At 40.2% G+C, this 72089-nt stretch overlaps 1 protein-coding gene across 4 annotated transcripts; it reads right to left on the minus strand.

Annotated features, from left to right (window-relative positions):
• Positions 1–10240: 10240 nt before the first annotated feature.
• On the minus strand, positions 10241–34976 carry LOC147620539 (leucine-rich repeat receptor-like serine/threonine-protein kinase At2g14510). Of its 4 annotated transcripts, XM_086824762.1 has the most exons (4): positions 34744–34975; positions 33953–34550; positions 10562–10781; positions 10241–10446 (listed from the first exon to the last, which is right to left on the minus strand). In XM_086824762.1, exons 1-4 carry the CDS (start codon positions 34820–34822, stop codon positions 10423–10425), a joined length of 921 nt encoding a protein of 306 aa, XP_086680888.1. In that variant the 5' UTR covers positions 34823–34975; the 3' UTR covers positions 10241–10422. The 4 variants fall into 4 exon arrangements, with proteins under 4 accessions (XP_086680888.1, XP_086680886.1, XP_086680887.1 ...); XM_086824760.1 differs by having other exon boundaries at positions 10241–10781; positions 34744–34976; XM_086824761.1 differs by having other exon boundaries at positions 10241–10781; positions 33953–34544.
• Between the last annotated feature and the right edge of the window lie 37113 nt (positions 34977–72089).

Raw genomic sequence — 72089 nt, forward strand, 5'->3', positions numbered from 1 at the left:
AGGAAACACCAATAAACAAACTCCTGTGGAGCTTAAGGGCAACTATATTATTTTGGGCATGTGTGGACCTCCGTTTTTAAGATCACAGGCATTCATGTGCACTGCAGGTAAATTTTGATTCTCTACAAAACTCTATTTTTGGTACACTACAAAGAGGTCTTACAGGTGATATTTGTTGTATGTATGCAAATTGAGGTCACTTGTTATGATAGTTTGGGTGCAATATGTACCGCTATGAGAATACAACAGTTGGTGCACGATAAACAAGAGTGCTATTTTTTATGAGTTCGTGTTGCATAATATAAGATGTGGATTGATGGAATTAACCAGATTGTTATAGAGAAGCTTGACAAGAATATCTTTCATGCTTGGAGGTTTAGATTGACAAACTTTTTAATGGGAAAAGGCTATTGGGACTACATTAAAGGTGAACATGAGGAGGCACTAGAGATACCATAGATTAATCCAACTACTGCAGCAGATGTAAAAGAATACAAGGATTGGAATCAAGGGGCATGGAAAGTCATGTACTAGATTTCTATTAGCATATAGGATACCATGATTGAGCATATACAAGATTCCAAGTCACCCAAGGAGGCATGGGACACCTTGGTGAAGTTATATGAAACTAACAGCAAGGCATAAAAGATTTAGTTGAAGATTGAGCTCCATACTATGGAGAAAAAAAACATGTCTATGAGTGATTATGCCCTGAAGATCAAGGGCATTGGGGAATCCCTTACATCTATTCGTGTTTCTCTTGATGATGATGATAAGGTGGAAGTATATCTACGTGGTCTCGGGCCACAATACAAGGCATTCAAAAATCTATTCAGACTTGGGAAAACATTTCCAACTTTACTGATTTCGTGTCAATGCTGATCATTGAAGAAAAGAGTTTGGGTGAAGACTAATCTTCACAAAAAAAAGGCAATTTGGAGCTAAAGGCCTTATACACAAACGCAGGTAGAGGATGAGGTAGAGGCTAAGGTGGTGGCCAAACATGTAATCAAAATTATGATCAATAATAACAGTCCCGTGAATCACAATAACAACACATAGGTGGAAGAGGCTAGTTTAGAGGTTTAGAGGCAAGGGAAGTCAAAGAGGTTGTGGAAATTGGCAAAGGCAACAAAATGATACACAAGGCTATTTTTATCGTGGCAAATCTGGGCATATGCAGGAAGATTATTATAAGAAGCAAAATGACATGAGAAATGGACAAGGACAACAAAATAATTATGTGTCCTCTAGCCGAAGTAATGAGGACAATGAAAGGTTGCTTGTTATGTAATGCGTGCTTAATACTGTGTTAGAAAATGATGTATCCATATGAAATGATGATGTATGGTATGTGAATTCAGGTGCTTCAAACCACATGACCAGTCATGGCGAGTGGTTAAAGGATATGAAAAATCCTCAAAATCTACGTTTGGTTTAAATAGGGGATGATACTACTCATCCAATCGCCCATGTTGGAAATGTGCCATTATCTATGCAGAATGGTAAAGTGAAGCATCTTGTAGATGTACTTTACATTCCAAATATTACAAAGAATATGGTTTCTATTGGCTAGATGATTGACTAGGGTTTGCAAGTCCTCTTTAACCCTGATGTTTGTTATGTCAAAGACTTTAAAGAAAAGTGCAGGTTGGTTGCAAAAGAAATTGAGTGGGAAGAATGTTTTACTAGATGTAAATATGCCTAAATTGAAAGCTGCAATGTTTGCATAGGTTTTAGGAGTTGCAGATACAAACATTTGGCATAAGAGAATTGGGCATGTAAATGTGCAAAGAATGAAGTCTATGCAGACTAAAGAAATCATGACAGGGCTTTCTAAATTTAAAGTTGATGGTATGTAGAAAGTATGTGAAATATGTCAATTTGGAAAGTAGACAAAGCATGTGTTTCCACTTAATAGAAATGGAAGCAGGAATGTACTAGATGTGGTGCATTTAGAGGTATGGAGTCCTGCAAAAATAGGTGGCACAGGTACCATGTAACATTCATTGATGACCACACAAGGAAAGTGTGGGTGTATTTTATGAAGGAAAATAGTGAAGTTTTCACTCATTTTCAAAATTTCAGAGTGATAGTTGAAAAGTAGACAAGAAAATATGTGAAGTGCCTAAGGTTAGATGGAGGGGGGGAATACTTCTCTAATGAGTTCTCTGTTTTCTTACGAAAGAATGGCATTCAGAGACAGTTTACATGTAGATACACTCCACAACAAAATGGAATTACTGTGAGCGAAAAAATAAGCACATTGTGAAGAGAGCATGAGCACTGATGGCAGAGAAGAATATGCCACATATCTATTGGGCTGAGGCTATTCTACAAAATTTTATATCATGAACATGTCTCCTACTACAACCATACATGATGTAATGCTACTGGAGAGGTTTACTGGCCAAGAAACCTAATTTATCTCACTTGAAAGTTTTTGGATGTATTGCATATGTGCATGTGCCAAATGAGTTGTGTACTAAGCTGAATCCAAAGGCCAAAAAATGTGTGTTTATTGGATATTCCCTTGAGAAAAAGGGATAAAGATGCTATAACACTACCACACGTGAGTTGAGGGTAAGCAAAGATGTTGTGTTTGATGAAATGAGTAGCTAGTATGCTGCTGAAAAAGATGTCGTCGGGGTTGATGTAATTGGAAATGTGAGTGCATATAATGCAAGTTAGCAATCACAGTCATTGAGTGGACCTGAAGAGTCCTCTTGTGTTGGGTCTGTTTATAGACCGTGGAGTGCTATGTCAAAATACTAGTCCTCCTGAAAGGCAAAGAAAAGATCGGTGAGAGCCTCTTGGTATGCCCGACATTTCTGCACGACATTCTTATGTTGATGGAGAATCTAGTGGCTCAGAGCAGAGCCTTGATGTGAGCTTGGGATTCTAGACTAAAGTTATGCAAGATGTTGAACCCACATGTTTTGAAGAAGCTGTGGGGAATTTACATTGAAGAAAGGCCATGAATGAAGAAATGACTACATTGGATGCAAATGAGACTTGAGAATTTATGCCATTGCATGAGGACACGAAGCCTATTGGAGGCAAGTGGGTGTACAAAATAAAGCACAACTCGTATGGAAGTATTAGCAAGTATAAAGAAAGATTGGTTGGTGCTAAAGGTTATGCTTAAACTTATGGCATTGATTATGAGGAGACGTTCAGCCCCATTGCCAAGATAGCAACCGTGAGAGCTGTTGTTGTGATGGCTGCATCAAAAGGATGGGAATGGATGTAAATAATTTGTTCTTGCATGGTGATATGAAAGAAAGGTGTATATGGATCAGCCAATGAAGGTGTGGGTTAGTGGGTGGTTGCAAGATCAGGGTGGCCAGTTTTGTCCACTTAGGCACCCTGTAAACAGTAAGAAACAACCATTTGTTTACCTTTAGCGGCAGCCAATCTCTCCTAGCTAACGAAGGAATTTTCTTTCAAGTTCTTTTGTTGGAACATCACATGCAAAGTTGGGAATATAGTTGCATAATCTTATTAAGCATTCGATAGTCAAAAGTCCTCGTTTCCTTAGGTACAAAGTCAATGTATCCACCATGTCCTAAATTTGGTCCGATTCCATAAAATACTAATATCTTTTACATATAAACTCATATGAGATTCCCACTTTGGACCTTAGATCTTCACATAATATAGAGTTTAACTTAAGTTTTTAAAGTTATATGTCTATTTTCTTTAAATATTTCAAGGTCTTTAAAGTATTATAATTTGTGCCACTTTTTGCACCCACAATAACCACCACTTAAAATGCTCAATATTGTTGATCAAAAGAGTGGTAGATACTGAGACATTAGTAGATTGTGGTGGTTAGTCAAAATTGTAAATTCAATGGTTGGATTTTTAATGATCTCTTTTTCTAAATTCTTCCAGGCTATCAAAAGGCCTATAAATATTAATAATATAATTAGTAAAATTACTTTTTTGATGTAAATCATCTAAAATCTATAGGGACCAGTGTACTTGTAATGGTGCCTCTATTTAAAAAAATGGATCATTCTAAGTATGAAAAGATCATTTTTTAATCATTTCATCATATTTTTGATTATTTAGACTTATTTATATTAATGTAAGTTATATTGGGTTAATTTGAGTGCATGTGTATTTTCTATTCGTTACTTGATCTCATTTGAAGTACCTTGCCCCTCTAAATTTGCTCTCCAAGCATTGTCCTAGTCCAGCATAAACTGGACACCCTGATCTTGCAACAACCCTACCGTGATTTTGTATGCAAGCTATGTAAAGCCTCATATCATATATGGCTTGAAAAAGGCACCTAGAGCATGGCATGATAAGATAGAACAATATCCTATCAGCATTGGCTTTCATGTGGGAGATGCTGATCATTCACTCTATGTGTGGAAGAGTGATAGGGGCCTTGTGGTCATCACGATCTATGTGGATGACTTAATTGTTGGGGGTGACAGTGGAGAGAAAGTTGAGAGTGTGAAATGTCTCCTCAAGTAGAAACTTGACATGAAGGATTTGGGTGAGCTGAGGTACTTCCTTGGCATTGAGGTTATTAGGTCGGCTAAGGGCATATGGCTGTCTCAGAGGCAGTATGCATTAGACATGCCGTCCAAATATAGTATGGCTAGTTGTAAGCCAATTTCTATGCCATTAGATTCAAATGGCAAGTTGAGTGCAATTGCTGGTGAGATTCTGGAGAACCCCACTATGTACATGAAGATAGTGGGTAGCTTCATTTACATGATGATCACCAAGCCAGATTTGAACTATATAGTTGGATTGCAGAGTCAGCTTATGTAGCTTCCACGAAAGCCACATTTGGATGATATGAGGCACACATTGCACTATGTAAAGTCTATGGTAGACTAAGGTCTCTTTTATGAGGCTAGTACAGAGTTGCAGGTGTTTGGATACACGGATTCAGATTAGGCCGAAAGTATTGCAAATAGTAAGAAGAAGCAAATCACTTCCTTGTTGAGTACAGAGGCAGAGTATAGGGGTGTTGCGATAGCAGCATGTGAGGTAGCGTGGTAATTTGGGGATGCAGAGGTTGACAGACATGTTATCATCTATTGTGATAGCAGCATGTGAGGTAGCTTGGTTGCGCAAGCTACTTGGTGATTTGGGGATGCAGGTTGACAGACATGTTATCATCTATTGTGACAATCTTAGTAGTATACAATTGGCAAGGAACCCAACTTTTCATGCGTGGACCAAACACATAGAGGTCAACTATCACTTCATCAATGAGAGGGTTTTAGTAGCAAGAGACATTGATCTCATGTATGTTAGCGCAGAGGAGTAGGTAGTTGACATTTTCGTGAAAGCCTTGGGAGAAGAGAAGCTTCATCGATTCCGGACTATGCTTGGAGTCCTAAAGATAGAGTTGAGCTTGAGGGGGAGTGTTGAGATATCAAGATTAACATGAGATGACACTCATGAAATACATGGGTGACCGTTTTTTCCACTTACATCACTAGTGTGTTTGGTAGGATGTTGACATGATAGATCTTTGCCAGTGATTCTACAATTGTACTACACCAGCTACTACTAGTCCACCCCACTGAGTTATGGCATACTTATCTTGCCAGATCACTCACTTAGTGTGTTTACATTACGGACCGCATGTACATAGTACTTATATTGTATTTTCCCTTATCTTTTTGTTTTGTTATGAAGAAGAAGAAGAACATTTTTCAACCTCTCATCTTGTGTGTTCTCTTCTAGGGTTTGTGTGAGTGTGTCTGTGCTTGTAAAAGAGCTCAATCTCTCTTCCTCCTCCCTGCATCTTTTCATTCTACTTCTCTAGGTTGTAATGGGCTCCAATTGGTACTTGAGCATCCTTTATTCAGTTTCTTTATCATTGCATAGCGGCCTCTTTCTTGTTGTAATTTCTTCCCTCTTCTTGAACATGCTTGTCCTATTCGAATCCACATCCACATGCTCTCCAATGAGAGGGATTTAGTGCATTGTTTGTACCCCATACCTTGTGCACTCTACACCAACTTGGTGATTTTCTCACAGACTCTTTGCTTCCCTGCCCACTATTATGGCTTCTGCTTTTGTTTCGGATTGGAATTCTTGCCTATCACAATCTCGACAAGTCCTTTCGATCTTGTCATGGGCATCATCACATGTGGCCTTTCTTGTTTTTTTCCTACCCATTGGTCCACTTTTACCATATTTGCTACTACTGCATTCATCAGTTCTTGTTGGGTTTTCCTTCCTTTGTAGCTTTGCCTCTTGGTGATTTTCTCCAGACTCTTTGCTTCCCTGCCCACTATTATGGCTTCTGCTTTTGTTTCGGATTGGAATTCTTGCCTATCACCATCTCGACAAGTCCTTTCAATCTTGTCATGGGCATCATCACATGTGGCCTTTCTTGTTTTTTTCCTACCCATTGGTCCACTTTTACCATATTTCCTACTACTGCATTCATCAGTTCTTGTTGGGTTTTCCTTCCTTTGTAGCTTTGCCTCTTGTAGTTCTTGTTGATGGTGCTATAATATGGGGCAATCATTTTGTCTATGCCCTTTGGCATTGTAGTAGAAGCATATCAGTCTCTTGTAGTTCTTGCAGATGGCGTTGTTATATGGGGCAATCATTTTGTCTATGCCCTAGGGCATTACAGTAGAAGAGCATATCAGCTCAGATCCCCTCTGCCCAAATCTTCCGCCTCCTCTTGTATGGTCCACTGTTTTGAGGCCCTGTGGTGACTTGGTTGGCCACTCAAACTTGTTGGTGGTTGACACTGCTACCTTTCCACCGCTCTCAAATTCTTGTTCCAAGTGTTGTAAAAACACATATCAGTGGTGTGGTTTCTCTTCCCATAGATAGCACATGGCTGCTACATGCTTTTCAATTGGCACTCTTCCTTCGTATGACCTTGATTGTTACACTTTGTGCACCAGCTATTCGGTCTTAGTCTAGATCCTACATGTCCTCTGCTGCTGGCAATATTGGCTAGGGTGGCATTCAGTTCTTATTGAACATCCACTACCTGCTTCCTACCTTTATTCTTGTAGGGTTTTCACTCTTCGGCATCCTATTCCTGACTGGAATCTGATTCTAAGGTGTCTTCTCCAAAATCTAACTCAAAAGTTTCTTCCTCCTTTCTTTTATCCTTGTTTTTCTTCTCAGGGTCTTTTCTTGTTTGCTTCAAGATCCCCTTAGCTTTGGTTGCACCTGTCACCACTTGCTCAAACGTGAGGGTATCCAAATCATAGGCGGCCATCGTCGTCTAGAGATTTTTCCTCAATCCTCTCATGAACCATTGCCTTAATGTGGTTGGAGTAGGTTTGTTGGGCTGATCCAGATGCATTATGAGTGCTCAAAATTTTACTGCATAATCCTCTGTTGGCCTCTTCTTCTAAGCTAGGTTCTGCAGCTTTTCTAATACTTTTATGATGGTCTTATCTCTCTTGAATCTTTTTAGGAAGGCTTTCTTCAATTATTCAGACATCTAGTAGAGCTCCATACCATATTTGGGTGTCCTTGCCACCCAAAGTTGTTACAAGGTACTCTATCTTTTGTGGAAATGGACCTCATGAGCTAAGAGTGTGGTCTCGAAGGCAAATATGTGAGCATTTGGATCCTCCTCACTCTTGCCCTTGAACTTTGGGTACTTGAGAGACATTCTTCCTACAACTACCAATTCTTTCTATTCTTGACCTTCCTTCCTCTTGTTTTGAAGCTCTTGGTGCTCTCCTTCTTGCTTCCTTCGTGGTTCGTGATTCTGTACCTTCTACTTGATTCTAGATCATCAACCGGCTACATTCTCTCCTCCATGATCTCTCACCTACCAGATTCCTCACGAGTTGTTTCTACCTACTTGGATGAATTCTTTTGATACTTTACTATTTGGTGATTACACCTTTGACCTCAAGAAGCTGAGCAAGGTCAGGTGCCCAAGGAGGAATTCAAAGAAGTACAAGCTAGCTCTACCCCAAGTCAGCTTGGTGCATTCACCTTTCTTCATATATTATCCCTCATCCCCATGTATCCATCAATTTTATCCAAAAATCCCTCCCTCAAATTGATGATCCAAATTTCTAGTAGTAGTCCAAGGGAACCTTCGTGGCTTTCCCACTCTCAGCACTGTTAACACCTACAACCCCAACCTGAAACGAACTCTAGTTGCATTACAAGTATAATCCTAAGATTTCACTCCAATTTCTAGCCTATTAGTTTACAAAATGAGAGGATACAAATGGCGTACATGATTTACATATGAGTTAGGATCCATATGAGTAATTACAGGTCCCACTCAATGTCAGCAAAACTAGGCCAATGAGAGGCCACAACATGAGCATGTTCTTCATCTTCATGCTATACCAAGTTTCCAGATGATACGCTATTCTTGGTGTAACAGGCTTTTAAAGATCCTTTTTAGGTTTGGCATGAGATCATACATGTGCTCAACCATGGAGCTATATGAGGATTTCCACCACAATGGTGTGAGTTAAGAATGTGGTCATGGCCTTCGACACTATTAACGATGATGGTTTTGATATAGTTCTTCATTTATCACATGATGAGATACTAGTTATATTGGTCCATTAGATAACTTATTGGAGCTTGGATGTTCATGCTTCTCACCTCTTTAATAACAAGTAAGTATGGTATATTTTGAATGCATACTATGTGAGACCATTCCAACATTCCCATGTGGAAGATTTTATTATTTTTAGTGAAAATATCCTTTCCTTAGTCAAAAGAAAATGTATATATGAAATGCAAACTCAATCCCTATGAGGTAATACAAAACGTCTCTCCAAAAAGCAAATGGAGGGGGACTCCCTCTATGGATGGTCGCTCTTGAAAATGGAGGGGGGATCCCTCTATGCATGGCCAGTCTTGAAAATAGAGAGGGCCTTCCTCTATGCTATGGCCACTCATGAAACTGAAGGGGGGCTTCCTCTATGCATGGAAACTCTTGAAAATAGATAGGGCCTCCTTCTTTGCATGACCACTCTTGAAAACGGATGGGGCCTCCCTCTACGCATGGCCACTCTTGAAAATTGAGGGGGCCTCTCTCTATACATGGCCACTCTTGAAAATGGAGGGAAGGGGGGCTCCCTCTATGACTGCCTACCATTCAGAATGTCAGGGGTGGAAAAAGAAACATTGGAGGCTTGTAATTTCAATTCATCATCCCCACTTGGTGTGAAATCCATATGTTTGAGAAAGCTATGTGATGCTCTTGCAGCGTGCACCCCATTTTCTCTAAGAAGCAATTCCTTCTTTCTTGTAGGGCATGGATGATGCTCAACTAAATGGAGATTTTTTTTAATTTTATCAATGGCCTCACTTTATCAATCCCACCTCCGTCTCATTCCAATATCCATGGTTGAATGTGAAACCGAGATCAAAATAGCCAAGATTCAAGTGTGTATGAGATGCATGGTAAGCCCTATGCCATCCTCTTTATACAGGAGACACACGCATTTTGTGACCCAAAAAGAAATTGCCTACCATGTAATGAAGAAAACATTGATTCGCTTAAATATTAATAGCCTAAGAAAAAACATCCACTAAATATTCAATGACTTAAAGCAATACGAAAGGTAATATTTTTGGGTCTCCCATGAGACACTAGATCGTTTACAGTAGGCAACACAAGGCTATAGTGCTAATAATTGAAGGGAAAGAGTAGTTTTAAAGATACTTGTGGGTTAAACTGTAGGTTTGTAAAAGAAGAGGTTGGCCCAAATGCAAAACAAAAAGGAAAATTGAGAGCCTTTATTGAATGGGAAGATCAGTGAGATCCTACTAGTGTTAGGCTAAAGAGCCACTCTCACCACACTAAATTATTTCTGGCCTCTATAGGGGATGGGTCGATGTTCAGGGTCATGGAATCACACTAGAATATTTGTAGCATCTAAATGGGAGACGGTCATGGATTCGCACCATCAATACCCACATGATGTTGTCAACATTGGGCAATTATGAAAATAAATCTCTCTCTCTCTCTCTCTCTCTCTATATATATATATATATATATATATATATATATCCAAGTCGATCAAGTTTGAGAATTAAAATGAGTATAATTATTTATGGTTTTTAAAAACAATTTGATTCGATTACCATTTCAATTGGATTTTGGTTCTTCTAGGTGTAATTTAATCACGTTTCAACTTTTCATCATTATGATTTCAAATCATCAATTATATTTTTTAAATAAATAAACAACCCCCTAAGAGAATTTATCGACCCAAAAATGTGAAGACTTGCAACAATAAAATACATCCAAAAGTTTCACAAACAAATTCATCAATATTAAAGCTACATTTATACTAACTTTCACATGTTACTTACAATCTTGAATATATGTCCCTGCTATCTGGAGTTGATCTTCAGACCATTTAAGAATTTCGATTGCATTGAGAAGTGGCGGATCCGTAGAGGTAGCAGCAGGAACAAGGGTCAATTGCAAGGGACTTGGAAGGTCTACTTGTTCATTAATCCGCAGAGAGATTGAGGTAAGGTTTGGGGGTAAGATTTCGAGAGGTACAGCGACCTGATTAACTAATAAAGAAAAGTTACGTTGAATATGGGGTACAACCTCTGCAAAGTGTAGTTCTATGTAAAAGCCACCACTTCCTCCAAAATCATCGAAAACAAAAGTAAGGCTCCTTGAAGCGTTTGTCGTTATAGCTGTTGCCATGACCTTACTAGGAGGTTCCTCCGAATCATTAGCTTTGATGTTTATGTTTGAGCGTGTGGAAAGAATTGGAGTAGTTGTGTTTGCTATCCAAATTCGGTCAAATGTATCATCTGGATACCTAATCAATAAACATTTTAAGTCTCATAAGAGGTAATTAAAAAAAAAGAGAAAATAGTGAAGGTAAAAAATCAATGTGTCGCATCTTTATTTGAGAGCTTAAAGATTAGCACTATCAAATTTAGAATGTAGTACCCTTGCAAGGGGAGTTTATCCCTTAAAAGGGAAGGTAAGAAATTTTTAAAAGAGATCCATAGAATTGGGAAAGGAAAACATATACCGTTTTAATGTCTTAAAATCGTATGCCCTTTCAATGTCTTGATTAAGATATTAATGTCTTGAATTCGTATGCCCTTTCAATTTCTTGACTAAGAAATCGACGTTTAGTATACGCCCTTTAAGTTTTTGTGCTAATCACTACTAGTATCAAACCCCTACGATGCTACGGTATGAGACAAATGCATGGTGGTGTGAATTTATAACACTTAAAAAATACCTGATCTTTCTCTAAAAAAACATAACTTAGGCATAGTATAAGGCATTGATAGAGATAATTAGAGTATATTTTATTAAGCAAAGATAAAAAGGTAGGCTACATTATTCCACACCCACATAAGTACAAGAGCCTAGATGGATATTAAAATTGTTAAGAGTGTGATGATAAGGTAAGGGAGTAATCACACTATGATGAAAAAATGATTTGTGTCCACCCAATGGGCTGCATAGTGTATCTCTATTGACCTAGAGATGTGGGGTAACCATGACTAGGTTTGATACAGGTCCGAATGAACATTTGCATACCATCGTACTTGATGTAAACGTAGTCCATAAAGTAGTATTAATTGCAAAACTATGCCTATAAAAACCTTTTAACATCGGTATTATTGAGACTAGCAAAAATTTGGCCATATTGGCACTAGTTGTGTCCATTAGTTTTTTAGATTTGGCCATATTGGTGACTAGCCACCCTTGGGCCCATTGCATTAATATTTCCAATATTGAAGCCTTAGAAATTGGGTATGAAAATTATGAAAAACATTATGTATAAAGATTAAAAAATTACATAAGATTAAATAAACAGTTTTTTCTGATGAGTTAAACCATTTTATAGCCTCAAAGATTGCATTTTTAAAGGTTAATTCTCAAATTTTTCTAATTACTTGACATTAAACTTGAAAGCTTTCTAAGAAATGGGTATGATAAAAATGTGAATCGTTAGCCTTCAATGATTTGAAGTAAAAATTATTGAGATAACGAGTTTAACTACATGACATTAAAACCTTAATGTTAAACCTCAATGTTGTGTAAGCAGTGGGTATGGTAGAAATGTAAGTCCTTACCTTAAATTAATAAAAATAAAAAATTATTAAGATATAAAGGTAACCTAGTGCAAATATGGATGGCCTTCAAGGATAACACCTCCACACTTATGGCATGCCGGAATGACAGCTCCAAGCTTATGGCGTTCCCATGGTTGGTGAGATTATGCTTAGGATGCCACTGGATTACAAGTTGTATCATAGCCATATTGGTTTTATGGCATAGTTATGGTGCTATCTCATATAGTCAGGTTTGCACTAGAACACCTTATTTATTTTGGTAGCAGAGTAACTTCCCTTTATTATGTAAAAATGAGTAAGGAAGAATAATAATATTCATGTAGGAGTTTGAATGAATGTGAAAGCACCTGTGTTGGTGAAAGTGTGCGTGAAGAAGTTTGCTTGCAAGGAGCTCAGTCTCACTCTCTCCCTCACTTTCTTCTAATGGTATCAGAGCACCTTGATACACATAAAGGATCTTAAGAGATAAGAAAAGGACATGATACATAGGTGAGAGTAACTTTTTCTCTTTCCCTTTGATTCACAAGAAAAATTTTATAGGTCACTACTAGTGAGGGACAACATCATGAGATATATGTCACTGTTAGTGAGGGACAATGGCATGAGATACAACAAGAGGGGGCACTTCCATAGTTTATAAAGCATCTTTGGTGAAGCAATTGGTGAAGAAAAATCACACTGTGTACTATTAGTAGGACCAAAAGGGCCTTACTCGTATTTCTAGAGCAAGCTAGAGTAGTTTTGGACCCCTTTTTTGGCCTTGTAAGGTATTTGTAGACACTCGATTGAAGTATCAAGAGTGAGGGTTTTTAGATGTGTAGCATTTATTTTTGTGCATTTTTTGTAGAAACTATTATTCATAGTGGTGGACTTTAAGTGCCTACAGAGGTTGTGGTATTTGCACATATATAAAAGATGTATATTTATGTTTAATTCACATAAAGTGTTTGCATAGTAGGTTTGTAGTACCACTAGTAATTAGGTTTCTATTTGCTAGACATATTATTCACATAAAGTCATTCCATAATAGGTTTGTAGCATCACTAGTTAATTAAGTTTCTATCTGCTAGACATATTATTAGAGATTGCAGGATTACTCGGAGTCCAAAAGTTACTATAAGTTTTGTTTGTGATAAAAAATATCAAATTTGGTGTTGGAAAGAGTTATTGTAGGTAACAATGTCTGCTAACAGTCTTTCTCATATTATGAGTAAGAAGCTTCACAAGAACAACACCAAGCGTGTAAGTTCAAGAGATGACAAACTTCCTCATGGGAAAAGGATTAGGGAGCTTATTATAAGTGAGGAGAAGGAGCCTAATCTTCTTAAAGTAAAATATCACTCCTCGACTAGTACATGCCTTTAAGGCATGGCATGGCTAACCTTGGTAAAGGTGTATAGCACACATACCAAAGATGTATAACACAAGTAATAAGGCTATATAACCTTGGTAATGGTGTATAACGCAAGTAAAAGGTCGTATAACACAAGTAACAAGGCTAGGAAGGTGTAGTTAAATCAAGAAGTGTAAAGGAATAAGAATAGAATCAATTATTACTCATTAAAGATTTAAAGGCTTATAGATGCCCACTCTTTTCAGAGGACTAGTTGATGACGACTTGGTGTCGGCCAATTCAGACTCGGAAAAGTTTGTGACTAGTTTTAGACATGTATAATATCTCAAGAAAATTTCCCTATTTTTGAGGACCTTATAGCCCTTTTGATTAGTGAGGATATTTTGGACTAAATCATTCGGTTAATATATAGGAAGGCCTTCTACTCTCACATAGGCAAAGTACAGGCAAATCTTCATCTAGAGGTTGAGCTACAGGTGAGCTACAGGCCAGGCCAATAAGGAAGTAAAAATCATGGATAACAACAACATGATTCTCAATCATAAACAGGTAGAAGAGGCCACTTTAGTGATATGGGGAGCTAGAGAAGAGAGGTGTGTGGCAAAGAAACCAAAGTGGAAAACGCATAAACTATTATTATTGTAAAAAAGAAGGGCATATAGCAAAGGACTATTATAAAAAGAAAAATTATATAAAAAGTGGGAAGTTACCATAAAGGGATTTAGGTAAGCAACTTCTTGTGATGTAGTGTATGCTTAGTTCCAAGACTATAGTTGTATCACATTCAAGTGTACCTATAACCACAAAATGAGCCATGGTGAGTGGTTCAAAAAATTAAGGGATTTGGAAAAACTTGGTTATGTAAAAATATATTTAGAAAAATCAGGTTAAATGTAAGAAAGGGTGATAATCATAGTGCACCCTATTAAGCATGTGTAGAAAGTATCTATGTCTATGTAGGATGGAAAAAGGTGGTAATTATAGTGCACCTGTTGTGCATGTTCAAAAAATATCTTTTCTTATGTAGGATGAAAAATTTAAGTATCTTGTTGATGTGGTTCATGTGCCGAACATAACAAAGAACCTGGTTTTAATGGAAAAATGATTGAGAATGGTTTTCAAGTGAGGTTAAACCCCCTTCATGGGATGATGTTATGCGCAAGATTTAAATAGCTAGTATTTCTCAGTTGTAAGGGAAAAATAGTTTACAAAATGTTTGCATTGAATGTAAGTATGCCTGAAGTGAAGGTTGTATCATGATGTCACATAGTATACATGTGATTGCAAACATTAATATTTAGCATAAAAACACATTAGACATGTAAGTATTCAGCAACTAAGGTTGATTAGGATGGAGCCTACAATAGGAGCATGCAAAGCAAGTGCTAAAGATTCAGGCACTGCTGCAGATTTAGGAGGCAAAATCAGATTCAGAAGGTGAAATCTGATTCAGGAGGCGAAATCTAATTCAGGAGGCAAAATCAGATTCAGGAGGCGAAATCAGATTCAGTTTAAGCCATTCCAAAAATCAGAGTTCCACCTCTGAACCTGCTGTGCAAACTACTTTGAACCTGTTGCAAACTGCTTTGATTCTGCAGACTGCTTTGATTCTGCAGACTGCTTTGATCTTGCAGCAAAATACTTAGAATAGGTGGAGCAGAATCAGAATCTGCAAGTGTAGCAAAATCAGAATCTGTAGGTGCAACAGAATCAGAATCTGCATATCCTTGGATGGGATGGTGGAATTCCTCATTCAAAGTGCTACTTCACATTGGAGGTTGACGTGTTCCAAGTAAGCCATCATTCAGATTTTACATGATAAACACTTCAAATTCTGATTTTAGCAATGTTTGAGCACCTATTTGTCATGAGTGGGGTGGATCACGGTATAGCACCGCAGCGCTCCATTCCAAGCATACATATGGGCTCTATTTGGTGTGGTGCACTGAATATGAGAGCTCACATAGCTATCTAATTTCTAACTTCAAATATGGGTAAAAAGAAGAAAAAGAAGTGTTTGATTTGCATGAGTCATAACCATGCAACAAATGAATGCTCATACATGTGTAAGCCATGTTCAAAAGGAGATCAATGCATGAATTTTTGCATGGTTGGTTTGAGCGCCAAACTTCACAAAATCATTTCAAAGTTCAAATATGCATCCAAAAATGGGTCTTGTGAGAAGACGGAGACAGCAAGAGAGAAGCTAGAAGCCTTTGAAGAGGTTCTTGATGATGCATATGTATGTTGTGAAAAGCATGAGGGTAGGACAAAGAGAACTTGTTCAAGCCTTAAGCGGGTAGCTAGATTGCAAAAATCATGTGAAGCATTGCATGAGAGTTATGAAGATGAGTTTGAGAGTGAATCACATGATGACGATGATGAGTTTGAGAGTGAATCAAGTGATGACGATGATGAGTGGGGATACCCAATGGGGTCGATGATTGAGGGAAAGGGAGTACAAGTGGGAGTGAGCCAAAGATGCCACCAAGAACCCATAGATACCCCCAAGCCAACATCATGCATTCAACCAAATGGGGAAATTCTTCACCACATGCATCCCAACAACCAAGATGATGATGAAATCATGTGCATGAGCAATGTTTTTGAATCACAAAACTCCAACCTTGAATTTTCAAAACTAGAATCAAATCAGATTTCAGTTCAAAGCTCTCAAAGAGAGTACTTTGAATTTGAGAATTCCATGTTTTTTGTAAGTTTCCTTGACCTAATGATGCAAGGTGATGAGCCATGCTCAATCTCAGCAAGATGGGGCTAAAAATCAGCAAAATTCAGATCAGGGTAGTCACCTTGAATGCAAAAATTTTCTAATTTCATGCAAAACAAATGAAAACAAAGCTAACATGTTTGATGTTGATTCTTTGCAACATTCTATTCCAACTCTCATGGCTGAAAATGACTTTGAAAGTGATTCCATGAATCGAAATGGGGATTCTCTGATAGTTGATGTGGATCAAAACCAATTTTCTACACTCTCTAATCCATGTTTTAGCATTCAAAAGAATTTTTACAACAAGCAGGTGCAAATCTCATTCAAAAAGGCTGCTGTGTCGGATTCTTGGTATGACCAATTATTGACATTTCTTGCTGATGGCACTATCCCAGGTGAGTTTACTGCAGATCAGAGGCGAAATTTTGCCTTGAAGAGTAGACCTTTTTTGGTAATTGCAAGGGCATTATATAGGAAGGGCATTGATCAAGTCATCAGAAGGTGTGTTCCTGATTTTGAACAGAATGCTGTTATTCAAGAAGCACATTGTGGTGCAGCAGGTGGACATTTCTCAGGAGATATAATAGGAAAGAAAATTCTCCAGGCTGGATTGTGGTGGCCCCCATGGTTTTGAAGGATGCACATGAGTATGCTAAGAGGTGTGTCATATGTCAAAAGACTGGTCAGCTAGATAATAAGGATAGAATGTCAGATCATCCTATTCTACCACTAGAGCCTTTCCAGAAGTGGGGGATGGATTTTGTGGGACCTGTTAAGCCTACAACAAGGAAAGGATGCAAGTATATTTTGGTTGCAATAGACTATTGTACTAAATGGGTAGAAGCTGTAGCTTTGAAGGATAATAAAGCTTCAAGTGATGTCTTTGGAACAAGGGTAGAGAAGCCAATCAATGGTTTTAGGTTGAAGAAGTTTCAAGGGAAACCACCACATCTTCATTGGCCAGTTTCAGCTTTGGTGCATGGTGAAGAAGTGAGATCCGACTCACTAGAAGTTAACAGAGCACAGAGATGGATGTTCTTAAGGCAGAACATAGGTGTTGAGATGATGCCAAGAAGCTTAATTGTTGGCACAGGATGTTTTGATCAGTTATTACTACAGAGCTTGAAATTTGCTGAAGCTTTTGTCAGGGTTTGTTTGACTGAATTGTGCTATGTTGGAAGTTGCGTAGTCGGGACTTTACTGGCTCGAAGTTTTTAAAATTAAATTTTTTTCCAAAGTCTCGAGTTGGGGACTACATGTCCACTAAGAGTGATGATTATGGAGAGCACCTTCAGTGCTGCAGAAAGTGCAGGACCTGGAGAAAAACCAGAGCTTTAAGACACAAGTTGCAGATTTGTTGGCAGAATCAGTTGAGATAGTTGCAGACCAAGTGCCTGAGGTAGAGATGTATGGGGCAGAGCAGATACAGGTTGCTGAGCAGACTATTTGATGAAGCAGCATGATTTTACTTTTGTCTGACATTTTGATCTGATCAAGGGATATGTGGATCTGAGTCAAATTTCTTTGAAATCTACCACCGAAACGTGCCATGTGTTGAAGGCATAGTTCTCTTAGGTTGAATGTTGCTAAGTCAGATATGTAGTAAGTCGGATATGTAGTAAGTCGGATATGTGCTAAGTCAGATATTTGCTGAGTCAGATATTTAGTAAGTCGGAATTATAAGGTGGTAGGAATGTATGATGAATTTCTTGGGATCTTGGAAGTTACGATATGTAATGGTTATTCAAGAATAACGTTTTGGGGAAAGAGTAACGTTTTTTGAGCAAGGTAGAAAAAAAGAGGAGAATGAAGCAGATTTTTAGGGTTTTATCTCTTGTGTGACCTTGCTCTGTCAAAGTTATGTCTGTGCATTACGTTTCTGCTGTGTCTCAATCTCTGTTTTCGCCTAATCAACATGTTTCTTGTGGAGAAATTGTATCGGTTTAACTGCTTGGCTGTGTAGCCATTAAACATCATGCTAGGATAAACCATTGAGGTACATTAACATTTTGTGTGAAAGAAGATTCTAGGATATAACATGCCACTATTTAACTAGAGCATCGATATGCAAATAGTTGTACTCGATGGTGATGGTTTTTATCTAGTGTAGGGGTTGACTACCAACTTTAGGTGAGGTAGCTTGTTTGCAAAAGTTACTTGTAAATATGGGTGAGGTCATGTCATTTATTGGGACAACCTGAGAAATATACTACTGGCCTAGTAACCAAATATGTACTTGAGGGGTTCACTATAAATAAACCCTCTGTAAAGTATCACATGCGTTCAAGGCCTACTTTAAAAATCCCTTATCTGTGAATTTTTCATGAATAAAACATACCCTTTTTCTATTCAACGTGTGAATACCCCCTTTAAATGGTACCCTTCTGTATGACATAAAAATGTGTAAAAAATAGATTTTAAAAATCCCTTCTCTTGAACACATGTGCTATGCTTACATATTATAACTGATCCCACTGTGAGAATATTTATCCTGCTAGGATGAAGCACATTGAGGTATGTTATGATTTTGTGTGAAAGAAGGTTCCAGGAGGTGACATGGATTTGGTTTATGCTAGCATAGAGAATTAGGTGGCTAACTTCTTCATGAAGGAATGAGGTATAAAGAAGCTTGGTATGTTTAAAAGCTTACTTGGAGGGCATGGATGGGAGATTATGGTTGATCTACCTCCAATGGGTTACATGCTATATAACATTTCTTTTGGTTTACTAGAGTTGTAACATTGTTATAGTGCTAGCTCATATAGTCAAGTTCAAGTTCACAATATGAAACATGTATGTTTTAGAACTATCTAGAGTACTTTCCCTTGTTATGTACTCTTATCGTTATGTTCTCGTTCTAGAAAAGTGAAGAATATAGAAGAACATTTAGCCATCCATGTCTCTCTTATGTGCTTATCTACTCTTCAATGTGTGTGTGAAGAATTTTAATTGCATGGATCTATCCCTTACATTCTTCTAAAGAAATACTATAGCTTTTATAAAAATGTGAGTTTTTAGCCATAGCTATTATAACACCATCATTAAAAAAAACACCATACCCTTGATAAAAGGTCTAAGTTTTAATGATTACTCTTAAATTCTTCAAGTAGAGGTTAATCAAACTATATATATGCGTTTAAAATATTTAAGAGAAAAATATCCATTTAAAAAAAATCTCTAACTAGAGTTTAATCACACTATATGTATGTGTTGAAAAGCTTTAAGAGAAAAAAATCCATAGAGGAATACAATCTATGTTTATGTGTGTATGTTTGTGCATGGGTGTGTGTGTGTGTGTGTGTGTGTGCGTGTGTGTGCATGGGTGTGTGTGTGTGTGTGTGTGTGTGTGTGTGTGTGCATCTGTGTGTATTTATACGTGCATCTATGTGTGTGTCTATGTGTGTCTGTGTGTATCTGCATGTGTGTGTGTGTGTGTGTATGTATGCATGTGTGCGTGTGCATGTTTGCATGTGTATAGGTGGTGCATGTGCATGTGTGTGTGTGAGAGAGAGAGAGGGAGAGGGAGAGGGAGAGGGAGAGAGAGGGAGAGAGATAAAGAAGAGTAGTTAGGGAAACTCATGAATTCTTCTACTTTTTCTTTGCTCTTTATCTATAAGCTACATTTACAACCCTCATTTTGAGAATGATAGTTTTCAAATGGTTGAAAACTTTGATATTTTGTGTAGAATTGTTCACCTCATCATGGTTCCAAAGTTTTCATATCTAGTGTGAAAGGGTTCTTAACACTCTATTACATAGAGTGAAAGGGTTCTTGTTTGATAAACTCTAGTTCTATTACAAAGAACTAGAGTTTATCAAACACAGTTCCATATTTCTTATAAAACATAAAATAGCTTAAACTTATATGTTTCGTGTTATATATTCTTTACCTTCTTGGACATGAAAGAGAGTTTTAAACTCAGGTTTCACGTATCTCTTTCCCCCACCGACCAAGCCCTTCCCCTTATCTCTTCCCCCCTTATCTCTTTCCCCCACCGACCAAGCCCTTCCCCTTATCTCTTTCTCTCAATCACCCCCTTACCTCTTTCCCCCACCAACCAAGCCCTTCCCCTTATTCTCTTTCCCCCACCGACCAAGCCCTTCCCCTTATTCTCTTTCTCTCTCTCTCTCAAACTCAGCCTCCCCCCCTCCTCGACGAGACCAAGCCCACTCCTCTCTCCCCCCACCCCACTGACCAACCCCCCCTTTCCCCCCTCATTGACCATCGCCCCCCTCTTCTTCACTGTCAACTCCCAAACTCGCCCGCCCCCCCTCCCCCCTTCTCACTCACCTGCCCCCTTCTCTCTTGTGACCCCACCACCCCCCTCTTCCTCACCGTCCACTCACCCGACCTCCCTTGCTTTCACTCCCCATGCCCCACTCACCCGACCTCCCTTGCTCTCACTCCCCACGCCCCACTCACTGCCCCCCTCATTGCAATCAAAAGAATGCAGCTGTTTGGGCAGTTCACTCTGGCCGCTCTTTTCATTCTTTGTTCTTGCACCACTGGGAAAGTGCGGGGTGCCGAAGGGTTTCTAGCTCTTCCAATACAACTCAAAGCAACTAAGTGCTTTGTCTGGAGATTCTGCTACATGCACCAAGGGTTGTTTGTGGATTATGTCTAAATTTTGATATTTGTGTGGAGATCCCATATGCTTGTATCTGATGTAGCTTTTAAGGCTCCCTTTGGGGTACATTGTGGATTACAATTGTGACTCTTCTTAGCCACGTTTACCATAGCAAAAGTCACTATTGGTTTGATGTATCTTTCAACAATTGAGGAGTGTTTTATTTCTAGTTGGAAGAGAGGAACACAACAAAGAGTCTCCACCTCACGGCCCCCTTCCTTCACTCTCACTCGGTCCCCCACCGACCACTTCTGCTAGCCCTTGTTGTTGGCGAATGCTATCCCATAAGAGAAAGGTGGTTGTGGGGTGGTCGTCAAGCACAACATGTATGGACTTGGAGTGTAGCATGTGGCCATCCTCGAGAGAAGAGGAGAAGAAGTCATCACATTGTGTAGCAGAGAGAGTAGAGCCCAGGGGTCATCGAGAGAACAGAGCAACCCGAGCTTGGTGGTGGATGTCGGAGAGCACATCAAAGCATGACAGAGCTAGTCACGAGAGAGGAGAATGGGAAGTGGCCATTCTCAATCGCAGCAAAGGCTGTCCATGTAGTGCTTGGTGGATTTCGTCAAAGCAAAGAGAAGAGGTTGGGGGTGGCCATTAGAACAGAGCAACCCGAGCTTGGTGGTGGATGTCGGAGAGCACATCAAAGCATGACAGAGCTAGTCACAAGAAAGGAGAATGGGCAGTGGCCATTCTCAATCGCAGCAAAGGCTGTGCATGTAGTGCTTGGTGGATTTCGTCAAAGCAAAGAGAAGAGGTTGGGGGTGGCCATTAGAGAGCATAGCTCACAGTTGTAGCAGCGCTTAGCTAGAGTACAGTCATTAAGCATGCAACATAGTTGTGCAGGTGTCCAGTAGAGCTAGACGGCTACATCTGTAGAAGAACCTTCAGTCACTAGTCGGCAGCATCTATAGCAGCTCCCCACGGCAGCAGCTGTTGTTGTCAAACCATGCTCGCCAAGAAGAAAACACATTAAAATTTTAAAAGAATCCCTAACCCTTAAGCCTTAGCCCCACCACCCCCCGTGCCCCCTCTCTCTCATCACTGGCACCACCTCTCTCTCTCCTCTCCACCATGCAGCTTCCTATGGCCAACCTGATGTACTTTGGCTGCTTTTGAAGAATAAGGCTATGATGGATGCAATGAAATAGCCGCCATTGATGTTTGCTTGCAAGCATGGAAGAGTAGCTTGCATCATTGAGCTGTGGTGGAAGGGGGAGCTAATGTCTTCATATTTGATGCATCCTGTGGGAGGACTTGCATGCAGTATAAACAGTGGGTACCTCCCCTGCCTTCACTTTATCTTTATGCAGCAAAAGTTGTGTGTGAGGCTGCCTTGACACATGCTAATGATACTTGGGAGAAGCGGACTTTTTCCATTAATGAGAAGTGGATCTTTTATGTACTGCTCTTGGCCATGTTTCATTTTGTATCTTTGTATGCCTGGACTTCGTGCTGGAAGTTTTGCTAAGATGAAGTGGCCAATGATTATTGTTTAGATTGGTTTTGTGCTTTTGTTGGTTTTAACCTTCTTGTTGCTTGCCAGATGCTTTTCCCGGGGGACGACAGTGGTAATACAGTTAGTGATCGCTTGCTCTATGATGAAGTGCCCACCAGGAGCTCTAAGAAATAGCTTGCTGGATAAACTAGAGCTCCTTGTTAAATCTTTTTTTTTTCTACAGCTTGTTGGATGAAGTTGCCCACCAAGAGCCTAGTTGATTCATTTTTATTTATTTTGTATCTCCAGAAGGTTTGCCTAGAAGGATCATTGTATGAGGTATGCCTGGCAGCCTGCTTGTGCCGGATGTGTTTCTCGGAGGCTCACCTATGTTTTCTTGGCATTCACTGGGACGGTGAATTGAGTAGTAGTGGGCGACCTGTGCACGGGAAGCTAGTTCCTCCACACTCCACACCGACTGTTCCGACCACCATCACCGCCAGTGTGCTCCGACCACTCCGACCCTCAGTGCCCTCCGACTACTTTGATTGCTCCGACCACCATCACCGCCGATGTGTTGCGACCACTCCGACCCCCGACTACTCCGACCACTTCGATGACTCCAAGATGGCTCCGACCCCCCGGTGCCCTCCGATGACTCCAATTGCCATCACCGATCGGTGCTGCTGACATGTAGACCACACCGTTCTCCAGATTCGCATGGTTAAACAAAGAAGGGTCCAACCTATCAAAATAATAAGAGGAAAACAAATGGAAGTGGCTATGTGCCTTCACTGTTGTGTTCATTGTTCTTAAGATGACTAAAATAGCAGGTGCATATCTAATGCTCCTAGGAAGACCGTGGCTCAGGAGCAAAAGGATAAAGCACAACTCAGAGATGGACAAGATCACGATTAGGAGAGGTAGAAAGAAAGTCTACATTTTAGTTTTTAGGAGAGGTAGAAAGAAAGTCTACATTTTAGTTTTTAGAAGAAGATAGGCTAAATCTTGCAAGCCGACTAATGCACGCAGAGGGCCTAAACTACCTAGAAGGGGTAGAAGATAATGACAAAGAGAAGATATTAAAGGAGAATCGAGATCTACTATCACTGTTTGAAGTGGACATAGAGAGGATTGTGCAAAAGTATGATCGAGAGGTTCTAAGGGCTCATCCTGAAGTGATATTGAATTAGAAAAGCTCTCGTAAAGAGGTAGAGGACACTTAGGATAATGTGGAAGAATTTTAAGTGGAACACGAAAAAGCCATGGTGGCTCTAAAGCAAGAGGAAGTCAATCTTGGGAAAAGGAACATCAAGTTTTAAAAAGGAGAGCTCGAAGAGGTGAACCTAGTAGCAACCCAAGACAATCAGAATTAGTGCCAAGATAAATCAAGAATTTAGAGGGAGACTCCTAGAATCGCTTAATTCCTACAAGGATGTATTTTCTTGGAGCTATTATTACATGAAGGGGATTGATCCAAGTTTCTATGAGCATAAAATTAACTTGAAAGAAGATGCACCCCAATCATATAGAGCAGACACAGAATGAACCCAAACTATGCCAAACTAGTGAAGTAAGAGATTCACAAATTACTCAAGGTAGGGCTCATATATCGTGTGGATAGGGCGGAATGGTTGTCAGTGATAGTTATTGTTTTGAGAAAGAATGGGAAGCTTAGGGTCTGAATTGACTACCGCAAGAAGTCGAATGCTTCCACTATAGCAAATCCATTCCCACTGCCATTCATTGATTCCTTGCTGGCTGTAGTAGCTGGGGGCATGAAACATACTCTTTTTTAGATGGGTTCAATGGGTAAAATCAGGTGCAGATGGCATAGGAAGATAAAGAAAAGATAGCCTTTGTGATAGAATTGGGGGCATTTGCCTCCAATGTGATGACATTCTAGCTGAAAAATGCTCCTGCTATATTCCAAAGGATGTTTTAGGAAATATTCCATGAATATCTGACCACCTTCATGAGGGTGTTTGTGGATGACTTTAGTGTGCTTGAGAAGAAAGAAGAAAACATAACACACCTCATAATGTTCCTGGAAATGTGCAGGAAGGTCAGACTAAGCCTGAAATGAGCCAAGTGCGCCTTTGCTCTATAACTTGTGGATCCTTCTTGGGGCATATAGTGTCTGGAAAAGGGCTTCTTGTGGATCCGGCGCCAAGGTTGTAGTCATTGTGAGTTGCAACTACCTAATAATGCAAAGAGTTTCTAGGGCTAATCAAGTGGCATAGTAGATTCATGAGGTTCTTGGCAAACGTGGTGGTGCCCCTATAGAGTCTAACAATGAAGGATGCAGAATATGTTTGGTTCGTATCCTATCAAGAGGCATTCTGGAATCTCAAGATGATTCTATCAGCAGCTCCCATTCTCCAGTAGCCCAACTCTCACATCGATGCATTTCATGTATCCATTGGTAGTGCTCTGATGCAAGAAGTGCAAGAGGGATGGTAGAGACTACTCTACTATGCAAGAACGAGGCTATCCAGGCCTAGAAAGAACTACTCCACCATGGAGGAGTCATTGTGGGAATGATCTACTCTATCAAGAAGTTAAGACCCTACTTGCTGGGTAAGACGTTTGAATTTCATGTAGATCAAAAAGCTCTCCTATACCTAATAAACAAACTAGACCTAGTAGGAAAGTTTGCTAGATGGATGCTCTTACAGGAATTTGAGTTCAACATAAGGCACACCCTTGGGAACAAGCATGTAGGAAAGTTTGCTAGATGGATGCTCTTGCTAGATGGATGCTCTTACAGGAATTTGAGTTCAACATAAGGCACACCCTTGGGAACAAGCATGTAGTGGTGGAAAACTTCTTGTCAAGATAAGAATAGGAGAAGAACCAGAGGGGGTGGAAGATGATTTTACAGATGCGCAGCTTTTCCTCATAAAAGGAGGGAAACCGAGTTGTATGATGAAATGCTGCAATTCTTGTCTAACTTGTCATTTCCAGAGTACATGTTCAGAGATCAGAGAAAGAAGTTGACTCTCCAAAGCAAGTAGTTCATGGTGGTGGCTGGGCAGCTCTACAAGATGGACATCGACCAAATTCTGAGGAGATGTGTCCTCGAGCACAAGCAATAGGCTGTTCTAGTAGAATCTCACCGAGGTATAAGCGGTGGGCATTTTTCTAGAGAGGTCTCACGGCGAAAGGTATTCTAGGAAGGTCTCTGGTGGCCAACTGCATTAAAATATGCACACAAGTTTGCAAAGGAGTGCAACATGTATAAGCGGTGGGCATTTTTCTAGAGAAGTCTCAAGGCGAAAGGTATTCTAGGAAGGTCTCTGGTGGCCAACTGCATTAAAATATGCACACAAGTTTGCAAAGGAGTGCGACATGTGTGCCAGAGAATGGGGCAACCAAGTGATGCAAGAAAAATCCCCCATAACCCAGTCCTTCCACTTAAGCCATTTCAAAAGTGGGGTCTGGACTTTGTTATCTCATTCAAACCAGCTACTCAAAGGAAAGGACACAAATACATCTTGTAGAAGCTCACCAAGGTATAAGCAATGGGCATTTTTCTGGAGAGGTCTCGGGGTGAAAGGTATTCGAGGAAGGTCTATGGTGGCCAACTACATTAAAATATGCATACAAGTTTGCAAAGGAGTGTGACATATGCCAGAGAATGGGGCAACCAAGTGATGCAGGCAAAATGCCCCATAACCCACTCCTTCCAATCAAGCCATTCCAAAAGTGGGGTTTGGACTTTGTCATCTCATTCAAACCAGCTACTCAAAGGAAAGGACACAAATACATCTTGGTGGCTACTCATTATTACACAAAATGGGTAGAGCCAAAGGCCCTTGGAGACTACAAGACATTATAGCAAAGTTCCTTTATGAAACCATAATGACAAGATTCGGATGCCCTATAGAGATAGTCAGTGACCAAGGGAGCCACTTTATCAATGAAGTAATCAGGAAACTAACGGAGCAGCAACATGATAATACACAAAAAGTTGAAAGGCTTATAAGAATGCAATAGGACTTACACCCTTTAGCATGGTGTATGGTCTAGAAGTAGTAGTGCCCATGGAGTTCTTGACACAAAGTCTCAGTATAATAGTAGTTAAAAGGCTCTCTCCGAAAGAATCAAAGGTGCACATGATCGAAAAACTCCTGAAGCTAGTGGATGAAAAGAGACTACACATCACCGAAAGGCTCTCTCCGAAAGAATCAAAGGGGCACATGATCAAAAAACTCCTAAAGCTGGATGAAAAGAGACTACACATCACCTGGACACTAAAAATTGTGCAAAGGAGAAGAAAGTTGCAAGTAGACAGGAACGCAAAGTTCAAGATCTTTGAGGAAGGAGATGTTGTCCTCGTATTCACATCAAAAGTGGGACCCCAACCGAGAAAATTAAAAATGAGAAAGACGGGTCCATACAAAATTGTGTCAGGAAACTAGGGACAGGAACTTTTGAGCTAGTGAGTTTGGATGGTGAAAAACTCAGGAAGTTGGTAAATGGGCACAAGCTAAAGCCCTATTATGGAAAGATGCCTAATGAAGAAAAAGCATGGAATCAACGTCCTGATCTAGAGACATTTCAGGGAACCAAAAGCCAGGAGCAAGAACAAGAACAGGATTCTTGGGAAATTAAAAATGCTAAAGAAAATAGCCCAAAAATAGATTTACCATATGTAAATATAATAACGGTATGTATAGATATTGAGGAACAAGGTGATAGCAGCATGCTGCAAGCAGGAAAGTTGAGATTGCCGCCACAAAAAGGGGTGTATGGACGTGAACGGGAACTTGTCACATCACCATCACCTATTCTTGGCTTGGCCATTAATAACCTTGTAAATAGTGCTCATGGCATTGATGGTTGGGTAGCGAGGAGGATCTGGGGAAATCACAAAAATATGAAGCAATTATGGCCACCCTTGGGGAAGGTGAAGATAATAGCCGAATGCTTCTCCATTGAAATCTTAGTTTCCAAAACACCTTTTCAAAACTCTCTACATGCGCTTGATTCCATCTCTTCCCTTTTCCTTGCCTTCTCACGCTCAACCCCTGCATACCCAAAACAGGAACCATGGTGCTAGAATTGGAGCCTCTATCCTCAACTGTATACAAGGAAGTGGATAAGCATTTTGAATGTCGAGAGGGGATGGGGTTAAAGGATTTTGCTAAGCTATTCCCTAGGAGGAGCTACAACAAAATTACAAAGCTGTGGAGAAACTGTGCAGAAGTCCAACACAATCACATTACCATCGGGTGGGAGGAGGGTGTTCAACCCCCTCTCTATGGGCTAAGGTCTTCAAATTAACGTGGTTGAAGGGGAAGGAGAGGTCAAACCAGCCCGATGAAGAAGACTTGATCAAGGAGTTTGGCCCTTTGGAAGGTAAGTCCATAGAATTTAAAATCACAGGAACTCTAGATGAGGACAAGTAGAATCATATACGCTTCGTGGTGGAGATGATCAATCTCATACACAAGCCATATTGCATGTCAAGAAGAGCCTTCGACTAGTGAAGGTGGTGGAATTGGGGACGAAGGTGGCTTGGGTGGAGGTGCTGACAGCACTCTTTAAAGCACAACTAGGAGCTGCACAAAAGGAGGGGAGTCAGAAGGAGCAACAAAGAAGACACATGGCGCAAGGAGCAGACAAAGGTGACCTCCCAGCAAGAAGGGAGCTCCAAACAAACAATGTATCGAAAAAAGATAGCTTTAGAATTTGGAGAGAAAAAGAAGGGGAAGTAGGGAAAGACAACAAAAGGAAAAAGCACGCAATAGTTAAAGGAGGACTTTGACGATGATATCGGCATGTCCATGCTAACACAAAAGCTGGAAGAATAGCAGTAGGAGACATCATTAGCCTCACAATGCCCGCATCCTGAACAAGCACAGCAGGAGGCCGAAGACACATAACGTGTGCATGTGGGACAAGCATAATAAGAAATCATGGTCACTGAACAACTTCACTTGGATAAAGCACAAGCTGAGCTCCCTCCTGCACCTCACCCTACAAACTTTTCGGAGTCCTTTGAAGTGCAGGGATACCTGAATTTTTTAAAAGTTTATGATAGACGGAATGAATGAGATTGCCAAGCCAGAGGCGGTGGTCAAAGAATAGGATGGCATCATCCAAGCCACCACGAGGAGCCAACAGGAACCCCTATATAAGAGGAGTTTGAAAGAAGAAGGAGGGAAGCAGGTAGGATGGAGGAGATGCAAAGACAGTTGCTAGGGCTCCAGAAAGAGAAAGAAGAGACAAAAAAAGAAATGGGAATAATAAAATGGGTTTTGGCAAGGAATGAAAAGGCAAATAGGCAACTTAAAAAGAAGAGATAGACATGGACAAGGAACGCCAAGATAGGGATGAGGGCCAGATCCTCTTAATCAGAGAAGAACATATCAAATTATAAGAGAGGTGCGGGCCAGGGCGGCAGATAAAAACAAAGTGGAGCTAGTCAAGGCGGCAAAATCCAGACCTGCATCTCTGGACGCCGACGAGGAGTTTCTAGAAGTGTATGATTTGGAAGAGGAGAAGATGGAACAATGGGAAAGCCACGCAATGGAAGATCTAAAGGAGGTGTGGGGTGAATACCTGAAGAAGCTAATAGCAGCAATGCAAGCCCCCACACCCACGTGCAAGTAGATGCTTCCCTTCCATGAGCAAGATAAGAATCTAGATGAAGGATCTAAAAATCTAGACACAGGAAAGCTGACAAGAACCAATCCTACAAGAGCTCTGGGATCCGCTAAGCACAGACAAGGGGATAAGGAGGCAGGACACAATGGGGTAGGTGCCAGCAAAGAAAAGGAGCTACAGTAAGCATAGAATGAGCAGCTGAGAATGGAACTGGAACCATGGAAGAAAAGATTCACCCTACTAAAAGGTGATGGGAAGAAAGTGCAAGAGCAGCCTACTAGGAAGGGGAAGGAGCTTGTATTGTACAAAGGATCATCAATGGATATAATCCCTGATGATGAGTTACGAGAAAATTATTGGGCAGCCATGAAGAAGTTGGAAGAAAGGGCAAGCAATGAGGTGGATCTTAGGGCTCGAATTGAAGAGATAGATGACTTGGTGGAGGAATACAAGGAGCAACAAAGGCAGGATGGGTTGACAATAAAAGCCCTCAAAAAGGAATTAGAATCCACAACCACTGCTAGGAACACAAGAGGGAAAGGAGGAAGAAGGTTGATCAATGAGCTGAATGTCGCTCTGACGAGAGCTCATACCGATCTAAAGAACAGACAAGACTAGCTGGATGCCACAAGGAAAGCACATGAAAAGGAGTTGAGAGCGTCCAGGGCCAAACTGAGGAGGCAGGATCATGTGGAGACCAGCTCATGCTGTCAAAATACAAAATGAAGAAAGGATGATTGAAGATTTCCAAGGGTGGGCTAAAAGGGAGAAAAGGGAAAAGGAAGCCCGAGCGAGGGCCCAAAAGAGCACAACTATCTGGAGAGAGATAGCTCAATGGGTTCACTATAAGTAAACCCTCGGTATCATGTGCGTTCAAGGACTATTTTAAAAATCCCTAATTTGTGAATTTTTAATGAATAAAACATACCCTTTTTCTATTCAACCTATGAATACCCCCTTTAAATGGTACCCTTATATGTATACAAAAAATGTGTAAAAAAAGGATTTTAAAAATCCCTTCTATTAAACCCATCTGCTACGCTTACATATCCTAATTCAGACTACTAATAAGTAGGCAAGCTGTGAGACCGTCCAATTAGGATGACATTGCATAATTTATGAACTAGTTGGACATGTCTCAGATAGAGAAACCAGGGCAAAGCACCTCCGAGAGGCAGAAGGGTCAGCACGAAGAAAGAGCCCCTCATCCGGATCTCGAGTAGTACTACGAGGAAGTCATAGGGTCCTATGACGCAAGGATCCCTGTGAGGAGGCAATAGCTCATGCATAGAGCGAGAATTCCAAGAACCCCTCACCAACGAAGTTACCTAAAAGAAGAAGAAAGGGCACATTCTAGATTAGAACCAACAAGAAGACCACCATATGGGTGGAAGTCGAGTCAAGGGGGAAGTAAAAGATCAAGAGAGCTTGAGAAAACTGTGTTTGAGAATGATGCCATCATCCGAGAGCACACAAAGACACATGCTTCTTTAGTGGGAATGGGCATTGATGCAATGGAAAGAGCTAGGAAAAAGTACCCATATGCAAAGCCCATTGATGTACAGTTCCAACGGGTTAATGAGAGGACTAGAGTTGGGCATGCCTGGGTGAGTAGCAAGAAGAGGGCTTATGAGCCCAGGTATGCCTAGGATGCGAGCCCATAAAGTTTGTTTTAGGAGGCCTTGCCACATACGAAGAACTAGATGAAGGGGGCTAGAACAAGCCTTAGGGTTCAAACCCAAATCCCGGATATAAAAATTTTGGTTTTTAATTTTTCAAGAATGAAGTGATTCTAGACAACAACGATAATAAGTCATTGTGGGCTCTTCGTTGTGCTGTTAAGGCATCATCCACTTTGATGAACAAGTGTTGGTGGTCATCCAGCCATCGTTGACAGTCACCACCCAGACTTGCCGCCCAATGTATCCATTGGGCAAAAAAATATTGGGCACAAATCTAATTTCTTGTAATAACCTTGTAAGTTGATCTTGCTAATGGGTAGTACCTGAAAGAGGAAAGGGGAACTATCCAAGATACAAGATATACGAGAGAGTAGAGAGTGACAATTGGGAGAGCTACGGCATTGTACTTTGGGCTAAGCCTTCACTCTAGTGATATAATAATTTGTCTATGCAATTCTCCATTTTCTCTTCTGTATAAGTCTGTGTTAAGTACTTTCCTATCTGAATATGTCTTCTAATTGGGATCTGGATTTAGAGTCATTTCTATCTAGATGTGACTCCTATCTATATTTGGAAACATGATCAAAAGCCATGACAAGAATCCTATCAGATGAAGGAACTAACCTCTATGTTGGCATGACTGACTCCCTTGGCCTAGGAAGATTGGCGGCTCAACGCATTAGGAAGATTGGTGGCTCAACGCATTAGTGTTAGCTTATTGCATTGGGCAGAGTTGCATTAGTCGTGTCTCCTCTGGAGCTGACTAGGTGGTCTAGAACCACGCAAGGGCTGGGTCTCGACCGCACACTGACAACTCACCATCTTGTAGACACAAAGTTGCCATATAAAAAGACGCCTTATAGTCTATGGTTGGTAGACCTAACATGCTTATGTAATAGAAAAATCCATCATGCATGCCGCCACTCCACTTTTAAGCTATTAGCAGTAGCAACTCTTTTATTTTCTTGTAACTAATTTTCACGTAGGACATAAGCAACGACATAACCCATAATGGGGGTTGCTAGTTAGAAGTTTACGGTTATTTATAAACTCTGTAGAGCACAGAGACAGGGCTTTCAACATTTTTTACACTTTTTGATATTGAATAATCAAAGGTGATTGTTTTTGGTCAATTTTCTTGCTATTAGCAAATGTTTAGTGGTGTTTATTCTTCTTAATCTTTGTATTCATCCTTGGGCACTGAGTTTTAAGTGTGTTCCAACTATATTTCATTTTTGGATAGTTTCTATGGATATAATCAAGCCAAAATTTGCCTAGATGAAGAGAAAATAACATTTTTCATAGAGTGGGGGATGTTGACTTTCTAAAGGACGGTTTAGGGCCACTACCATCTAATACTGTGTGTAGAAAAGCATCGATAGTTTAGGGGAAGTTTGAACCCTGGAAAGTTGCCTTTGTAGAGAGTGAGAAGGAACTCGATGTGGACACATAGTATCACTAAAATGGACAAGTTGTGCACCCAAGGAAACTAGTGACAATAAATAAAATTGGTTGCACTAAAGATTTTGAAGGATCAAAGCATATTTTTGGGCCAAATCAAGTGGTATGCAAGGTTTTTGAGTTCCTTTGCAACTATCACATTGCCACTAGATGTGCTCATAGAATAGGATTTGCTTTATGCATGGTAAGAAGTATGAGAGAAGGAAGCCATTTTTCCTTTAAAATATCGGAGTCTTTTTTTTTTGGAAAGAGTGACTTTGAGATTTACTTTCATAAACTAGGTAAATTAGAAATAGGGAAAAAAATAGGAGCTGATATGAGTCTCAATGGTTTTTTTATGGGGTACTAGGAAAAGGGTTATGATATTTTACAAGGAATCTTTAGGGTTGAAAATTTTTAAAACCTCAAAAAATCACTAATTTTAAGTGGATTTTATAGACTAAAAAATGGTACATGTTGTCACATAACATAAAAATCATAGAAAGATTTGTCTAAAGTTTCTATGTAAAGATAGATTCACTAATCCTTATGTAATAATAGTCTCATTTCTAAGTGCCCTGTAAATGAGAGATTAAAAGACCAAACCTAAAAGAAACATTTAAGAAATATTCATTTCTAGTCTCAACATAAGGATTTATGAGAAAAGGGAAAGGATATAAGAGAAGAATTAAAGTAATTAACTCCTAATAACATTTTAGGTTTGGTTGCATTATGATAACAAAGGAAAATATTGCAAACACCTTTCCTGCCAAATGTAGTAGTTGAAAACAATTGAAATGAGAGAGAAAAATCTAGGACAGACACTAAGCTAAAAAGACCAATAATGCAAGAGCAATTCAAAGAAAGGAGCTTCAAACCTACCAGGTTAAAATCTTAGTGCAAATATATGTGGTGTATCAATTAGAGAAACAATTATATAATGAATGAATTTATCCACTAGGAGCCATGATGTATGTTTCTAAGATAATAACACAACCATACAAGATAGCTCTACAAAAGAACAAAAAGTAATAAAAGATGAAAAAATGAGATATTCCTTATAATTTCTCTAAAGATGTGATATTTTACTTCTTTAAAATTTATAATAAATGAAATTATCCACTAGGAGCCATGATGTATTTTTCTAAGATACTAACACAACCATACAAGTGAAAAAAAAATAGAGAAAAAATCTTAAAACCTACCACTAGGAGCCATGATGTACTTTTCTAAGATACTAACACAACCATACAAGATAGCTATACAAAAGAACAAAAAATGATAATAGATAAAAAAATGAGATATCCTTTATAGTTTCTCTAAAGATGTGATATTTTACTTCTTTAAAAGTTATTAAAATTAGAGTTGCACTGATTTTTTTCAACAATATATGTGTAGTAGAGTAATATATAAAAATAACATTATTTATAGCTTCTATTATGGAGAAGCATTAATTACATATGCTCATAGTGAAAAATATCACCCTCCCCCATCTATCTAGTGTATCAAACAGAACAAGGAAATAATAAATAACAATTGGAGTAGTATATATATATATCAAAGAAGTTCCGCACATATGGCAACAAATAGAGCATGCCAATGTCGCCTCACAATGACACATGCAATAGAGCCCTTATCCCAAAGGATATTTTATGAGGTTCTTCAAAAAGTTATGGGCTATCTAACAAGGAAGGAAACTTTGTGGTTTAAAATTTATAAAATCACCCAAAATCACTAATTTTGAGTGGGTCATGAAGTTAAACTTGCTAAAAACACCATACATGTTCACAGACACTTTTAAAAGCTTTGTCCAATTTTTCTATACTTTCATATGCACAGAGAACATATATTCAGCAAACCATCTACCTTTACGTTACGATAATAGGCCCTTATTTTCACCTTGATGGCCATGTACATGTATGTAATCATTAACTAATACAAAACATGATCAAAACCAACTAAAGATCAAAAACAGGCTAACAAAGGGAGAAAGATGCCACATACCTTATTGGGTCACTTGTTGTTGCACCGTAGTTTATGCGGTGCGAGAGGAGAAGTCCATATCCCATTTTGAGGGCACCCTCCGGATTAGTCACGTACATGGTGGGAGTGAGAGATCTGAGCTCCAAGCTGGATATGAAAGGCGTGTCGTTGCTGTTTGGGTGCGGAGCCAAGCATACAGTCGCATTCTGTTGCTGAGAAATGTACATGAACTCATGCATGGTGGGATCAGCCGTTGAATTAGAAGTGGTGGTCACGTTAACCCATACATCGTAATTGAGAAGCAGCACAAATGAAGGAGGATGGTTCAGCCCATCGTAATTTCCATAGAGGAAAGAGGCACGCACAATGTACGTGCTGCCATTCTCAACCGACAGAGTGTAGCAGAACTTGCTGTTCCTGGGGTCTATTGGAAAGAACCGAAGGGTTCTGAGCGGCACGCTTGTTGAATTTTGCAGCCTACCTTCAATTTCACCACCGATGGCATGATCCACCAGATCAGTATTATTGGTGTCGGTAACCCATTGAATCCCGGTGCTAGGATCAGAATAGTTTTCTCCCCCACAGTTGATGCTTGTAACCAAATGCTCAATATCTACAGCTAGCAACATGCATGTAACCAAACACTCAGTTCAGTGCTCGAAAAAAAAATTTAGAAAATTTTGAAGATTAAAAGGAATTACTACTACAACCCCCTTGAAGTTTTGAAGGTATTCATTTCCTTCAAGGTATTTAAAGTTGGATTAGGTGTATAAAGTTGGATTTTTTGAATTCACTAGTAGGACAGTGCACACCTGGCTGGGCTGCAGAACGAGCAGGCAAGAACATGAAGACTGCAAGACAGAACAATAGAGAGACGATGCGCCCCCTCATGATGAAACTCTTGCAAGCTGTATTTCAAGATTCTTGTGTAATTAGAGAATGCACAATATCCTGTTTCTCGAGATAAGAATCGCAACGCTCGTGACTCCCGGTCGTGAGATATCGTCGTCTACCTGTTACTTTCTACCAAGGAATCAGACAGAGACCGGACAAGAATACCTGTGCCGCGTGTGACTTGAGTCAAAAGAGTGCGCCGTGACCCTTGAATAATTGCGGTGTGCAGAGATACCGATAATTGTGCGTAGCATTGTTTGGGAAAAAAACAATTTACCAGTGTTTGAAAAAAAGAATTTTCCCAATAAATGGAATACCTTTATCTAAAAAATGTGAAATTATTTATAAAGAAAAATCTTGAAATCTCAAGGTTTTTGCAAAGTTTCAAAATATCTTCAAATAATTGTGACCCTCTAATAATTGTGTGTACCCTCGAATATAAGTTACCATGTTATTTTTTGAGAAAATATTCGAAATTAAATTTATGTAAACCACTTAATTTATCGTACCACTCCAAGGTTGCTTTTTTTTGACAGGGATGAGAACTCCAAGTTTTTCACCGTTTACATGTCACACCGTATTAGTGAATTTGGGAATTTTCCAATTCCCATTTTTGAATACTTAAAAAAGGGGACATGGATAACATGTTTGTAAGTTTCTCAAAACCCTATCATATGACCTATCGTTGGAAAGCGCTTGAAAAATGGAATCTAAAGAGCTATAAAGCGCTCATTTTGGATTAGTGGTGTTCAAGTTATGGTTAATCCAAACATTTGACCACGTGTCCCAAACTTGTGGGAAATTCTCATATTCCCCAATATGGTGTGCGTTTGTTTTAACGATGATGAGAAGTATTTTTACAAATTTTTACGTTCAAAATACCTAAAACTGTGCATGATATCCATCAAAAATCAAGCTTGCTCATGATCAAGAAGGTTAAACGTTGAAGGTGTGCATTCACGGGGCAGCTAGTAAAAATTCAAAACCTTTTCCAGTGGGGACAAGGCCCACTATTAAGATATGGTCAAGGAAGGGAGGTGTGCTGGAGAAACAGACCCCTAGAGGGTGCACCATTGAAGCATTAATGGAGGCTTCTATTTTGCAGAATTATCATGTGTCTCGGGAACAATCCTCTTTTGTATTGGAGGAGGATAGATGGAATCTGTTATGTGAATTGCTAAACAAAAATGAATAGAGATGTGGGGGTAGGGATAGGATGTTGAATTCTAGAGTCAGTTTGATGTAAAAAGCTTTCTGCTAATTTATAAATATATATTCACTCGTCCCAAAAAAATAAAAAATATGAATTTTTCGATACCTAATAAGGGAGAGAGAAAAAATAAAGTATATTACACGAGTGCATTTCACATGACTTCCTGATATGATTTCATTGTCATGTTTTTGGTCTTGTCCTTTTTGCAAGGCATAGTAAATACTTGGTGGGATTTACTTTCGCAAGTGCCTTAGTGATCCAAGCCACTACTCGAAAGAAATATTTTTTCAACCCTTAAAATTAAAGGCAATCGGTAGGCTTAATTAGGATTTAGACTTAAAAATCACGAGAAATCGTATGAATGCCAAGATTTATAACTAAAATGTGCATATTTCAACCCTTAAAATTAAAAGCAATCTCGAATTTCAACCGGGATTTCTAAATTAAAAGAAAAAATTACACTATGAACCGGGTTATGTGACTTGATCTAAGCACTAACATGAAATTTCAAAATTGTTTTTTGTGAGTACTTGAATATATCATGTATTTGAGTTTTCTATGGTGCTAATTTTCTGTGAGTACTTCAAAGTTGAATATACTTATGTGTTCTTTGACTTTGGTCTTTGAAACTTAATGCAAGTTATTTCATGAACGTAACAAGACATTCTTTTGTAAAAAAAAATTTCTTAGTACTTGATTATACTTATGTGTTCTCTGAGTTTAGTTTCCTTCTAAAGTGATGGCTATTGAAAATTATTGTAAGTTACTTTGTATGAATAACAAGACAGTCTTTTACAGATGGGTCGTTGCAACTTATTTTCTTTCGTTATTGTAAGTTATTTTGTGTGACTAACAAGACACCCTTTTGCAAATGGGTAGTTGCAACTTATTTTCTTTACATATTAAAATATAAAATTTTATAGTACTATTCATATGTCTCTTTACTAGACAAAAATTTGATTATTAGGCTCCTTTTCAATTTGTCTTATAGTAGAAGCTTTGGAAATGTTTTTTGATAAGACCTCAATATGATCCCTAGCATGCTAAAAGTACTATTTGGTTTCATGTGATGGTCTAAAGGTTGTTAAAGTTTCATCTAGTTTTCATCGAGAAAAGAGTTACATGGCCAAATGGCACTAAGGCTTCTACCTATTTTTCTATGATGGCGCCCTTAAAAAGAGATACACCCTTGATACACACGTCTTTGCTATTCTTGAGTGAAAGGAACCGTACTCCTTGCCTTGAATAATAGAGTAAGACATATTAATGAATTCCCAAGGGCTCTTTTTAATCTACTAGGTAACTAATAACATTAATCGACTAAGTTAAAGGCGCCACCCTCCTCATATGAATAAGAAAAAATACAGTTTGAATGCTTGAAATGTTGTACTAGAACGCTACACAAAAGTATGTGAAAGAAACTTTTTAACCGAACAAATGGCAGAATTGTGTAAACGCTACCTATTTTCTTTATTTTTCATAATCTATCTAAACTCTCAATACCATTATACAAGTATATAAAAAAACTACCAACAAAATTTTTATTTGCTAGCATAAATTTTGTAATGAGACATACAACTTTACATTATTGGATTTCACAAAAAAGATAACTTAAAACATTATGTCACACTAAAAGTACCTTCATGGCACTACATTACCAAATACTAAGATCACTTCTCAATTATTTGTCTCAAGAAATTCATAGTTTGCTCGAAATATAGATCCAAGAAAATACATAAACTATGAACTTCAACATCTTTGAAATATAATATGTTGATTTAATGATTGGATACTTTTTTCCTTGTCCATTTACTCCTTTCTTTAATCAGTCGTAGATTAGACTTTTAAGTTAGATGATAATTTCTAGTGGGATTATAGAAATGCACTTGAATTGCATTCATAACCAATACCCTTAGGATCTTTACATCTAGGTTTGATTATCTTGCTCATAACCAAAAGCCAACATTGTAAAAATGGTCCACTCATACATCTCCTTAACATTTCCATCGTGTCTTATGTTATTACCATCTACACTTTAAGGACCTTATCAAACTAACATAGATTTTCCACGTTTCTTTACAACCATTTGCATCAAGTCTCATAGAATAGAAGGCTCACTAGCATTATCTCTTGCCAAGTTTCCAATGTTAATATCGCCTTCCAAAGCTCAAATAAAAGGATGTCTTGACATTGTTATGTGGTGAGATATGCTTATTTTGTCCCCTCTACGCATTCCAAACTAGCTCCTTAAAAAGAACATCTTTATTTTGAACCGTTTCCTTGATTTCTTGAAAGTTTTTTAAGTAATAGCACATTTAAGTAATATTTCTTTTTTTTTCAATGTTTCAATACTTGAAGAGCTTGTATTTTTTGCTCTTTGTTAGAATGGTGAACACCACTCTAACAATGGTAGAGAGTGGTGTTTTGAAATATCTTTTAGAGTGGTGGGAACAAAAAAAGGAAAGCTTTCAATTGGAATCCAAGATTTTGAAATTAAATTTCCTCTTTGGCTACTAATAGGGTTGGTGATAAACGCTCAAAGCTCTTATGGGATGTAGCATCCCCAACAAAAGCTTCCCTCTTCAGCTTATCTGTTATTAATGGAGCTATAATGTGAGCATAATTCTCACTAACCTTTTTATTCAAGGATGATAAACCCAAGAATCTCCTCAATTATGTGATATTGGTAGAAGCTAGCCAATTCTTCATATATTCCACCTTCTTAGGATCCACCCTTATACCATTTCTTCCCACAATGTGATCACTTCACTTACCATGGGCATGAATGTGTTTTTACTCTCCTTTGCATCTTTTACTAATCACCACTCTTCATCCTAATTTTGTGGTAGCCCAATCTCAAGTTAATCTTGAAAGTGAATAATCTTACATATTTCACTCATCCAAAAGATGATGTATTCTTTGAATGGGATAACTATTTCTTGATAGAGATATTATTTGAGTCTCGATAATCAATGCACTTATGAAAAGTATCATCTTTGTTCTTCACCAAAAATAAAGAATATGGTATTGAATAGTTAATTTAGTACCATCTTAATCTTTAAAAAAATATTCCAAATTAAATTTTATGTAAGCCACTTAATTTATCATACAAGTCCTAATCATGGTTGCTAACATTGACAAGAACCCTTGTGCATCAAATTCGACAGGAACGGATGAAAACACCAGGCTTTTCATTGTTTACTTGTAAATTTATTTTAACAATCACTACAAGAGAATCATTGTTTTTTTACGCTTACTTTCCATGCCTGGTCACGTTGTCGATATGTGTGTCAACATAGATGTCAAATTATAGGTGGAAAAAGGCGTGGGAATACCCGTCGAAATATACGTGGAAACAGGCACTACAAGACACTGTGGCCATACACGCGTTCCATACATGCGATAAGTTACGGGCGCATGTATGGTCGCGCATGTATTTGAATAGTATTGGGCGTGTGTATATTGGCATCTAAATTCGCGTGTATTGAACTTTAAGTAACGCGTCTACCAGCACGTGTATAAGCGCGTGTATATACACGCATGAATACACGCATGAATACACGCATCAATACATGCTTTATTTGGAAAAACTAAATTCCTTTACAAAATTAAAAACTATTTTCTTTAAACCATCTCATAGTACATATTACAATATATATCATTACACAATCCCACTACATGCATTTACAACAATAAATCATGAGATAATTAAAAGACAACATATACAATAGAAATGTCATTAATTTAGAACGATACAGTGATGGATTGGTTAGGGTTTGATCTCATCTTCAATAAGATCCATCCTTGCCAAACGATCAACATCAATATCCATTTGATCAATTTGTAAGGCTACGATTAAATTTATTCCACTATCGATATTCTGTCCATTGATAATGGTATCGATGTCCTGATCATCCTCATCAACATCACCATCATCCTCAATGGTAGGGTTATTCTCATGATCATGAGAAATGGCATGCTCATCCTCATTATCATGATCATCTCTTATTTCTTGATCTCATCGATCACAACATCTTCATTGGCATGTTCGACATCATCTTCATTGTGGCTTGTTACATCCTCCATATGCTCCATATCAGTGAATGTATTATACATCACTTTGGAATGTGGTGCAATAGGGATGACGTACCACCATTTAATGTCATGCACCATTGGCAGATAGATAACCTACTCAAATACACATACTGCAGTAATTAATTAGCATATCAAAAGTCAAGGGATACGCGAGCTTAGATATGTATGTACATGAAACACATTAGTAAAAAAATGCATACCTGCTCACATTGTTGTGGCAATACAAGCCTATCTTTCTTTGTTTGCCAAAACTTTGTAGAGTCAATAGTTACATAGCCACTTGCATGGCATTTTATCGTTGCATTAGGCCCTTTTTCCACCACGTTCATTTGCCATTTGACATCCAAAACATACACAAAGAAGCGACAAAAGTCAAGCCTAAATATGTCTTGGATTGTGCCACAATAATCATCCATTTTTCCATTAGCTCCCTCAAAGCTACTAATGACACCGCAATCTTGTGTATTCCTCTTTTCATCAATTCTTTGTGTTCGAAAATGCTTGCCTTCACACCATATAGCATTGAACATAGTGCACTGGACCAAAATAGAAGCAATATTTGTGTAAGCAATGTGAATAAATATTAAAAGCAAATCACTTACAACTAATGCAAAACATTAGTTCTATGTACCTTTAACATGCATCCTCATGCATACTCCCATTCTTCCGCCGTGATATCGCTCTCTGCTCTCTCCATTTCCTCATGCAACCAATCAACATGGATATCATTCGGAAGTGTTGCTAGATGCTTAGGGTACGCCTTACGAGAGCCATGTTGCCTCCGAAAGAGAGCTCTTTCTGCTTGCCTTTTTGTCTTTGCATCCTCATATCTTGTAACCCATCTGCTCATCACATCACTATTAAGGATGCAAGTGAAATTGAGATCATCAATCAATGTTCTGTCAATTACTTTACTCTGTCCTTTTCCTTGAGGCATAATAGAGGTCATCCTCAAGTCCTCTTCATTGCTCCATAGTCGTGGCAAAGAGCTATCCACCTGACTAAGAAATTCTGAAATATATACAAGAGACTCTTGTATCAACCAACCCTCGGCCATGCTTCCTTTGGGCCTTGCACTTTGCCTCACAAAGTCTTTTAAGGTCTTCATGAAGCGCTCTAGGAAGAACATCCAACGTGCATGCACAGTGCCACATAAAGCAATTTCGTCTCTAAATGCACAATGAGATGTAGTTGACTTGTGAGAATGGTTCGCGGTCTCCTCTACCAAACAAACCACCTCCACTGCCATAACACGCGCATCATTCAACGTGGCTGGATAAATTGCTTTGGAACTAACATATCTGAAAAATAAATGAATAGTAGATTATACCTCATGCACGTTCATTTTGCAAGGTTTAATGAAGGGTGATCTGACATGGGTTTTACATACCTCACAAGCTCGCCCATCTTATAAATACGTTTTTTTAAACTCTTATTTGCACAATGGTCAATGCTAGTAGGTAGTATGAACTGCGCACATAAGAGCACATGTATATATGGTTTATGGCATTACAAAATTGAATTTCAACGTACAAGACTTGGAAAACACTTACTTGGAGCATCTTGTGCCAATCGTGGGACTTCAACCCATATAGTTGCTCAACGCCTCTTTTCTTAGTGGTTGTTGTAAAGGCTCCCTTCAATGATCTCATGCATCGAGTGGGAGTACGCAAAGTGGTGATGACCTGCTTTACCTGCTTCTCCTCTTTCTTTGATATAATCCATGGTGCAGGCGGAAGACGAACGTGCCCACCCTCCTCTCGTGTGGCCAAGCTTGACGCATACGTCTTGCGACCCGCAAGTCCTCCCGTACGCTAACATTGTCTCGTTTACCAATAACATGTTTCCAAATACCAAATCCCACATTCTTGAAGATGTGCATGGGATCAAGAAGATGGTTGACCTTAAGATGGGTCCAATATGGTAGCCGAAAAAAATGGAGTACCTACACAAGGGATTTCTCTATGTGATCTTTAAGACAATTAGAGACTACACAAAACAAGATTGAAAAACATTACTATACCTATTCATGCCATCTGCAGGAAGAATATTTGTAGACTCCCAAATACGCTTCCAATCTTTTGCACAAGGTGTTGTGGAGGAATGTTACTCTTACTAGCAACATATTTAGGATGATCTGACGGGAGAAATCGATGATGATTATCGAATATGGTCTTACACAAACCGTCAGCATACTCATGTAACGAAGGGCCACAAACAGGACATGTATGTTTACCCGATGTTTTCAAACCTGTTAAAATATAAATAAAAGTTAGAATAATAAAGTCAATAGTTATAATTAATATAGCCAATAGTATTAGAGTAGGGAGGTAATTAGAATTCTTACTAGAACAATCGCTGTATCCTGGAAAGTCATGCATTGTCCACATCAACACTGCTTTTAAGTCGAAGTGTTGAGAGGAGGGAGGCCTACTAATGTCCACCACCGCAACACCTCTCCATAGTTCCTCCAACTCATCAATCATCAACGGTTTGAGATAAACATCCATATGCTTGCCTTTATGTTTCCCTGGAATTAGAAGGGATAACATAAGATGTCCCTTCTTGATCGCCATTGATGGTGGAAGGTTGTAATTCACCAACACAACTGGCCACATGCTGTATGCAGTGCTTTTGAAACCAAATGGATTCACTCCATTCATACCTATGCCAAGTCTCAAGTTTCTGGGCTCTGTTTTAAAGCTGGGCCACTCATCTTCAATATGCTTCCAAGCAGGAGTGTCTGCAGGAATTCTCCACATGCCATCATCGATGTGAGGAATGCCATGACATGAGCTCTGCTATGGATTTGCACTTGAACATGTGTTTGATACGAGGAATTATAGGAAAGTGTCGCAAGACTTTACGAGGTACATCAAAACTCTTCACATCTGTTCTATACCTTGCTTCACCACAAGTGGGACAATGTCGAGTCTCCTTATGCGTCCCACGAAAGAGAATGCAATCATTGATGCATGCATGTATGCGATCATAATCCAATCCTCCAAGAGATGTCACATAGCGCCTCGCTATGTCTCTTGAGGTGGGTAGTCTATTTCCCTTTGGAAGCATGTTTGATAATAGCCTGCATCCAATATCATCAATTAGTCCTAAACCCTAAACCCTAAACCATTAATTCAAATTTGCAAGTTAGAATGCTTACTTCAATAATGCATTAAGACTTGCATTTCTCCATCCATAAACTGTTTGTATATTGAGTAGTTCAAGTGAAGCAAGTAAAATAGAGAATGTGCACCCTTCAAAAACCGGTGTCGATGAAGCCTTGTAAAGATACTCTTGTTCCATATCATCGTCGTCCATACCTTTGGGATCATCCCTAAAAAGATACTGCACCATATCATCAAACACTTCCTCTTCCACAACTTCGTGGGGTGCAGGGCTATTGTCATCCCTTTCCCACTCATCTCTGACAGTAGATCCTAAAGCTCCAGCATCATCTCGTCGACGCTTTGCATGCTCTCGCCGCGCGTAGGGCACCATGTTAGGTAGGGTGTGGTACTGCATCCTGCTTCAATTAGAGTATATATATTACAACTCCATTAATTTAATTTGGATACCATGAGTCATTTGAATACTATCAATTAACATCTACTCACCTCTAAACCTGTTTGATTCCATTCTCCATACATGGAGATGCGATTCAAGGTAATTCGACGCGCTCGTACAATGCATCCTTGACATCGATTACACATACACTTGATCCTTTGTCCCAACCACACATCGCGATTACGATGACGCATTATCTCATCCTCACCAGAACTGCTTGAGGAGGTTGATGACATCCTATGTACAAAAGAGCAAACACAAAATCATAATCAGTTTTGAGCTAAACTATAAAAAACGCGTGTAATAACGCAGCTAAATTGCGTGTATCAACGCGGCTAAATCCTAAAAATTGCATGTATCAACGCGGCTATATCCTCTTCTTCGCGTGTATAAACGCGGCTATATCCTAAAAATCGCGTGTATAAACGCGGCTACATCCTAAAAATCGTGTGTATAAACACGGTTGATTTATTCTAAACGCGAAAATACATGTGCTTTTACACGCGGCAACCTGTCCATATCTAAAAATAACCCGCCTTCTCCAAATAAACATTTTCAAACTCAAGATTTGCTCTCCTTCGTCACCGCCTCTTCCAACAGAGCACTAAACCTAAGTGCAAGGAGCAGACAAGGAGCACACACGGGTGAAGGAAACCAGCCAAAAAGAAGACTCACTTTTTCAGAGGTGAGTCAGTTTGTCCTTTGTCCTGTCTCTTTCCTTCCCGTCCTTCTCCTTCTCTGGTTGCCATCTGGTGAACGATTGTGACAGTGGGCGACAGTGAGCTTTTTATAAGTACGATTTGTCGGAGGTCATTGCTTTCAAAAAAAAAATCGCAGACCGCGTGTAGGAACGCGTGTATATCTGCGTGTATGCTGTCTACACAGACTTTCACGGACATATACACGCGTTTTTTGACGGGTGTATATACGTTTTTTGACGGGTTTATACACGCAACTGTGTTTCACCCATGCTTGCTATCCAGATTCTTCAGAGAGATGATCCCATCTGCATATGGCTTGCCTTCACAAAATCATATGTACTAGCTTGCATTTGTGCTTTGATGCAATCATGTATATACTTTTATTTTTGCAGATTCTTTATGGATCCAGGTTCTTCATCCGATCCATTTGCGTACAGCAATTGGCTGATGGAGATGCTAAATCATTTTGGGTGCCATCCTGGTCCAGTTGAGCTTACAGAGTACATGTATGTCCATCTCTCTCCTTGCGAGTATCCAGGTCACTCCACTGCCGTCTATGCCTACGAGTTCGACGAGATGGCATGCAGCTTCTCCTCTTCCATGCCCACCGAGGAGACATACCCCGTCCCCAGACACACTCACGCACACCCTCCTAGGCACCGTCACGTCAGGGCTCACAGCCACCATCACGTACTCCCTCAGAGCCACCATCACGTCAGGACTCCCAACCACCGTCACGTAGACAATCCCCCAATCGTGACTCCACCCGCAGCAGTAGGAAGAGTGGGAGTGGAGGATGCGGCGGGTGCTTTGGTGGGGGAGGTAGTAGGGCACGGTGAGAGAGGAGATAGAGGGAGAAGAGTAAGAGGAGACACTGAGGATGAGGAGAAGGTGAGAGAGGTGGAGGGAGTGATCTGCTATGATGTGATAGATAGGGGCGGGGTAGTGATGGATGCGAGGGGGAAAGAGGTAATGGAGTACACGCGTGGGGTAGTTTCAAACTTATATAGAAATTATTTTATTAGATTTAAAGATCAAAATAGCCGATAAGTTGGGGAGGTGATAGATGCTGTACATAGTCGGTACCCCAATCCCCCACATGCGACATTCTCGGATGTATGGGAAAGGATGCGAATAACGGAGATCTTAAGTAATAAAAGATCTCACCTTAAGAAACTTGCATACGATGATGGGCTAAATGTAGCTGCATGTGGCTATCCTGCCGAGAAACCTGCCACTGCGCACAAACGCGAGTGGAAGGAGGCAAAGAAACGAGCAGAGGGTGGCGTGAAGAGCAGGCAGCATGTGGAGGCATGACGGACCATTAGGGGAAGGTTGAGGTCTATAGGGGCCCTTTAAGCTGCCATATTATGATTTTAATGACTTTTTGTTAAAATGTTAAGTTTCTTTGACTTTAGATACCTTCTTGTTCTTCAAACGGCTAGAAGTTTGAATTTCAAAGTTTCTCGCCAAAATTGAATTTGAAATCAAGCGAGCAAAACTATATCATGTGACATATCTATGGAAAGAGCTCGACGAGTAGATTCTGGATCTGTAATCTCCGACAAATTTTGAGCTCATATGTAGAAGTTATGGATGTCCGAAATTTCAAAAACTTTCCCCTCCACTTTTTGGAAATGAAAAGTACAAAAAGGCATCTTCTAAAGAATCTTTTGACCACCTTTAATCACCCAACATTTTTGTATACATGGCATCACACGATTGGCTCTTTTCCTTAATAACCTTTTAATCACATGGCATCTTAAAGGGCCCCTATAGACCTCAACCTTCCCCTAATGCCAGATGGAGACCATTGGATCTTCGCATTTCGGATCTGGAGGCGTCGAGTCATGGGAGGCAGAGTTCGTAAGTATCTTGCCACTTTATTTGATTGTTTACTTAATTCATTGATTCTATTATTGTTTTAATCTTACAAATTGTGTTGATTATGATACAGCGATGGGTTACGGGGAGGAAACCCACAGCCCACGATACTGGGTATGCTCACCGACATAGCAGACGTGACACGTGGACCATCTTCAGAGCCGAGGGACGTATTACGGACGCGCAGTTTGAGATGGCCATGAGACCATACGGTCGACAAGTACTTGAAAACTCTAAACGAATGATTTTGGTTTATTGAATTACATATATATATACTTATATACTATATATTACTTGAACAGGCACAAGCTGCTGATGATCCACCCGCCGCCACTGCAGAGGGTGGACGTGAGCACTACTCATCGGACATTCCGACCGATGTGAGCTCATTCGATCATGGAGGGAGCACTGAGTCATCATCTGGGTCTGAGTAGTACTCAGACTTATAGTATCACATTCCATATTGAGGATGTGTTTGTATATATATTTTAGTAACTGAAGCCATGGGCTACTTCGACATATGGACTCCCTTGTATATATGTGTACACATAAAATTTTGATAGTAATATTGAATCATGAATCGATAGTATTGCATTCATGTCTGTCTTGAATCGTGTATTGACAATGTATGCATTCATGTCATTCTTGTCTTAAATCTTCCTCGTGGATGGTCCAATGCACCCAAAAAAAAAAATCCAGGGAGTGTTATTGGGTGTTGCTGGAACAACATTCACGTACCAAATAGCACTTTTTGAATTTTTTTTCAACTCTGCAAAAAGTCGCGTGTATATACGTGGATACTCTGTGAAATGCACGTGTATAGACGCGTCAACTCTGGAAAAGTCGCGTGTATATACGTGGATAATCTATCAAATACGCGTGTATAAGCGTAGCTAAAATGACAAAACGCATGTATACACCCTCCTATCAACGCGTCTAAGTGCAGCTAAACTGACAGAACGCGTGTATACGCCCGTGTATCAGCGCGTCTGACTATTCCTATACACACGCTTTTACACGCATGTCTCTGGTTGCGATGATACACGCGCTGATACACGGGCCCGTTACTTTTTTTCCACAAGTCATTTTTAGCGGCTAGGAGCTCGAGTATGAGCCCGATCCCTTATAGTGAGGCATCAAAATAGCAGTTGATTTTTTTAATGAATTTATATATAATATTTGCTAGTTCCCACCGTGGGATGTGTTTTAGCCTTCTCTTTCTACCTCTTTGCAAGCATATGTCTCTATGAGAGAGAGAGAGAGAGAGAGAGAGGAGGGGGGGCGAGGGAGAGAGGAGGGTATAACTTCCATCACGCTCTTTGAAGGAGAAAAATGCTAGCTCCTCCTCCTCATCACTAAGGTGCAATTAAGAAAGTGCTCTGTTTTACAATAAAATTAAAGTTCATCATTAACTTGCTCGTCCTTAGCGAGATCTATTTCTAGAAATAATCCATCATTGTTGTCAATCGGTGGAACCAGTTGTCTTGTAGTAGTAGAAGGTAATTCATCCATGTCGTCATCCTCCTCTAGCTCTAGCATGAGAGCTGTCGATGCATCATGATCATACTCAGCTTGAATCTCTTCTTCTTTTGGATAATCTCTAGTGTATGTTTCTCGTTCACTATAAGGGATCGGGCTCATACCCGCGCTCCTAGCCACTAAAAATGACTTATGAAAAAAAGTAGCGGGCTCGTGTATTAGTGCATGTATAATCGTGGTGACCAGAGACATGCGTGTAAAAGCACGTGTATAGGACTGTTCAGACGTGCTGATACACGGGCGTATGCACGCATTTTGTCACTTCAGCTGCGCTTAGACGCGCTGATACAAGCGTCTATACATGTGTTTTGTCAGGTTAGCTGCGCTTATACACGCGTATTTCACAGATTTGATGCATCTATACATGCGTGTTTTATAGATTATCCCCGTATATACACGTGACTTTTTACAGATCTGATGCATTTATACATGTGAACAAAGAGCAAAAAAAAATAATCCAGAGAGTGCTATTTGGTGCCTGAATGCTGTTCCAGCATTCCAGCACCCAATAACACTCTCTGGATTTTTTTTTTGGGTGCATTGGACCATCCACAAGGAAGATTAAGACAAGAACGACATGAATGCATACATTGTCAATACACGATGCAAGACATACATGAATGCAATATATCAATTCACGATTCAATATTACTATCAAAATTTTATATGTACACATATATACAAGGGAGTCCATATGTCGAAGTAGCCCATGGCTTCAGTTACAAAAATATATATACAACCACATCCTCAATATGGAATGTGATACTATAAGTCTGAGTACTACTCAGACCCAAATGATGACTCAGTGCTCCCTCCATGCTCAGATGAGCTCACATCGGGAGCTCACATCGGTCGGAATGTCCGATGAGTAGTGCTCACGTCCACCCTCTGCAGTGGCAGCGGGTGGATCATCAGCAGCTTGTGCGTGTTCAAGTAATATATAGTATATAAGTATATATATATATGTAATTCAATAAACCAAAATCATTCGTTTAGAGTTTTCAAGTACTTGTCGACCGTATGCTCTCATGGCCATCTCAAACTGCGCGTCCGTAATACGTCCCTCGGCTCTGAAGATGGCCCACGTGTCACGTCTGCTATGCCAACGAGCATACCTAGTATCGTGGGCTGTGGGCTTTCTCCCCGTAACCCATCGCTGTATCATAATCAACACAATTTGTAAGATTAAAACAATCATAGAATCAATGAATTAAGTAAACAATCAAATAAAGTGGCAAGATACTTACGAACTCTGCCTCCCATGACTCGACGCCTCCAGATCCGAAATGCGAAGATCCAATGGTCTCCATCTGGATCCGTCGTGCCTCCACATGCTGCGTGCTCTTCACACCACCCTCTGCTCATTTCTTTGCCTCCTTCCACTCGCATTTATGCGCAGTGGTGGTAGGTTTCTCGGCAGGATAGCAACCCACAGCTACATTTATCTTATCATCGTACGCGAGTTTTTTAAGGTGAGATCTTTTATTACTTAAGATCTCCCTTATTCGCGTCCTTCCCCATACATCCGAGAATGTAGCATGTGGGGGATTGGGGTACCGACTATGTATAGCCTCTATCACCTCCCCAACTAATCGGCTATTTTGATCTTTAAATTTAATAAAACAATTTCTATACAAGTTTGATACTACCCCACGCATGTACTCCATTACCTCTTTCCCCCTCGCATCCATCACTATCCCGTCCCTATTTGTCACATCATAGCAGATCACTCCCTCCACCTCTCTCATCTCCTCCTCATCCAAACTGTCTCCTCTAACTCTTCTCCCTCTATCTCCTCTCTCATCGCGTGCCCTACTACCTCCCCCACCAAAGCACCCGCCGCATCCTCCACTCCCACTCTTCCTACTGCTGCGGGTGGAGTCACGACTGGGGGATTGTCTAAGTGACGGTGGCTGTGAGCCCTGACATGACGGTGGCTCTGAGGGAGTACGTGATGGTGGCTGTGAGCCCTGACGTGACAGTGCTTGGGAGGGTGTGCATGAGTGTGTCTGGGACGAGGTATGTCTCCTCGGTGGGTGTGTCTGGGACGAGGTATGTCTCCTCGGTGGGTGTGGAAGAGGAGAAGCTGCATGCCTTCTCGTCGGACTCGTAGGCATAGACGGCAGTGGAGTGCCCTGGATACTCGCGGTAGGGGTATAGACAATAGGCATGGAAGGAGGGGGATGGGCATACATGGAAGGAGGGGGATGGGCATACATAGACGGCAGTGGAGTGCCCTGGATACTCGCGGTAGGGGTATAGACAATAGGCATGGAAGGAGGGGGATGGGCATACATGGAAGGAGGGGGATGGGCATACATGTACTCTGTAAGCTCAACTGGACCAGGATGGCGCCCAAAATGATTTAGCATCTCCATCAGCCAATTGCTGTACGCAAATGGATCGGATGAAGAACCTGGAATATCCATAAAGATGTTGCAAAAATAAAAGTATATACATGATTGCATCAAAGCACAAATGCAAGCTAGGTGCACATATGATTTTCCACCATCAAACTGACATCACTATCTAGAGAATTCACATCTTCAACAACACTCAGAACTATAGAGTTATCCTCCTACAACTCTTCAAAAACTACATCACTATCACCACAACATCCATCTTGTGTGGTTATCTTCAAAGGTTGCATACACATTATTGCATGCATGACTATCACCATCCTCATGTACATCATGGGCTGTCTCTTGACTCACACAAACACCATCATCCAAGCCACCTATCAGCTCTAAGACCATAGAATGGGGAAACACAGTCGCGTGTATACACGCGTCCAGAAACGCGTGTATACACCCGTCCAAAAACGCGTATATATGCGTGTGAACAGTCTGTGCAGATAGGATACACGCAGACATACACGCGTTGCTACACGCGCCCTGCGAATTTTTTTTTTGAAAGAGACCGACCTCCGACAAATCGTCCTTATAAAAGGCCCACTGTCACCCCCTGTCAACAATCGTTCACCAGATGCCCTGTCACAATCGTTCACCAGATGGCAACCAGAGAAGGAGAAGGACGAAGACAAACCCATAAAGGAAAGAGACAATAGCATAAACAAATCTGAGGAAAGAGACAGGGCAAAGGACAAACTGACTCACCTCTGAAAAAGTGAGTCTTCTTTTTGGTCGGTTTCCTTCACCCGTGTGTGCTCCTTGTCTGCTCCTTGCACTTACGTTTAGTGCTCTGTTGGAAGAGGCAACGACGAAGGTGAGCAGATCTATTTTTTGAAAATGTTTATTTGGGGAAGGCGGGTAATTTTTTAGGTTGAACAGGTCATCGCGTGTAAAAACACGTGTATTTTCGAGTGTATAATAAATCAGCCGCGTTTATACACGCGATTTTTAGAATATAGCCGTGTTTATACACACGATTTTCAAGATTTAGCCGCGTTGATACCTGCGATTTTTAGGATGTAGCCGCGTTAATACACGTGATTTTTAGGATGTAGCCGTGTTAATACACGCGATTTTTATACTTTCATTGAAAACTGATTATGATTTTGTGTTTTCTGGTTTGTACATAGGATGTCATCAACCTCCTGAAGCAGTTCTGGTGAGGATGAGACAATGCGTCATCGTAATCGCGATGTGTGGTTGGGACAAAGGATCAAGTGTATGTGTAATCGATGTCAAGGATGCATTGTACGAGCACATCGAATTACCTTGAATCACATCTCCATGTATGGAGAATGGAATCAAACACGTTTAGAGGTGAGTAGATGTAAATTGATAGTATTCAAATGACTCATGGTATCCAAATTAAATTAATGGAGTTGTAATATATATACTCTAATTGAAGCAAGATGCAGTACCACACCCTAACATGGTGTCCTACGCCCGGCAAGAGCACGCAAAGCGTCGACGAGATAATGCTAGAGCTTCGGGATCTATTGCCAGAGATGAGTGGGAAAGGGATGACAATAGCCCTGCACCCCACTAAGTTGTGGAAGAGGAAGTGTTTGATGATATGGTGCGGTATCTTTTTAAGGATGATCCGGCCAAAGGTATGGACGACAATGATATGGAACAAGAGCATCATCTTTACAAGGCTTCACTCGACACTGGTTTTTGAAGGGTGCACATTCTCTATTTTACGTGCTTCACTTGAACTACTCAATATAAAAACAGTTTTATTTTCCACGTGGAGTTATTTGGATCACAAATAACCATTTATGATTTGTCGAGTCTTCCACAAAGATGACTTGCTCACAGTGCTCTGGTAGCACAAATGTGTCCCTTTAGTCAATCCATATCTTTGTGTGGTCTACTTGAAGAAATCCACACTTGTCTTTGCGTACAGTTACTTGCACCCCTTGAGTTACCAACTTGAACCATTTCACATCAAAAATGAACATATCAAACTTTTTGAATCCAGCCTTGATAATATCTTGGTTCCACAATAATCTAGCAATATGCCTACTTCAGTATTGCCATCACTTGCACTTGAACGACTTTCTTGCATGAAATTAGCCTTCACACCACAATCAAATGTTGTTCTCTTTTTATCTATTCCTTCTACTCATCGAAAGTGATGTCCGCGTGACTAAATTGCCCCAAACTTACGATACTGCAAGCACAATAAATAAGTACTTTTATTGTCTAAATTCATGAAAGCACAACATAAAAGACAATGCGTACATATCTCTAACTCACATACATGGAAATCACAACCAGATGCAAGCTCTTCCTCCTCATCACTTATTGATTCACCATTGCATTTATCTTGTAGTATGGTTTGCTCGAGCCATTTATTAGAAGGAAAGTCTAGAAGAAGTGCAAGTTCTGTTGGGTACGGTAGTGTGCGGGTTGTTCGACTCCTAAAACTCAAACGAGCTTGGTCCCTTTCAGCCTTCACCAAGTTATTTCTCTCGATCCATTTCTCCATAGCATGTGAGTTTAAGATGTAAAATTTATTGATCTTCTCATGCAATGCTGCATCCATTGTTCTCACAAGGCCTTTCCCTTATGGCTCTTCCCCAACTAGTCGATCATCTTCATCATGTGTCCATAATCTTGGCATATCGGGATCAGACGTACTGAGAAATTCAGTTATATATACAAGTGATTCTTGAACAAGCCATCCCACCGCCATACTACCTTTAGGAGATGAGCTCTTTGATGAACAAATCCTTTAAGTGTCTTCATAAATCTCTCCAAGAAAAACATCCATAGGCTATGGACAGCCCCAGTGTCACAGCAACTTCATTAACCACATGAATAGCAAGTGCAATTGAATGGTTAAAATACTTGTTGGAAAGTATTTCTCACCCACTGTACAACCTCGATGGAGTTTAACCGTGCTGCTTCCAACGTGTCTGTACTAATCTCTTTCCTTGATATCCAACACACAACTGCACTGATTTTGTAAATTGTTGCTCTAATTTTATTGTTGAGGCAATCCTTGATGGCTATAGAAAGCACAAATTGCAAGAATTTGTGCCAATTATGACTCTTGAAGCCACTAAGCTCATCGTCCCTTGTAAATGCTCCCTTCAAGCAATGCATGCATCCTATAGGGGTAATAAACTCACTAATGCACTTCTTTACACACCATTGCTCTTCCTTTGTGACCCAATGTGCGTTTGGTATCTTCACCTTTCCATCTGCTCTATCTTGGGCCCATAAGTGGTGCATGCGCTGAACCTCTTGTAAATCATCTCATTGTGCCTTGCTCTCCTTTGCTCCTATGATGGTTTTTTCCAAGCACCTTGTCTATATTATTGAAAATGTGCATTGGGTCAAGAAAACGGTTCCCTAGAAGGTCATTCCAGTATGGAAGTTGATGGAAAATGGATAGACGCTTCATTCCTAGAGGTGTACAGGGGATCCAGCTCCCATTAGGTTCTCCAATCACTGATCTTCCATATGCGAGGAGACCTCCCTTCTTTTATTCCACCTTCTTAGGATCCACCCTTATACCATTTCTTCCCACAATGTGATCACTTCACTTACCATGGGCATGAATGTGTTTTTACTCTCCTTTGCATCTTTTACTAATCACCACTCTTCATCCTAATTTTGTGGTAGCCCAATCTCAAGTTAATCTTGAAAGTGAATAATCTTACATATTTCACTCATCCAAAAGATGATGTATTCTTTGAATGGGATAACTATTTCTTGATAGAGATATTATTTGAGTCTCGATAATCAATGCACTTATGAAAAGTATCATCTTTGTTCTTCACCAAAAATAAAGAATATGGTATTGAATAGTTAATTTAGTACCATCTTAATCTTTAAAAAAATATTCCAAATTAAATTTTATGTAAGCCACTTAATTTATCATACAAGTCCTAATCATGGTTGCTAACATTGACAAGAACCCTTGTGCATCAAATTCGACAGGAACGGATGAAAACACCAGGCTTTTCATTGTTTACTTGTAAATTTATTTTAACAATCACTACAAGAGAATCATTGTTTTTTGACGCTTACTTTCCATGCCTGGTCGCGTTGTCGATATGTGTGTCAACATAGATGTCAAATTATAGGTGGAAAAAGGTGTGGGAATACCCGTCGAAATATACGTGGAAACAGGCACTACAAGACACTGTGGCCATACACGCGTTCCATACATGCGATAAGTTACGGGCGCATGTATGGTCGCGCATGTATTTGAATAGTATTGGGCGTGTGTATATTGGCATCTAAATTCGCGTGTATTGAACTTTAAGTAACGCGTCTACCAGCACGTGTATAAGCGCGTGTATATACACGCATCAATACACGCATGAATACACGCATCAATACATGCTTTATTTGGAAAAACTAAATTCCTTTACAAAATTAAAAACTATTTTCTTTAAACCATCTCATAGTACATATTACAATATATATCATTACACAATCCCACTACATGCATTTACAACAATAAATCATGAGATAATTAAAAGACAACATATACAATAGAAATGTCATTAATTTAGAACGATACAGTGATGGATTGGTTAGGGTTCGATCTCATCTTCAATAAGATCCATCCTTGCCAAACGATCAACATCAATATCCATTTGATCAATTTGTAAGGCTACGATTAAATTTATTCCACTATCGATATTCTGTCCATTGATAATGGTATCGATGTCCTGATCATCCTCATCAACATCACCATCATCCTCAATGGTAGGGTCACTCTCATGATCATGAGAAATGGCATGCTCATCCTCATTATCATGATCATCTCTTATTTCTTGATCTCATCGATCACAACATCTTCATTGGCATGTTCGACATCATCTTCATTGCGGCTTGTTACATCCTCCATATGCTCCATATCAGTGAATGTATTATACATCACTTTGGAATGTGGTGCAATAGGGATGACGTACCACCATTTAATGTCATGCACCATTGGCAGATAGATAACCTACTCAAATACACATACTGCAGTAATTAATTAGCATATCAAAAGTCAAGGGGTACGCGAGCTTAGATATATATGTACATGAAACACATTAGTAAAAAAATGCATACCTGCTCACATTGTTGTGGCAATACAAGCCTATCTTTCTTTGTTTGCCAAAACTTTGTAGAGTCAATAGTTACATAGCCACTTGCATGGCATTTTATCGTTGCATTAGGCCCTTTTTCCACCACGTTCATTTGCCATTTGACATCCAAAACATACACAAAGAAGCGACAAAAGTCAAGCCTAAATATGTCTTGGATTGTGCCACAATAATCATCCATTTTTCCATTAGCTCCCTCAAAGCTACTAATGACACCGCAATCTTGTGTATTCCTCTTTTCATCAATTCTTTGTGTTCGAAAATGCTTGCCTTCACACCATATAACATTGAACATAGTGCACTGGACCAAAATAGAAGCAATATTTGTGTAAGCAATGTGAATAAATATTAAAAGCAAATCACTTACAACTAATGCAAAACATTAGTTCTATGTACCTTTAACATGCATCCTCATGCATACTCCCATTCTTCCGCCGTGATATCGCTCTCTCCTCTCTCCATTTCCTCATGCAACCAATCAACATGGATATCATTCGGAAGTGTTGCTAGATGCTTAGGGTACGCCTTACGAGAGCCATGTTGCCTCCGAAAGAGAGCTCTTTTTACTTGCCTTTTTGTCTTTGCATCCTCATATCTTGTAACCCATCTGCTCATCACATCACTATTAAGGATGCAAGTGAAATTGAGATCATCAATCAATGTTCTGTCAATTACTTTACTCTGTCCTTTTCCTTGAGGCACAATAGAGGTCATCCTCAAGTCCTCTTCATTGCTCCATAGTCGTGGCAAAGAGCTATCCACCTGACTAAGAAATTCTGAAATATATACAAGAGACTCTTGTATCAACCAACCCTCGGCCATGCTTCCTTTGGGCCTTGCACTTTTCCTCACAAAGTCTTTTAAGGTCTTCATGAAGCGCTCTAGGAAGAACATCCAACGTGCATGCACAGTGCCACATAAAGCAATTTCGTCTCTAAATGCACAATGAGATGTAGTTGACTTGTGAGAATGGTTCGCGGTCTCCTCTACCAAACAAACCACCTCCACTGCCATAACACGCGCATCATTCAACGTGGCTGGATAAATTGCTTTGGAACTAACATATCTGAAAAATAAATGAATAGTAGATTATACCTCATGCACGTTCATTTTGCAAGGTTTAATGAAGGGTGATCTGACATGGGTTTTACATACCTCACAAGCTCGCCCATCTTATAAATACGTTTTTTTAAACTCTTATTTGCACAATGGTCAATGCTAGTAGGTAGTATGAACTGCGCACATAAGAGCACATGTATATATGGTTTATGGCATTACAAAATTGAATTTCAACGTACAAGACTTGGAAAACACTTACTTGGAGCATCTTGTGCCAATCGTGGGACTTCAACCCATATAGTTGCTCAACGCCTCTTTTCTTAGTGGTTGTTGTAAAGGCTCCCTTCAATGATCTCATGCATCGAGTGGGAGTACGCAAAGTGGTGATGACCTGCTTTACCTGCTTCTCCTCTTTCTTTGATATAATCCATGGTGCAGGCGGAAGACGAACGTGCCCACCCTCCTCTCGTGTGGCCAAGCTTGACGCATACGTCTTGCGACCCGCAAGTCCTCCCGTACGCTAACATTGTCTCGTTTACCAATAACATGTTTCCAAATACCAAATCCCACATTCTTGAAGATGTGCATGGGATCAAGAAGATGGTTGACCTTAAGATGGGTCCAATATGGTAGCCGAAAAAAATGGAGTACCTACACAAGGGATTTCTCTATGTGATCTTTAAGACAATTAGAGACTACACAAAACAAGATTGAAAAACATTACTATACCTATTCATGCCATCTGCAGGAAGAATATTTGTAGACTCCCAAATACGCTTCCAATCTTTTGCACAAGGTGTTGTGGAGGAATGTTACTCTTACTAGCAACATATTTAGGATGATCTGACGGGAGAAATCGATGATGATTATCGAATATGGTCTTACACAAACCGTCAGCATACTCATGTAACGAAGGGCCACAAACAGGACATGCATGTTTACCCGATGTTTTCAAACCTGTTAAAATATAAATAAAAGTTAGAATAATAAAGTCAATAGTTATAATTAATATAGCCAATAGTATTAGAGTAGGGAGGTAATTAGAATTCTTACTAGAACAATCGCTGTATCCTGGAAAGTCATGCATTGTCCACATCAACACTGCTTTTAAGTCGAAGTGTTGAGAGGAGGGAGGCCTACTAATGTCCACCACCGCAACACCTCTCCATAGTTCCTCCAACTCATCAATCATCAACGGTTTGAGATAAACATCCATATGCTTGCCTTTATGTTTCCCTGGAATTAGAAGGGATAACATAAGATGTCCCTTCTTGATCGCCATTGATGGTGGAAGGTTGTAATTCACCAACACAACTGGCCACATGCTGTATGCAGTGCTTTTGAAACCAAATGGATTCACTCCATTCATACCTATGCCAAGTCTCAAGTTTCTGGGCTCTGTTTTAAAGCTGGGCCACTCATCTTCAATATGCTTCCAAGCAGGAGTGTCTGCAGGAATTCTCCACATGCCATCATCGATGTGAGGAATGCCATGACATGAGCTCTGCTATGGATTTGCACTTGAACATGTGTTTGATACGAGGAATTATAGGAAAGTGTCGCAAGACTTTACGAGGTACATCAAAACTCTTCACATCTGTTCTATACCTTGCTTCACCACAAGTGGGACAATGTCGAGTCTCCTTATGCGTCCCACGAAAGAGAATGCAATCATTGATGCATGCATGTATGCGATCATAATCCAATCCTCCAAGAGATGTCACATAGCGCCTCGCTATGTCTCTTGAGGTGGGTAGTCTATTTCCCTTTGGAAGCATGTTTGATAATAGCCTGCATCCAATATCATCAATTAGTCCTAAACCCTAAACCCTAAACCATTAATTCAAATTTGCAAGTTAGAATGCTTACTTCAATAATGCATTAAGACTTGCATTTCTCCATCCATAAACTGTTTGTATATTGAGTAGTTCAAGTGAAGCAAGTAAAATAGAGAATGTGCACCCTTCAAAAACCGGTGTCGATGAAGCCTTGTAAAGATACTCTTGTTCCATATCATCGTCGTCCATACCTTTGGGATCATCCCTAAAAAGATACTGCACCATATCATCAAACACTTCCTCTTCCACAACTTCGTGGGGTGCAGGGCTATTGTCATCCCTTTCCCACTCATCTCTGACAGTAGATCCTAAAGCTCCAGCATCATCTCGTCGACGCTTTGCATGCTCTCGCCGCGCGTAGGGCACCATGTTAGGTAGGGTGTGGTACTGCATCCTGCTTCAATTAGAGTATATATATTACAACTCCATTAATTTAATTTGGATACCATGAGTCATTTGAATACTATCAATTAACATCTACTCACCTCTAAACCTGTTTGATTCCATTCTCCATACATGGAGATGCGATTCAAGGTAATTCGACGCGCTCGTACAATGCATCCTTGACATCGATTACACATACACTTGATCCTTTGTCCCAACCACACATCGCGATTACGATGACGCATTATCTCATCCTCACCAGAACTGCTTGAGGAGGTTGATGACATCCTATGTACAAAAGAGCAAACACAAAATCATAATCAGTTTTGAGCTAAACTATAAAAAACGCGTGTAATAACGCAGCTAAATTGCGTGTATCAACGCGGCTAAATCCTAAAAATTGCATGTATCAACGCGGCTATATCCTCTTCTTCGCGTGTATAAACGCGGCTATATCCTAAAAATCGCGTGTATAAACGCGGCTACATCCTAAAAATCGTGTGTATAAACACGGTTGATTTATTCTAAACGCGAAAATACATGTGCTTTTACACGCGGCAACCTGTCCATATCTAAAAATAACCCGCCTTCTCCAAATAAACATTTTCAAACTCAAGATTTGCTCTCCTTCGTCACCGCCTCTTCCAACAGAGCACTAAACCTAAGTGCAAGGAGCAGACAAGGAGCACACACGGGTGAAGGAAACCAGCCAAAAAGAAGACTCACTTTTTCAGAGGTGAGTCAGTTTGTCCTTTGTCCTGTCTCTTTCCTTCCCGTCCTTCTCCTTCTCTGGTTGCCATCTGGTGAACGATTGTGACAGTGGGCGACAGTGAGCTTTTTATAAGTACGATTTGTCGGAGGTCATTGCTTTCAAAAAAAAAATCGCAGACCGCGTGTAGGAACGCGTGTATATCTGCGTGTATGCTGTCTACACAGACTTTCACGGACATATACACGCGTTTTTTGACGGGTGTATATACGTTTTTTGACGGGTTTATACACGCAACTGTGTTTCACCCATGCTTGCTATCCAGATTCTTCAGAGAGATGATCCCATCTGCATATGGCTTGCCTTCACAAAATCATATGTACTAGCTTGCATTTGTGCTTTGATGCAATCATGTATATACTTTTATTTTTGCAGATTCTTTATGGATCCAGGTTCTTCATCCGATCCATTTGCGTACAGCAATTGGCTGATGGAGATGCTAAATCATTTTGGGTGCCATCCTGGTCCAGTTGAGCTTACAGAGTACATGTATGTCCATCTCTCTCCTTGCGAGTATCCAGGTCACTCCACTGCCGTCTATGCCTACGAGTTCGACGAGATGGCATGCAGCTTCTCCTCTTCCATGCCCACCGAGGAGACATACCCCGTCCCCAGACACACTCACGCACACCCTCCTAGGCACCGTCACGTCAGGGCTCACAGCCACCATCACGTACTCCCTCAGAGCCACCATCACGTCAGGACTCCCAACCACCGTCACGTAGACAATCCCCCAATCGTGACTCCACCCGCAGCAGTAGGAAGAGTGGGAGTGGAGGATGCGGCGGGTGCTTTGGTGGGGGAGGTAGTAGGGCACGGTGAGAGAGGAGATAGAGGGAGAAGAGTAAGAGGAGACACTGAGGATGAGGAGAAGGTGAGAGAGGTGGAGGGAGTGATCTGCTATGATGTGATAGATAGGGGCGGGGTAGTGATGGATGCGAGGGGGAAAGAGGTAATGGAGTACACGCGTGGGGTAGTTTCAAACTTATATAGAAATTATTTTATTAGATTTAAAGATCAAAATAGCCGATAAGTTGGGGAGGTGATAGATGCTGTACATAGTCGGTACCCCAATCCCCCACATGCGACATTCTCGGATGTATGGGAAAGGACGCGAATAACGGAGATCTTAAGTAATAAAAGATCTCACCTTAAGAAACTTGCATACGATGATGGGCTAAATGTAGCTGCATGTGGCTATCCTGCCGAGAAACCTGCCACTGCGCACAAACGCGAGTGGAAGGAGGCAAAGAAACGAGCAGAGGGTGGCGTGAAGAGCAGGCAGCATGTGGAGGCATGACGGACCATTAGGGGAAGGTTGAGGTCTATAGGGGCCCTTTAAGCTGCCATATTATGATTTTAATGACTTTTTGTTAAAATGTTAAGTTTCTTTGACTTTAGATACCTTCTTGTTCTTCAAACGGCTAGAAGTTTGAATTTCAAAGTTTCTCGCCAAAATTGAATTTGAAATCAAGCGAGCAAAACTATATCATGTGACATATCTATGGAAAGAGCTCGACGAGTAGATTCTGGATCTGTAATCTCCGACAAATTTTGAGCTCATATGTAGAAGTTATGGATGTCCGAAATTTCAAAAACTTTCCCCTCCACTTTTTGGAAATGAAAAGTACAAAAAGGCATCTTCTAAAGAATCTTTTGACCACCTTTAATCACCCAACATTTTTGTATACATGGCATCACACGATTGGCTCTTTTCCTTAATAACCTTTTAATCACATGGCATCTTAAAGGGCCCCTATAGACCTCAACCTTCCCCTAATGCCAGATGGAGACCATTGGATCTTCGCATTTCGGATCTGGAGGCGTCGAGTCATGGGAGGCAGAGTTCGTAAGTATCTTGCCACTTTATTTGATTGTTTACTTAATTCATTGATTCTATTATTGTTTTAATCTTACAAATTGTGTTGATTATGATACAGCGATGGGTTACGGGGAGGAAACCCACAGCCCACGATACTGGGTATGCTCACCGACATAGCAGACATGACACGTGGACCATCTTCAGAGCCGAGGGACGTATTACGGACGCGCAGTTTGAGATGGCCATGAGACCATACGGTCGACAAGTACTTGAAAACTCTAAACGAATGATTTTGGTTTATTGAATTACATATATATATACTTATATACTATATATTACTTGAACAGGCACAAGCTGCTGATGATCCACCCGCCGCCACTGCAGAGGGTGGACGTGAGCACTACTCATCGGACATTCCGACCGATGTGAGCTCATTCGATCATGGAGGGAGCACTGAGTCATCATCTGGGTCTGAGTAGTACTCAGACTTATAGTATCACATTCCATATTGAGGATGTGTTTGTATATATATTTTAGTAACTGAAGCCATGGGCTACTTCGACATATGGACTCCCTTGTATATATGTGTACACATAAAATTTTGATAGTAATATTGAATCATGAATCGATAGTATTGCATTCATGTCTGTCTTGAATCGTGTATTGACAATGTATGCATTCATGTCATTCTTGTCTTAAATCTTCCTCGTGGATGGTCCAATGCACCCAAAAAAAAAAATCCAGGGAGTGTTATTGGGTGTTGCTGGAACAACATTCACGTACCAAATAGCACTTTTTGAATTTTTTTTCAACTCTGCAAAAAGTCGCGTGTATATACGTGGATACTCTGTGAAATGCACGTGTATAGACGCGTCAACTCTGGAAAAGTCGCGTGTATATACGTGGATAATCTATCAAATACGCGTGTATAAGCGTAGCTAAAATGACAAAACGCATGTATACACCCTCCTATCAACGCGTCTAAGTGCAGCTAAACTGACAGAACGCGTGTATACGCCCGTGTATCAGCGCGTCTGACTATTCCTATACACACGCTTTTACACGCATGTCTCTGGTTGCGATGATACACGCGCTGATACACGGGCCCGTTACTTTTTTTCCACAAGTCATTTTTAGCGGCTAGGAGCTCGAGTATGAGCCCGATCCCTTATAGTGAGGCATCAAAATAGCAGTTGATTTTTTTAATGAATTTATATATAATATTTGCTAGTTCCCACCCTGGGATGTGTTTTAGCCTTCTCTTTCTACCTCTTTGCAAGCATATGTCTCTATGAGAGAGAGAGAGAGAGAGAGAGAGGAGGGGGGGCGAGGGAGAGAGGAGGGTATAACTTCCATCACGCTCTTTGAAGGAGAAAAATGCTAGCTCCTCCTCCTCATCACTAAGGTGCAATTAAGAAAGTGCTCTGTTTTACAATAAAATTAAAGTTCATCATTAACTTGCTCGTCCTTAGCGAGATCTATTTCTAGAAATAATCCATCATTGTTGTCAATCGGTGGAACCAGTTGTCTTGTAGTAGTAGAAGGTAATTCATCCATGTCGTCATCCTCCTCTAGCTCTAGCATGAGAGCTGTCGATGCATCATGATCATACTCAGCTTGAATCTCTTCTTCTTTTGGATAATCTCTAGTGTATGTTTCTCGTTCACTATAAGGGATCGGGCTCATACCCGCGCTCCTAGCCACTAAAAATGACTTATGAAAAAAAGTAGCGGGCTCGTGTATTAGTGCATGTATAATCGTGGTGACCAGAGACATGCGTGTAAAAGCACGTGTATAGGACTGTTCAGACGTGCTGATACACGGGCGTATGCACGCATTTTGTCACTTCAGCTGCGCTTAGACGCGCTGATACAAGCGTCTATACATGTGTTTTGTCAGGTTAGCTGCGCTTATACATGCGTATTTCACAGATTTGATGCATCTATACATGCGTGTTTTATAGATTATCCCCGTATATACACGTGACTTTTTACAGATCTGATGCATTTATACACGTGAACAAAGAGCAAAAAAAAATAATCCAGAGAGTGCTATTTGGTGCCTGAATGCTGTTCCAGCATTCCAGCACCCAATAACACTCTCTGGATTTTTTTTTTGGGTGCATTGGACCATCCACAAGGAAGATTAAGACAAGAACGACATGAATGCATACATTGTCAATACACGATGCAAGACATACATGAATGCAATATATCAATTCACGATTCAATATTACTATCAAAATTTTATATGTACACATATATACAAGGGAGTCCATATGTCGAAGTAGCCCATGGCTTCAGTTACAAAAATATATATACAACCACATCCTCAATATGGAATGTGATACTATAAGTCTGAGTACTACTCAGACCCAAATGATGACTCAGTGCTCCCTCCATGCTCAGATGAGCTCACATCGGGAGCTCACATCGGTCGGAATGTCCGATGAGTAGTGCTCACGTCCACCCTCTGCAGTGGCAGCGGGTGGATCATCAGCAGCTTGTGCGTGTTCAAGTAATATATAGTATATAAGTATATATATATATGTAATTCAATAAACCAAAATCATTCGTTTAGAGTTTTCAAGTACTTGTCGACCGTATGCTCTCATGGCCATCTCAAACTGCGCGTCCGTAATACGTCCCTCGGCTCTGAAGATGGCCCACGTGTCACGTCTGCTATGCCAACGAGCATACCTAGTATCGTGGGCTGTGGGCTTTCTCCCCGTAACCCATCGCTGTATCATAATCAACACAATTTGTAAGATTAAAACAATCATAGAATCAATGAATTAAGTAAACAATCAAATAAAGTGGCAAGATACTTACGAACTCTGCCTCCCATGACTCGACGCCTCCAGATCCGAAATGCGAAGATCCAATGGTCTCCATCTGGATCCGTCGTGCCTCCACATGCTGCGTGCTCTTCACGCCACCCTCTGCTCATTTCTTTGCCTCCTTCCACTCGCATTTGTGCGCAGTGGTGGTAGGTTTCTCGGCAGGATAGCAACCCACAGCTACATTTATCTTATCATCGTACGCGAGTTTTTTAAGGTGAGATCTTTTATTACTTAAGATCTCCCTTATTCGCGTCCTTCCCCATACATCCGAGAATGTAGCATGTGGGGGATTGGGGTACCGACTATGTATAGCCTCTATCACCTCCCCAACTAATCGGCTATTTTGATCTTTAAATTTAATAAAACAATTTCTATACAAGTTTGATACTACCCCACGCATGTACTCCATTACCTCTTTCCCCCTCGCATCCATCACTATCCCGTCCCTATTTGTCACATCATAGCAGATCACTCCCTCCACCTCTCTCATCTCCTCCTCATCCAAACTGTCTCCTCTAACTCTTCTCCCTCTATCTCCTCTCTCATCGCGTGCCCTACTACCTCCCCCACCAAAGCACCCGCCGCATCCTCCACTCCCACTCTTCCTACTGCTGCGGGTGGAGTCACGACTGGGGTATTGTCTAAGTGACGGTGGCTGTGAGCCCTGACATGACGGTGGCTCTGAGGGAGTACGTGATGGTGGCTGTGAGCCCTGACGTGACAGTGCTTGGGAGGGTGTGCATGAGTGTGTCTGGGACGAGGTATGTCTCCTCGGTGGGTGTGTCTGGGACGAGGTATGTCTCCTCGGTGGGTGTGGAAGAGGAGAAGCTGCATGCCTTCTCGTCGGACTCGTAGGCATAGACGGCAGTGGAGTGCCCTGGATACTCGCGGTAGGGGTATAGACAATAGGCATGGAAGGAGGGGGATGGGCATACATGGAAGGAGGGGGATGGGCATACATAGACGGCAGTGGAGTGCCCTGGATACTCGCGGTAGGGGTATAGACAATAGGCATGGAAGGAGGGGGATGGGCATACATGGAAGGAGGGGGATGGGCATACATGTACTCTGTAAGCTCAACTGGACCAGGATGGCGCCCAAAATGATTTAGCATCTCCATCAGCCAATTGCTGTACGCAAATGGATCGGATGAAGAACCTGGAATATCCATAAAGATGTTGCAAAAATAAAAGTATATACATGATTGCATCAAAGCACAAATGCAAGCTAGGTGCACATATGATTTTCCACCATCAAACTGACATCACTATCTAGAGAATTCACATCTTCAACAACACTCAGAACTATAGAGTTATCCTCCTACAACTCTTCAAAAACTACATCACTATCACCACAACATCCATCTTGTGTGGTTATCTTCAAAGGTTGCATACACATTATTGCATGCATGACTATCACCATCCTCATGTACATCATGGGCTGTCTCTTGACTCACACAAACACCATCATCCAAGCCACCTATCAGCTCTAAGACCATAGAATGGGGAAACACAGTCGCGTGTATACACGCGTCCAGAAACGCGTGTATACACCCGTCCAAAAACGCGTATATATGCGTGTGAACAGTCTGTGCAGATAGGATACACGCAGACATACACGCGTTGCTACACGCGCCCTGCGAATTTTTTTTTTGAAAGAGACCGACCTCCGACAAATCGTCCTTATAAAAGGCCCACTGTCACCCCCTGTCAACAATCGTTCACCAGATGCCCTGTCACAATCGTTCACCAGATGGCAACCAGAGAAGGAGAAGGACGAAGACAAACCCATAAAGGAAAGAGACAATAGCATAAACAAATCTGAGGAAAGAGACAGGGCAAAGGACAAACTGACTCACCTCTGAAAAAGTGAGTCTTCTTTTTGGTCGGTTTCCTTCACCCGTGTGTGCTCCTTGTCTGCTCCTTGCACTTACGTTTAGTGCTCTGTTGGAAGAGGCAACGACGAAGGTGAGCAGATCTATTTTTTGAAAATGTTTATTTGGGGAAGGCGGGTAATTTTTTAGGTTGAACAGGTCATCGCGTGTAAAAACACGTGTATTTTCGAGTGTATAATAAATCAGCCGCGTTTATACACGCGATTTTTAGAATATAGCCGTGTTTATACACACGATTTTCAAGATTTAGCCGCGTTGATACCTGCGATTTTTAGGATGTAGCCGCGTTAATACACGTGATTTTTAGGATGTAGCCGTGTTAATACACGCGATTTTTATACTTTCATTGAAAACTGATTATGATTTTGTGTTTTCTGGTTTGTACATAGGATGTCATCAACCTCCTGAAGCAGTTCTGGTGAGGATGAGACAATGCGTCATCGTAATCGCGATGTGTGGTTGGGACAAAGGATCAAGTGTATGTGTAATCGATGTCAAGGATGCATTGTACGAGCACATCGAATTACCTTGAATCACATCTCCATGTATGGAGAATGGAATCAAACACGTTTAGAGGTGAGTAGATGTAAATTGATAGTATTCAAATGACTCATGGTATCCAAATTAAATTAATGGAGTTGTAATATATATACTCTAATTGAAGCAAGATGCAGTACCACACCCTAACATGGTGTCCTACGCCCGGCAAGAGCACGCAAAGCGTCGACGAGATAATGCTAGAGCTTCGGGATCTATTGCCAGAGATGAGTGGGAAAGGGATGACAATAGCCCTGCACCCCACTAAGTTGTGGAAGAGGAAGTGTTTGATGATATGGTGCGGTATCTTTTTAAGGATGATCCGGCCAAAGGTATGGACGACAATGATATGGAACAAGAGCATCATCTTTACAAGGCTTCACTCGACACTGGTTTTTGAAGGGTGCACATTCTCTATTTTACGTGCTTCACTTGAACTACTCAATATAAAAACAGTTTTATTTTCCACGTGGAGTTATTTGGATCACAAATAACCATTTATGATTTGTCGAGTCTTCCACAAAGATGACTTGCTCACAGTGCTCTGGTAGCACAAATGTGTCCCTTTAGTCAATCCATATCTTTGTGTGGTCTACTTGAAGAAATCCACACTTGTCTTTGCGTACAGTTACTTGCACCCCTTGAGTTACCAACTTGAACCATTTCACATCAAAAATGAACATATCAAACTTTTTGAATCCAGCCTTGATAATATCTTGGTTCCACAATAATCTAGCAATATGCCTACTTCAGTATTGCCATCACTTGCACTTGAACGACTTTCTTGCATGAAATTAGCCTTCACACCACAATCAAATGTTGTTCTCTTTTTATCTATTCCTTCTACTCATCGAAAGTGATGTCCGCGTGACTAAATTGCCCCAAACTTACGATACTGCAAGCACAATAAATAAGTACTTTTATTGTCTAAATTCATGAAAGCACAACATAAAAGACAATGCGTACATATCTCTAACTCACATACATGGAAATCACAACCAGATGCAAGCTCTTCCTCCTCATCACTTATTGATTCACCATTGCATTTATCTTGTAGTATGGTTTGCTCGAGCCATTTATTAGAAGGAAAGTCTAGAAGAAGTGCAAGTTCTGTTGGGTACGGTAGTGTGCGGGTTGTTCGACTCCTAAAACTCAAACGAGCTTGGTCCCTTTCAGCCTTCACCAAGTTATTTCTCTCGATCCATTTCTCCATAGCATGTGAGTTTAAGATGTAAAATTTATTGATCTTCTCATGCAATGCTGCATCCATTGTTCTCACAAGGCCTTTCCCTTATGGCTCTTCCCCAACTAGTCGATCATCTTCATCATGTGTCCATAATCTTGGCATATCGGGATCAGACGTACTGAGAAATTCAGTTATATATACAAGTGATTCTTGAACAAGCCATCCCACCGCCATACTACCTTTAGGAGATGAGCTCTTTGATGAACAAATCCTTTAAGTGTCTTCATAAATCTCTCCAAGAAAAACATCCATAGGCTATGGACAGCCCCAGTGTCACAGCAACTTCATTAACCACATGAATAGCAAGTGCAATTGAATGGTTAAAATACTTGTTGGAAAGTATTTCTCACCCACTGTACAACCTCGATGGAGTTTAACCGTGCTGCTTCCAACGTGTCTATACTAATCTCTTTCCTTGATATCCAACACACAACTGCACTGATTTTGTAAATTGTTGCTCTAATTTTATTGTTGAGGCAATCCTTGATGGCTATAGAAAGCACAAATTGCAAGAATTTGTGCCAATTATGACTCTTGAAGCCACTAAGCTCATCGTCCCTTGTAAATGCTCCCTTCAAGCAATGCATGCATCCTATAGGGGTAATAAACTCACTAATGCACTTCTTTACACACCATTGCTCTTCCTTTGTGACCCAATGTGCGTTTGGTATCTTCACCTTTCCATCTGCTCTATCTTGGGCCCATAAGTGGTGCATGCGCTGAACCTCTTGTAAATCATCTCATTGTGCCTTGCTCTCCTTTGCTCCTATGATGGTTTTTTCCAAGCACCTTGTCTATATTATTGAAAATGTGCATTGGGTCAAGAAGACGGTTCCCTAGAAGGTCATTCCAGTATGGAAGTTGATGGAAAATGGATAGACGCTTCATTCCTAGAGGTGTACAGGGGATCCAGCTCCCATTAGGTTCTCCAATCACTGATCTTCCATATGCGAGGAGACCTCCCTTCTTTTATTCCACCTTCTTAGGATCCACCCTTATACCATTTCTTCCCACAATGTGATCACTTCACTTACCATGGGCATGAATGTGTTTTTACTCTCCTTTGCATCTTTTACTAATCACCACTCTTCATCCTAATTTTGTGGTAGCCCAATCTCAAGTTAATCTTGAAAGTGAATAATCTTACATATTTCACTCATCCAAAAGATGATGTATTCTTTGAATGGGATAACTATTTCTTGATAGAGATATTATTTGAGTCTCGATAATCAATGCACTTATGAAAAGTATCATCTTTGTTCTTCACCAAAAATAAAGAATATGGTATTGAATAGTTAATTTAGTACCATCTTAATCTTTAAAAAAATATTCCAAATTAAATTTTATGTAAGCCACTTAATTTATCATACAAGTCCTAATCATGGTTGCTAACATTGACAAGAACCCTTGTGCATCAAATTCGACAGGAACGGATGAAAACACCAGGCTTTTCATTGTTTACTTGTAAATTTATTTTAACAATCACTACAAGAGAATCATTGTTTTTTGACGCTTACTTTCCATGCCTGGTCGCGTTGTCGATATGTGTGTCAACATAGATGTCAAATTATAGGTGGAAAAAGGTGTGGGAATACCCGTCGAAATATACGTGGAAACAGGCACTACAAGACACTGTGGCCATACACGCGTTCCATACATGCGATAAGTTACGGGCGCATGTATGGTCGCGCATGTATTTGAATAGTATTGGGCGTGTGTATATTGGCATCTAAATTCGCGTGTATTGAACTTTAAGTAACGCGTCTACCAGCACGTGTATAAGCGCGTGTATATACACGCATCAATACACGCATGAATACACGCATCAATACATGCTTTATTTGGAAAAACTAAATTCCTTTACAAAATTAAAAACTATTTTCTTTAAACCATCTCATAGTACATATTACAATATATATCATTACACAATCCCACTACATGCATTTACAACAATAAATCATGAGATAATTAAAAGACAACATATACAATAGAAATGTCATTAATTTAGAACGATACAGTGATGGATTGGTTAGGGTTCGATCTCATCTTCAATAAGATCCATCCTTGCCAAACGATCAACATCAATATCCATTTGATCAATTTGTAAGGCTACGATTAAATTTATTCCACTATCGATATTCTGTCCATTGATAATGGTATCGATGTCCTGATCATCCTCATCAACATCACCATCATCCTCAATGGTAGGGTCACTCTCATGATCATGAGAAATGGCATGCTCATCCTCATTATCATGATCATCTCTTATTTCTTGATCTCATCGATCACAACATCTTCATTGGCATGTTCGACATCATCTTCATTGCGGCTTGTTACATCCTCCATATGCTCCATATCAGTGAATGTATTATACATCACTTTGGAATGTGGTGCAATAGGGATGACGTACCACCATTTAATGTCATGCACCATTGGCAGATAGATAACCTACTCAAATACACATACTGCAGTAATTAATTAGCATATCAAAAGTCAAGGGGTACGCGAGCTTAGATATATATGTACATGAAACACATTAGTAAAAAAATGCATACCTGCTCACATTGTTGTGGCAATACAAGCCTATCTTTCTTTGTTTGCCAAAACTTTGTAGAGTCAATAGTTACATAGCCACTTGCATGGCATTTTATCGTTGCATTAGGCCCTTTTTCCACCACGTTCATTTGCCATTTGACATCCAAAACATACACAAAGAAGCGACAAAAGTCAAGCCTAAATATGTCTTGGATTGTGCCACAATAATCATCCATTTTTCCATTAGCTCCCTCAAAGCTACTAATGACACCGCAATCTTGTGTATTCCTCTTTTCATCAATTCTTTGTGTTCGAAAATGCTTGCCTTCACACCATATAACATTGAACATAGTGCACTGGACCAAAATAGAAGCAATATTTGTGTAAGCAATGTGAATAAATATTAAAAGCAAATCACTTACAACTAATGCAAAACATTAGTTCTATGTACCTTTAACATGCATCCTCATGCATACTCCCATTCTTCCGCCGTGATATCGCTCTCTCCTCTCTCCATTTCCTCATGCAACCAATCAACATGGATATCATTCGGAAGTGTTGCTAGATGCTTAGGGTACGCCTTACGAGAGCCATGTTACCTCTGAAAGAGAGCTCTTTTTACTTGCCTTTTTGTCTTTGCATCCTCATATCTTGTAACCCATCTGCTCATCACATCACTATTAAGGATGCAAGTGAAATTGAGATCATCAATCAATGTTCTGTCAATTACTTTACTCTGTCCTTTTCCTTGAGGCACAATAGAGGTCATCCTCAAGTCCTCTTCATTGCTCCATAGTCGTGGCAAAGAGCTATCCACCTGACTAAGAAATTCTGAAATATATACAAGAGACTCTTGTATCAACCAACCCTCGGCCATGCTTCCTTTGGGCCTTGCACTTTTCCTCACAAAGTCTTTTAAGGTCTTCATGAAGCGCTCTAGGAAGAACATCCAACGTGCATGCACAGTGCCACATAAAGCAATTTCGTCTCTAAATGCACAATGAGATGTAGTTGACTTGTGAGAATGGTTCGCGGTCTCCTCTACCAAACAAACCACCTCCACTGCCATAACACGCGCATCATTCAACGTGGCTGGATAAATTGCTTTGGAACTAACATATCTGAAAAATAAATGAATAGTAGATTATACCTCATGCACGTTCATTTTGCAAGGTATAATGAAGGGTGATCTGACATGGGTTTTACATACCTCACAAGCTCGCCCATCTTATAAATACGTTTTTTTAAACTCTTATTTGCACAATGGTCAATGCTAGTAGGTAGTATGAACTGCGCACATAAGAGCACATGTATATATGGTTTATGGCATTACAAAATTGAATTTCAACGTACAAGACTTGGAAAACACTTACTTGGAGCATCTTGTGCCAATCGTGGGACTTCAACCCATATAGTTGCTCAACGCCTCTTTTCTTAGTGGTTGTTGTAAAGGCTCCCTTCAATGATCTCATGCATCGAGTGGGAGTACGCAAAGTGGTGATGACCTGCTTTACCTGCTTCTCCTCTTTCTTTGATATAATCCATGGTGCAGGCGGAAGACGAATGTGCCCACCCTCCTCTCGTGTGGCCAAGCTTGACGCATACGTCTTGCAACCCGCAAGTCCTCCCATACGCTAACATTGTCTCGTTTACCAATAACATGTTTCCAAATACCAAATCCCACATTCTTGAAGATGTGCATGGGATCAAGAAGATGGTTGACCTTAAGATGGGTCCAATATGGTAGCCGAAAAAAATGGAGTACCTACACAAGGGATTTCTCTATGTGATCTTTAAGACAATTAGAGACTACA

Source organism: Cibotium barometz, chromosome 31 (genome assembly GCF_041138505.1).
Source record: "Cibotium barometz isolate CiBa-2024 chromosome 31, ASM4113850v1, whole genome shotgun sequence".
Taxonomy (NCBI): Eukaryota; Viridiplantae; Streptophyta; class Polypodiopsida; order Cyatheales; family Cibotiaceae; genus Cibotium; species Cibotium barometz.

Coding starts and splice junctions, on each gene's coding strand:
- LOC147620539 (XM_086824760.1), bottom strand. CDS start 34,822: ATGAGGGGGCGCATCGTCTCTCTATTGTTCTGTCTTGCAGTCTTCATG. Junction 34,551..34,743: donor TCGTTCTGCAGCCCAGCCAG/GTGTGCACTGTC, acceptor GCATGTTGCTAG/CTGTAGATATTGAGCATTTG. Junction 10,782..33,952: donor ACAACAAGTGACCCAATAAG/GTATGTGGCATC, acceptor TTTATTGATTAG/GTATCCAGATGATACATTTG.